The 72089-nt window shown below is 45.6% G+C and overlaps 1 protein-coding gene across 2 annotated transcripts; it reads left to right on the top strand.

The window, feature by feature from the left end:
• The first annotated feature begins 35456 nt into the window (after nucleotides 1-35456).
• LOC136545485 (protein neprosin-like) lies at nucleotides 35457-39070 on the top strand. Of its 2 annotated transcripts, none has more exons than XM_066537503.1 (7): nucleotides 35457-35859; nucleotides 36576-36680; nucleotides 36789-37046; nucleotides 37141-37305; nucleotides 37759-37812; nucleotides 37949-38095; nucleotides 38303-39070. In XM_066537503.1, the coding sequence occupies exons 1-7, from the start codon at nucleotides 35704-35706 to the stop codon at nucleotides 38678-38680; spliced, it is 1263 nt and encodes a 420-aa protein (XP_066393600.1). In that variant the 5' UTR covers nucleotides 35457-35703; the 3' UTR covers nucleotides 38681-39070. The 2 variants fall into 2 exon arrangements, with proteins under 2 accessions (XP_066393600.1, XP_066393601.1); XM_066537504.1 differs by having other exon boundaries at nucleotides 35459-35859; nucleotides 36594-36680; nucleotides 38303-39068.
• Nucleotides 39071-72089: the final 33019 nt, after the last annotated feature.

Genomic DNA, 72089 nt, shown 5'->3' with positions numbered 1-72089 from the left:
CCAACATGCTAGTCCCCGTTGTGTTGACCGCTCACTTAGTGGTTCGGCGGCTAATTGGCATCACCCGCCAAGCCCACACATTGGGCACTGCAAGAACCTACCCCAGAAGTGAGGGTAGCTCAATGACACGCTTTACTAAAGTTGCTCTTCACAGCTCCCGTGAGGCGAGCACAATGCCCCTCACAAGCTCTTCTCCGGAGCGCCGCACAAACTTCTTGCAGGCTTCCACAGAGACCACCACCAAGCCGTCTAGGAGGTGGCAACCTCCAAGAGTAACAAGCACCACCGGCTTGCAACTCGATCACCTAGTGCCACTAGATGCAACCTCACAATGCAATCGCACTAGAATCGCTCACTCACACTATCGGATGATCACTATCAAGTATGTGTGAGATGGAGGGCTTCTAAGCACTCTCAAGCATGGACACAAAGTCCCCCAAGGTGCTTAGCACTAGCCATGGCCGAAGGCCACTTCTATTTATAGCCCCAAGGGCAAAACTAGCCGTTACCCCTTCACTGGGCGTTTTTTGGGTCGACCGAACGCTGCACCGGACGCACCGGACGCGAATACCGGACGTGTCCAGTCGCTATACCGGATGTGTCTAGGAGTTTTCTGACCACCATGTGTCTGACCATTGCCTCCAATGGCTCTCTAACACAATGACTGGACGCTCAGCATGAAATGACCAGACGCTACACTGCTACGTCCGGTCGAGTCTAGTAAGCCTCCAAGGCCGACCGGACGCTGAGCCTCAACGTCCGGTCGAGTACAACAAGCTCCCATGGATGACCGGACGCGTCCGGTCACACCGGACCGGACGCTGCCAGTGTCTGATCGATTGTACTGCTAAACACCGCCTTTTCTGCTTCACACCGAACGCGTCCAGTCGCTGAGTACCACGCCAAATACAGAACGTGTCCGGTCACCATACCGGACGCATCCGGTAGCTCTATAACCAGCGCGACTCACTCGTTTTCAACACCAACTTCTTCTCCTTTGCAAATGTGCCAACACCACCAAGTGTACACCATCATGTGTATGTGTGTTAGCATTTTCACAATCATTTTCCAAAGGTGTTCGCCACTCAACTTGCCACGCCACTCGATCCTAGCGACGATGCAAAGTTAGATCACTCGAGTGGCACTAGATGACCAATATGCAAACAAGTTTGCCCCTCTTGATAGTATGGCCATCTATCCTAAACCCGGTCATAAACTTCTCTACACACCTATAACCACTGAAATGAAAATGCCCTAGGTTATACCTTTGCCTTGCGCATTCTATTCCATCTCCTCCAATGTCGATGCAACACATGCACCAACATGATCAACAATGATATGATCCACTTCATATCATCACGTGATCATATTGGTTCATCAATCTTGACTTCACTTGCTTTTCACCGTTGCCTTCGTCCATCGGTGCCAAGTCTTTCTCAAGCTTCACCGCCACGCGGTCCATCGCTCTAAAGCCTCCGACTTGCCCTTCATGCTTGTACCCGGTCCATCAAGCCAAGTCTTGTCTTGATCTTCTCCACCTTGATCATATGACTCAATGTCATGCCTCATGTGCAATGATCTCCTTCATCATCACATGTGTGAGCTTTGCAACATCTCTAAGCCATTTTCACCTTCATGGCATATGTTGCTCACACACATGTACCTGTGGACTAATCACTTGTGTATCTCACATAAACACAATTAGTCCACCTAGGTTGTCACTCAATTACCAAAACCAAACAAGGACCTTTCAGGTACACAGATATATTATAAAAAGGTTTTGAGCTTTATTGATATCTAAAATAAGGTCTACAACAGTGGCCCGAAGGGCATTGTCTTAGGCTACAGAGTTGGCGAAAAGCTACAGCCGTGAAATGGCTTTATTGGTGGTCTCTAAAGTGGGATTATTATATAGCGAAACGACATCCTCTTCATAGGCAACTAGAGCGCGGATGAAACTGTAACAGAACCGACCAATTATATGAAATTAAGTAAGAAAATCATCCACCAGAGCAGACGATTGAGCAAACTTAAGCCCGTATAACCCGGTAGTCCGTGAAATCACGAAGGATTTCAAACCAACTCGTGTCCCAGCCGTGATCGTAATAAGTTTAGCGGTCACCATCACATATTACATAAAAGTTTGCATCACGGATACATCAGAGTTTCAACATAGTTATTACAAAACTAGTTCGAATAAAAGTAGCGGAAGTCATTTGTTCAAACCACACACACACTCACGCGGAGTTTAAATATAGTGCCAGCGAATGATCATCTCCAACAAAAGCATCAGATGAGACGTAAGGAATGACCATGCCCATGGTCCTAAGTATCACCCATCGCAGGATAAAGGCAGTTGATACAGTAGCCGTAATACATCTGCCCATCTGCAACAAGTGGGAATAAAACCCTAAGTACGAGAAGGTACTCAGCCAGACTTACCCGACATAACCGAAAATAAATGACACCAAGGATTATGAAGGGCTTTATAGTAGGGTAGCTGACTCATTTGCAAAAAGAAGCATTTTTAGCATTTCGAGAACCTTTCTAAAAGCATTATTGCCAAGTTAATTCTTATTAACCTGTCAACTAGGTTTGCACCAATACTAGAGTAAACATGTGATTAAGCAGATAATGATAACCAATGATCATTAAACAACTTCCATACTGTCATATTCACTATAACTGTCCAAGTGTTCCATAACATTTACTACGATGAAGTAACTCAAGTCAAGTGCTCACTATCCAGGAGCGATGGCGATTCGAATCGATTCCTAACCAGCTGGTGATTTATTCCTTACACAAACCTCACTCACCCGCTAAAGTGAGATATTGATCACCGAGTCGACTTTCCAAGAATCTCGAGTTTGCCAGGAACCACATGTACCCGGGGGCCGACCGACTGCACTTTGGCCTTATCATCCCGCCCCCGTGTCCTACCACACCTGCTCCGGCACAGTGCGTTGCGGGCAATCTACTCGGCCCGAAAAATCTCCCAGCTTCGCGGTCGGAAGGTACTTTATCCGGCCAGCTAAATGTAAGGCATGCGTTCAACATGACTCGAGGCCCAACAACGGTCGGTCCTTAATCGACACAGACGGAAACACTACAGTCCAAAACTCTGCAAGTCTCCGTCCGGTCTCAACTTCATTTAACACTTAGTTATACCATGACTTCATAGTCATCCAAGCAGATCTAGGTAACCACCTATAGCTCGCAGGTGACAGGAAATCACCCGACTTCTACCGGTCTAAGCCAGCTAAGCATTGACTCGACTGCGGATACCAGGGTAACAAGGATATAGTATAACAAAGGTAAGCAAGGTATAATGCAGCAACGGTTGCAAACAACTCCTGAACGTAATGCATCAATTTAAAGTAAAGTATTTATTTAAATAATTGCAAACCAGGAGAAAAATGCTCCGGGGCTTGCCTCTCTCGAAGGAGCTCGGACGGTGATCGGGGCACTCCAGAAGTTCCTCAACGTCCTCCTCGTCGGCTTCTGGCACTTCCTGCTGCTGCACCTCGAGCTGCTCCTCTGGCTCCTCGGGTATGATGACTGGGTTCTCGGTTTGCGATCCTGTATGATGCAATGCGCGTAAGTGATTATGCAAACGGTGCATCGAAGGAGATGAATGCAATGGATATGTTGAAATGCAAGGTAGTCAACATCATCCAAGAACTATACTACAAGCACTTGTCATCTACTGCATTCTCTTCTACTACTAATATGTTAAGTTAACATACCTTATGAAATGCTTCAAAGATACACCAAAGCTTTACTAATTTCTTAATCACACTTAAAGCAACACTTGCTTAAACTCTAATTAATAATAGGTTTGAATAGCAACATATATTTCTGATGCTCCTAAAAATCTGAGAAAATTACAGTAGCATAATACTACCCTAAACAGACTACCATAAAAATTTCATGGCATTTGGATAAGTAAACTATCCTACACAAAAATGACAAGCTATAGCATAAAAATGAGCATGAAATTACTTTGCACTATGAAAAGTGTCAAACAACAGAATTAATATTTTTCCTAGGTTCTTCATAGCCTATAATGACTGTCCAAAAATTTTCACATGCATGTTTTATACAAAGTTTGCTCTTTAGCAAAAATAACAAAAATCAGCCATTAAAGGCACTTGAACTACACCTCAAAATTTTCCCACAGCACATGCATGAAACATATTTTTCATAGGAAGTACATGACCTAAGAAGATTAACAAACTTGAAATCATATTTTTCTGCAGAATATAGATTTTTCTACATATTTTTCAAGTTATCAGCAATATCCATGATTAAATAAAATCCTACAGAAAAGTATCCCAAACATGACATGCAATAATTTTCCCAAGTAGATCTGGTGATAAGGAACCTAGAAAATTTTGTTTCAACAAATTTGGAGCAAGTTTGATCATCCGAACATTTTTCAAACCATTTTTGATTTCAAATAACAAATAATAAATGGAAATCAATTCATTTCAGAAATACTGGGCCGGCCCGTGGGGAACAGCTGGCCCACGGCCACAACTGGCCTGTGCAGCCCGAGCACGAGGGAGGGGAGACGGCCCAACAGGGCGTCAACCCACGGCCTGGCTCGGCCTGGCCAGCCGAGGCAGGGTGACTTGCCGGGGCGCGCGCTGGCGCGGCGGCGCGGCTCGGCCAGCGGCCGGTGGCCGTCTCCGGCCACGGCAGCGCAAACAAGCGAGCGCAGGAGGTGTGCGAGGCAATGGCGAAAGCGAGCAGGCAGCTAAGCACGGCTGAGAAGGGGAGGAAGAGGGCGCTCCACGGCGGCCGAGCACGGTGGCGCCATGGATGTCGGTGGCGAGGCGCGGGGAAGCTCACCCAGGGCTCGGAAGGCGGCGCAAGCGCGAGCATGAGCCGAGGGAAGGCGAGGCGGAGCTGTGGGCGCGAGCAATCGGAAAATGGCGCGGCGGTGCGAGAGCTCAACGCCGGCGGAGCGGCGGGCGCGGCGAGGGCGGAGCTCGAGCTCTCGGCTCTGGAGGGGGAGGAGAGGAAGCGTGGGCGCGAGTGAGCGAGTGCGCGGGCATCGACAGGTGAAGGCGGGCGCGTGGGCGCGGTGTCAGGCCGTGGCTGACGCGCGGCGGGCGACGCCGGCGCGGGGTCGCCACGCGGCGGGATTTCTCTGCCGCGGTCGCGGCATGGCGCAGCGACGGGCGCGCGAGTGCGGGCGAGCGGGAGAAAGAGCCGGCGCGCTGGGCTAGGCCGAGCGAGGCGAGGCGCGCGCGTGAGAGGCTGGCTGGGCCGGCTTCGGCTGACGGGCTAGAAGCGAGGCGGTGGCCCGTTAGGGAAAAAAATGAAGATTTTCAATTTATATTTTCAAGAAATTTTCAATACCAGTTTTTTTTTTCAAATATCATTTTGAGCAAGAAAATAACATCTTTTGAAAATGGACCGAAAATGAAAGTTGATTAGAATTTAATTCCTTACAACTTTGCTTTTATGACCAAAGTCCAATTCTATCTAGATTTTAAATTATAAAGTCAAAGTTAAATTTTAACTCAAAACCCTAATTTTTGGAAATTACTTTGGAAGCAAAATTTTGAATTAATTTGAATACAAACCTTGCTCCAAAAATTGTGCTAAACAATTCTAGATGATTTACAAGCATAACCAACAGTTTCTACTCAACTAGCAAGCAAGAATCAGAGCAAAACAACTCTAATAAGTGTATGCATCATTTACGTTTCACAAACTTGTTTCGTATGTTTCGAAGTAATGTTTCAGTTGTTATATGCAAGATTATGCAGGTATGATTAGGATGCTTGATGATGCACGATATGTATGATTAGCAGTGCCTAAATGCAGGCATAACACCGGGGTGTTACAGAAACCCTAGCCTCGATGTCACATTCCTATGATCGAATCTCCTAATGGGATCCTATTCCTCATGGTACGCTTCATCTTCAAAGTCAAAGTCTTCTTCTGTGCCGAGGTCTGTGAGTTGACAACGGGTGAGTACATACGTACTCAGCAAGTCCCAACCATGGGTGGAAATAGAAGTGTAGTGGTGATTATAATTTATGGGTGGGTCCTAGCGGAGTATTACCATTCCCACTAGTGCCCGGGTTAATCATCAATTAATTACCAATTTCATTGCACATAAAAGTAAAGCTAATCATAGTATCCCATCCTAGTATTTGCCCATTCCAAGGACGTGGCTATTCGAATAGATTTAATAAAACTCTGCAGAGGTGTACAAATTTCCCCACACGATAGGTGCAACCTCATCCATGATTAGTGGACAAATAGACCTAACGAGGTCCCATACCCGCTTGGAAAGCTAACCTAGATTTCTATATAATTTCTACCATGGTTTCACAAGGATTGGAACACAAAACCGGGAAGATACCAAATCCCCCAAACATGATCATACCAAATCACCACAAAAGAAAAACATGGCTCGAACATGGCCAAGAAAATAGTGGCTCGAATGTGGCCTAAAAACCTAACGCTTAACGTGGAAGATCACATAGCATCCACGCCAACCAGACATGGAAGAATACCTATCCCCCGTGCCGGCTCCTGATCTTCCATTGCCTACACCAGCCTCCTAGTAGAAACTATACTTCTATCTAACGGGGTGTGGGATCAAGCCTACCCATATAGACATGTGGCTATATGAAAAGACTCACTAGGCGAGAGGGACTATGAACCGGTCCTTATGTGATCGAGGCGAGTATCTCCCACAGGAACCCTATCTAGGCATTCCTGCCATGATAAACAACCTCCATAGTTTACCACTACTCGCCCCATGTCAGGGTTTAGTTCAGGTTTAACAAGTTTTAAGTTCCATTATTATTCCTATATCTAGTCATGGTGTGGAGCTCATTACAACAAAACCATTTATCTTAATTATATCATATTAATCGAGCTTATTTTCTAAGGTAATAATCTCATAGTCATGTTTTAGTATTTTGGTGGTTTTAAGCAAGATGGTAGGGAGGGGAGCTAGGACTTGCCTTCATTGTCATGACCTTCTGGCACGTCTACATAATTTGGGTCTTCGTCCTCCTGACGATTATTGTCGTCTGTCAGATGTATCGGTCACATAAGACTACTCCTATCCGCAAAAGAAAAAGGACCAAAGCAAACATAGAACTATATGGTGGGACTAAGTGCATATGATAGGGTTTGATTTTAGATGATTTTTAGAAGTGGTTTCAGGCAAATTGGAGTTATGGTTTAAAAGTTATGAATTTTAGAAGTTTATCCTATAGCAAATTAATCTAGGTGGAATTTTATATGTATTTTCTAGTGCATGAAAATGGGTGCAAACTACATAATTAATTTCCTTATTTCATCTAGTTTATTTACAAATTTTCTAGGAATTTTTCTAAGGTAGGAAAATGTATTTATAACACTCTGTGTACGCTAGCCAAGTGTACCCAGTGTTTTCTTAAGCGTACCTCACGCTGCGTGTGACCTATGTGTGTGTGACAGGTGGGTCCCGTGCTGGCATCAGCAGCGATGGCGGCATCGATGTTAAGGCCATGGGCCCGTGTATTAGTGAGAGGAGGGAGAGAGAGAAGACGAACAAGGATGGAGGGGGACGGTGACACCATTCCCTTTTGGTCCCACGTGGCGGGGACAGAGAAGAGGGGGACGGCGACGGTCGGTGGTGACCATGCTGGCGACGAAATAGGGGAGGGGGAGCAGGGCTCACCAAAGCAGCTTACGCTAGTGGTGTTGGCCCTCGAGAGAGGTGGTTGAGGGGTGGATGGGGTCCGCTAGGGCAAGCCACGACCGGTGGCGGGGTCGCTGTCAGCGGCAGGTGCCTATGGCGGCAATGGTAGCTCTGTGGGATGGTTGCAGCGGCGCCATGCTCTAAACTCAGCCCTAGTGGCCATATCCTAACTATCTATCTACGTGTATGTGAAAATGGATGAGAGGGGAGTGGAGTAGGGGTGATAGGGTGCTCCATGGTGTCTTCGCTGATGATGGCCAATGGCCATGGTAGCTTAGTAGAGCAGGCTCATGCTAGCAGCGCTACACAGAGGCCTACACTACCTAATACCTAATGCAAAAGAAAAGGGGAGGGCTCAAGGACTCATCGGTCACTCCAATAAGCTAGAGACACATTAGAGAGGAAGGAAGGAGCAGGCGATGCTAATGGCGCCGGCAAACTCCTGAAAAGGGAAAATGAAAAAGGAGAGGAAGGAGGAGGTGAAAGGGGAAGAAGAGGGGGAGATTTGTCATAGAGGTGAGCGAGATCAGGAGCGAGATGGTAATACAAGCACTAAGATACAAGATTTAGACAGGTTCGGCCGTCAGTTTGACGTAATACCTACATCTTGTGTTCTGATGTATTACATTGAGATGTATGGATCTGTCCACTAGGGGACCTCTGCCTCTCCTTATATACTCTGGAGGGGTAGGGTTAAGGAAAATATCCTATTTGGTACTATACAATAGCTTGCGGTGCACATCGAGCAGCGCCGTGCACGCCTTGATCTTGTGGGCTAGGCCACCTCTGATGGTGTGGCCCATGTTTTGTCTTATGGGTACTAGGGGCCATACCCCCACAGCTAGTCCCCAAGCCTAACAGTAGGTGACAGAGTCACGTGGTGCCAGGGTCAGAAAGTAGAAGACCAGCTGAGCAGGTAGCCAGTCTCCGGGCATAGCCTCGAGATGAGAAAAGCACACATTCACCGCAAGGTGAAGTGTGCCCACTTAGTCCTCGAGCCTACTAGAAGATGAAGAATGAATCTTGTAGTAGGGTCCAAGAAAAAGAAGTCTAAAAGCTTTACCGACGTCATCTGACATGCGCGCATCAAGACCTCAGACGTGTTGCCCAAGATCAGCACCCTGATCCGAATAGCATGGAGCAGCTTGATAGCACACCGATGAGACATAGCAAGATCCGACCACCAAGGGAGCACTGAGGAGTCACTGGTGTCGCTGGCGGTGTCCGAGCACCGAGGAGTGAGGAGTCCCCGGTGTTGCTAGCGATAACCGAGCACCAAGGAGCGTGGAGTCCTCGGTGTTGCTGGCGGTGACCGAGCATCGAGGAGCAAGGAGTCCCCGGCATCGCTGCCGATGACCGAGCACCAAGGAGCGAGGAGTCCCCAGCGTCGCTGGCAATGTTCGAGCACTGAGGAGCGAGGAGTCCCTAGCATCGCTAGTGATGTCTGAGCATCGAGGAGTCCTTGGCGTCGCTGGTGATGTTCAAGCACCGAAAAGCGAGGAGTGCCCAGCGTTGCTAGTGATGTCCGAGCACCGAGGAGTCCCCAATGTAGCTGGCGACGTCCAAGCACCGAGGAGCGAGGAGTCCTCGGTGTTGCTGGCGATGACCGAGCACCAAGGAGTGAGGAGTCCCCGGCGTTGCTGGCGATGACCGAGCACCGAGGAGCAAGGAGTCCCTGGCATCGCTGGCGATGTCCGAGCACCGAGGAGTCCCCAGCGTAGCTAGCGATGTCCGAGCATCGAGGAGCGAGGAGTCCCTGGCATCGCTGGCGATGACCGAGCACCAAGGAGTCCTCGACGTCGCTGGCGATGATCGAGCACTGAGGAGCGAGGAGTCCTCGGCATCGTTGGTGATGACCGAGCATCGAGGAGCGAGGAGTCCTCAGTGTCGTTGGTGATGACCGAGCACCGAGGAGCAAGGAGTCCCCAGCGTCGCTGGTGATGTCCGAGCATCTAGGAGTCCTCGACGTCGTTGGCGATGTCCGAGCACCGATAAGCGAGGAGTCCTCGATGTTGCTGGCGATGTTCGAGTACTGAGGAGTCCTCGGCATAGCTGGCAATGTCCGTGTGGTGAAGTGTACCCACTTAGTCCTTGAGCATGAAGAATCCAAGCGCCGAGGAGTAATCGGCGTAGCTGGTGATGAAGCACGAGCAATGAACAGTCTGGTCAACTAGTCGTGGTGAAGTGAGCATTGAGTAGAAGCGACCGGCGAATAGTCCGATCAACTGGTCGGTGACGGAGTCCATGAACCAAGTGGTCCGACCAGTTGATTGGTGGAGAAGCCTGAGAACTAGGTGATCCGATCACCTAGATGATGATCCTATAATACAAACATGTAGAACGAGTAGTACATGATGTAAAAATATATAAACTCCAGAGAAAAATCAGCAATGGTGATGAAATAGCATATGTAGCTCGGCGATCAGTTGGTGTGAAGATGTATTTATATTTAATATAAACGGCCCGACCAGTTAGTGTGTAGCTGAGTCTCCAGCCCTAACTAGCCCATAGTACATAATGTCGAGCAGGAGCCCGTGCACGTGTAGGAGGAACAGGCTTCACCAAGGAGCCGTTGCCGACCACCCATAACGTAGAGGGTAGACGCTCGTGTACGTGTAGGGAGGAGCCGGAGACAGGGCTGTCTCTAGAGGTGTCCGAGCATCAACATGACTGTTCAAGGGCTTGAAAAATCATTTGGAGAGCAAATATGGAGAAAACAGTTCGGAGAAACATCATGATGATATACAGAGATTGGAGAACATTTAGAAGAATATTAAAGCGTGACTTAGCTTTAGATAGAAAGTCTGGTCGGTGATGTATGGCATTATCTGGTCGGTGTTGACGACAAGCACCTGGCAGGCGGTGAGTTCTTGGTGAAGGTGACCTCAAAGGTGGTTCTAAGATCAGATCTGCTGTCGCGGGGGCTGGTGTAGCTAGCGATGAATCATCATCGTGGACCGACATGGATCTCCACAAGATTGATGATGAGAACGCGCTGTTGATTTAAGGTCCATTTGGCTCACCATGGGATCAAGCGTACACCCCTACCTAGCACACCAACTATTGACAAAAGATGCTCGGTAGTCCACCGAGGGGTATCCCACGATGATAGATTTGTCATAGAGGTGAGCGAGATCAGGAGCGAGATGGTGATACAAGCACCAAGACACAAGATTTAGACAGGTTTGGCCACCAATATGACATAATACCTACATCCTGTGTTCTGATGTATTGCATTGAGATGTATGGATCTATCCACTAGGGGACCCCTGCCTCTCCTTATATACTCTGGAGGGGTAGGGTTAAGGAAAATATCCTATTTGGTACTATATAATAGCTTGCGGTGCACACCGAGCAGCGTCGTGCACACCTTGATCTTATGGGCTGGGCCACCTCTGATAGTGTGGCCCATGTTTTGTCTTATGGGCACTGGGGGCCATACCCCCACATGGGGTGTTCCTGCTCGTGGCAGAGCTAATGGTGGAGAGGGCGAGGCGAGAGCTTCGCCAGCCAGGCCTATTTATAGGCCGGCTAGGCCGATGTCCCAATGGTGAGATATTTCATGTGGCGGTCCCTATCCATCATGTGGCCACGCTATTGACTTCATCTGGTCATATCACCATGGCTGGCACTTGCTCGTGCGCACGACAGAGTTTCCTTGGTGGCTACTCCGGTGGCTCTACACGACATCGACCATGGCACTATCGTTGATGCATTCTTAGTGCGGGGAAAGAGGGAGGAGAGGAGAAGAGAGGGGCGCCATGGGGTCCTGATGTTGTTGTGCCTCCGCTGACCTTCACTGGCACTGTGGTGGAGCTGGCGAGTGTTGACAACGTGGTGGGGCCAGGTATGGCTTGCCGGCTCGGGGTGGATGACGAAGCTAATAGGCAGGCCCGGGGTGTCGGTGGGAGAGAATGGGAGAAGGGGAGAGCGGGCAAAGTCGGGCCGAGCTGGGCCATGGCTTCCTGGGCTGGCTCGCACATGGGAGAGAGGAGGGGGAAGAGGAAGGGCTAGGCTGTGGCTTTGGGTCGAAAAGGAGGGAGGAGTCCCCAGCGTAGCTAGCGATGTCCGAGCATCGAGGAGCGAGGAGTCCCTGGCATCGCTGGCGATGACCGAGCACCAAGGAGTCCTCGACGTCGCTGGCGATGATCGAGCACTGAGGAGCGAGGAGTCCTCGGCATCATTGGTGATGACCGAGCATCGAGGAGCGAGGAGTCCTCAGTGTCGTTGGTGATGACCGAGCACCGAGGAGCAAGGAGTCCCCAGCGTCGCTGGTGATGTCCGAGCATCTAGGAGTCCTCGACGTCGTTGGCGATGTCCGAGCACCGATAAGCGAGGAGTCCTCGATGTCGCTGGCGATGTTCGAGTACCGAGGAGTCCCCGGCATAGCTAGCAATGTCCGTGTGGTGAAGTGTACCCACTTAGTCCTTGAGCATGAAGAATCCAAGCGCCGAGGAGTAATCGGCGTAGCTGGTGATGAAGCACGAGCAATGAACAGTCTGGTCAACTGGTCACGGTGAATTGAGCATTGAGTAGAAGCGACCGGCAAATAGTCCGATCAACTGGTCGGCGACGGAGTCCATGAACCAAGTGGTCCGACCAGTTGATTGGTGGAGAAGCCTAAGAACTAGGTGATCCGATCACCTAGACGATGATCCTGCAACACAAACATGTAGAACGAGTAGTACATGATGTAAAAATATATAAACTCCAGAGAAAAATCAGCAATGGCGATGAAATAGCATATGTAGCTCGGCGATCAGTTGGTGTGAAGATGTATTTATATTTAATATAAACGGCCCGACCAGTTAGTGTGTAGCTGAGTCTCCAGCCCTAACTAGCCCATAGTACATAATGTCGAGCAGGAGCCCGTGCACGTGTAGGAGGAACAGGCTTCACCAAGGAGCCGTTGCCGACCACCCATAACGCAGAGGGTAGATGCTCGTGTACGTGTAGGGAGGAGCCGGAGACAGGGCTGTCTCTAGAGGTGTCCGAGCATCAACATGACTGTTCAAGGGCTTGAAAAATCATTTGGAGAGCAAATATGGAGAAAACAGTTCGGAGAAACATCATGATGATATACAGAGATTGGAGAACATTTAGAAGAATATTAAAGCGTGACTTAGCTTTAGATAGAAAGTCTGGTCGGTGATGTATGGCATTATCTGGTCGGTGTTGACGACAAGCACTTGGCAGGCGGTGAGTTCTTGGTGAAGGTGACCTCAAAGGTGGTTCTAAGATCAGATCTGCTGTCGCGGGGGCTGGTGTAGCTAGCGATGAATCATCATCGTGGACCGACATGGATCTCCACGAGATTGATGATGAGAACGCGCTATTGATTTAAGGTCCATTTGGCTCACCATGGGATCAAGCGTACACCCCTACCTAGCACACCAACTATTGACAAAAGATGCTCGGTAGTCCACCGAGGGGTATCCCACGATGATAGATTTGTCGTAGAGGTGAGCGAGATCAGGAGCGAGATGGTGATATAAGCACCAAGACACAAGATTTAGACAGGTTTGGCCGCCAATATGACATAATACCTACATCCTGTGTTCTGATGTATTGCATTGAGATGTATGGATCTATCCACTAGGGGACCCTTGCCTCTCCTTATATACTCTGGAGGGGTAGGGTTAAGGAAAATATCCTATTTAGTACTATACAATAGCTTGCGGTGCATACCGAGCAGCGTCGTGCACACCTTGATCTTATGGGCTGGGCCACCTCTGATAGTGTGGCCCATGTTTTGTCTTATGGGCACTGGGGGCCATACCCCCACATGGGGTGTTCCTGCTCGTGGCAGAGCTAATGGTGGAGAGGGCGAGGCGAGAGCTTCGCCAGCCAGGCCTATTTATAGGCCGGCTAGGCCGATGTCCCAATGGTGAGATATTTCATGTGGCGGTCCCTATCCATCATGTGGCCACGCTATTGACTTCATCTGGTCATATCACCATGGCTGGCACTTGCTCGTGCGCACGACAGAGTTTCCTTGGTGGCTACTCCGGTGGCTCTACACGACATCGACCATGGCACTGTCGTTGATGCATTCTTAGTGCGGGGAAAGAGGGAGGAGAGGAGAAGAGAGGGGCGCCGTGGGGTCCTGATGTTGTTGTGCCTCCGCTGACCTTCACTGGCACTGTGGTGGAGCTGGCGAGTGTTGACAACGCGGTGGGGCCGGGTATGGCTTGCCGGCTCGGGGTGGATGACGAAGCTAACAGGCAGGCCCGGGGTGTCGGTGGGAGAGAATGGGAGAAGGGGAGAGCGGGCAAAGTCGGGCCGAGCTGGGCCACGGCTTGCTGGGCTGGCTCGCACATGGGAGAGAGGAGGGGGAAGAGGAAGGGCTAGGCTGTGGCTTTGGGTCGAAAAGGAGGGAGGGGAGGGAATGAGCCCAAGTGGCTTTTCCTATTTTCTAATTCCCTTTTCTATTTCCTATCTCTTATATGTATATGTTTGAATGATTTCAAATTCAAATTTGAATGCATGAGTGTGTAAAAGGGTGACACCATAAGTTCAACAAGCCAAACAAACATTCACAAACAAAGTTGCACACCTAAGGTTTTATGTTCCTGTGTGGTTTTATTTGTAAAAAATGTTTAGGTTGGTTATATATATTATTTCCTATGCAAATTTTAAAAAATTTAAATTTTTAGTGGTTTTTAAAACTAGGCCAAATTTTAGGGTGTTACAAACCTACCGCCCTTAAAAAGAACCTCATCCTCGAGATTCGAGCTGATCCTCGAATAGATAGGGAAATTCCTTTTTGAGGTCATCTTCTCTTTCCCATGTGGCTTCTACTTTTGTATGGTTATTCCAATGTACTCGACAAAACCTCACTGCTATCCTTCTGGTTTGTCGAGTGACTATATCCAATATCTTAACTGGCCTTTCTTGATACTATAAATCTAGCTGTAAATCCATGGTTTCCATAGGCACTTCCTCTTCTAGCACTCTTAGGCATTTCTTTAGTTGTGATACGTGAAACACATCGTGTACATCTGACATTTCTAGGGGTAACTCCAAACGGCAAGCTATTGCTCTAATCCTTTTAATGATTTGGTATGGTCCAACATACCATGGGGATAACTTCCCTCTAACTTGAAATCTTTGAGTACCCCTGGTGGGTGATACCTTCAAGTAGACAAAATCTCCAGGTTGGAGTTCCACCGGTTGTCTCCGAGTGTCTGCATAACTCTATTGTCTACTCTACTTTGGGTGGCCTTCAATTTTTCTTGAACTTTGGCCACTTGTTCATCAACTTCCTTAATCATGTCGGGTCAAACATACTTCTTTCTCCAACTTCGGACCACATTAATGGGGTCTAGCATTTTCTTCCATACAAAGCTTCAAATGGTGACATCTTTAGGCTGGCTTGATAACTGTTGTTATATGAGAACTCTGTGAAAGATATGCTCTTTTCCCAGTCTTTTCCATAGGTCAATGCGCAAGCTCATAACATATCTTCCAATATTTGATTCACTCTTTCTATCTGTCCATCTGTTTATGGGTGATAGGCAGAGCTATAGTCTAGTCGTGTTCCTAAGGCTTTATGCAGGCGTTTCCAAAATTGGGCAGTGAACTGAGTCCTCTATCCGAGACTATTCGGCTTGGTACCCCATGTAATCTAAGGATGTTGTCATTGTAAAGTTGTGCTAACTTGTTACCCTTCTAGTCAATCTTTACTGGAATAAAATGTGCCACTTTCATCAGTCGGTCTACTATAACCCATATGGAGTCGTGTCCATTTGGCGTGTTGGGTAATCCTACTATGAAATCCATGCTAATCTCTTCCCATTTCCATATGGGAATATACAATGGCTGTAGTAGTCATGCTGATCATTGATGTTCTACTTTGACTCTTCTACAGGTATCGCATCGGACAACGTACTCTGTGATATCTCCTTTTATTCCGGTCCACCAGTATTTTTGTCTAAGGTCCTTATACATCTTGGTTGATCCTAGGTGGATAGAGTGGTTGAGTGGTGTGCCTTGTCCAATATTAGTCTTCAGAGTGCTTCATCCTTTGGTACGCATATCCGATTGTCATACCATAACTTCCCTTGCTCATCGACTCGAAATCCTAGAAGTTCCTCCCTACTACTTTTCTCCTTGAATTATTGTATTTCTTCATCCTTGTCTTGTGCTTGCTTTATCCGATCTACCATGGTTGATGGTACTTGTAGCATGTTTAAAGTGCCTTGCGGTATATTTGCAAATTTCATTGGCGAATTTCTTATGCTAACTCTGGTCTTTGGTTTAAGGTGGTCATGTAGTGGCAATATGCCTTTCTGCTTAGTGCATCTACTACTACATTGGCTTTTCCTGGGTGGTACTATACGCTTAGGTCATAATCCTTGATAAGTTCCAACCATCTTCTTTGTCATAGGTTCAAATCAGGCTGCATGAAAATGTACTTCAAACTTTTGTGGTCTATAAATATGTCACACTTGTTTCCAATCAGATAGTGTCTTCATATATTTAATGCATGTACTACGGCTGCCAGTTCCAAATCATGTGTTGGATAATTCTCTTCGTGTTTCTTTAGTTGTCGGGAGGCGTAGGCAACTACCTTATCATCTTGCATTAGGACACATCCTAGTCTTGTCATGATGCGTCACAATATACTACAAAGCTTCTGTGTATATTGGGTAGCATGAGTATTGGGGCTATGGTTAACCGGGTCTTCAACTCTAGAAAACTCTTTTCGCATGCTTCTGTTGACTTGAATTCTTTTCCTTTCTGTGTCAGGGCTATCATGGGTCTTGCAATCTTTGAAAATCCTTTAATAAATCTTTGGTAGTATCCTGCTAGTCCAAGAAAACTGCAAACTTCCATTGCGTTGGTGGGTTGCTTCCAGTCTGATACGGCCTTAACCTTCTCTAGATCTACTTTTACTCATTCGGCGGTGATGATGTGTCCTAGAAAAGTGACTTCTTGTAGCCAAAACTTAGATTTGCTAAACTTAGCATACAGCTCATGTGCTCGTAGCTTGTTCAAAATTACTCTCAAATGTTGTTCATGTTCTTCATCACTTCTTGAATAGATGAGAATGTCATTGATGAATACTACCATAAACTTATCCAATTCCTCCATGAACACCTTGTTCATTAGATTCATGAAATATGCGGGGGCATTGGTTAATCCAAACGACATTACGGTGAACTCATACTATCTGTAGCGGGTCATGAATGCGGTCTTCGGTATGTCATCGAGCTGAATCTTCAGTTGATAGTAGCCTGATCTCAGATCTATCTTTGAGAAATACTTGGCATCTTTCAATTGGTCAAACAGATCATCGATTCTAGGTAACGGGTACTTGTTCTTGATGATGACTTCGTTGAGTGACCGGTAGTCAATACACTTCCTAAGACTGCCATCTTTCTTCTTCACGAACAAGACTGGTGATCCCCAAGGGGATGAGCTTGGTCGAATGTATCATTTCTCTTGTAACTCTCATAACTACTTCTTCAATTCTTCCAACTTATTGGCTACCATCCGATAAGGTCTCTTGACAATGGGTGCAGTTCTAGGGATTAGGTCAATTATAAACTCCAAATCTATGTCTGGTGGCATTCCTGGTAATTCTTTAGGGAACACATTTGGGTATTCACATATAATTGGTACCTCTTCTATACTTGTTGCTTGTATGCTACAAACCATTAGTTCTGCTCTGGGGGCTTGAGGGTGGCATTCTACCTTTAATCCTTGGTGGTTTATCAGGGTTACTACTCTGCCACTATAGGATATAGCGCTATGGTGTCTCCTTAACCAATCCATTCCTAGTATTATATCAAAACCTTCTGTCTTTAATATTACCAAATCTGCTTGAAATTCTACTCCATCTATCATGATCTTTACTCGAGGGCACTTGAGGGTGCATTTGAGGATAGCTCTAGGGGTTTGAATTAATAAAGGGGTGGGAAGTAACACGGTTCTTGAACTATTTCTAAACATAAAACAAGCAGAAACAAATGAATGTGATGCACCAGAATCAAATAACCTGGTTGCAAGAGTGGAGTTTACTAAAAACTTGCCATACACAACATCAGGTGTTGCCTGTACTTCCTCTACATTAACATGGTTCACATGGCCTTGCCTAAAATTTGGGGCATTCCTTCTGGGCGGTCTAGAGTTCTGAGGCATTGGGCGCCCTGTTCCTAAGGCGACTATCTTATTGCTGGCTATAGACTGAGCAGGGGCAGCGTTTCCTATTTTAAGAGGGCATTGGGCTACACAGTGTCCTGGTTGTTGGCATCCAAAATAGGTATCCGCTGTTATGTTGTTGTTGTTCTTGAGCTAGTTGCTGTTGTTGTTGTGGTTCTTGTAGTTGGAGGCAGTTTGTCAAGTGTTGTTTTTGGGTGTCCTATACTGCATAGTCGGTTGATATCTTGTGGGTGCGGTGTTGCTTGCGCAGACTCGCTATGTTCTTTCCTATTGGCGAGCGCGTTGTATTAGAAATTTGCGCTTCTGTTCTCCTTCACCTCTAACTCATTCTTCTTCTATTAGAATGGTGCAGTTCATCAACGTGTTGAAGTCTAGGTAGATGTGGGTGACCATCTATTCTCTTAGTGATGCGTTGAGCCCTCTCCTAAAACACTTCTGCTTCTTCTTGTCAGAGTTGACATCTTCTGGTGCATATCACACTAGCTTCATAAACTTTCTGATGTACTAATTTACTATCATTGGTACTTGTCTAAGTGAATGAAATTCTTCTACCTTTATCTCCATGATCCCTTCTAGAATGTGGTATTCACAGAACTTCTCCTTGAATTCTTACCAGGTGATAGCATCTTGGTAGTTTTCCCACCATTCACCAGTGGTTCCTACTAGTTGTTGAGTGGCTAGAATAACTTCTCTTCATCGGTGGCTCTTACTGCATTTAGCTTTTTGATGATGGTATGTAACCAGTTGTTGGCTGACAATGGGTCATCTTCTGCACTATCGAATGTTGGCGGGTGAAGTCTCAGGAATGTGGACATCTTTCCTTGTCCATTACCATTGTCCTGTCTCCTTGCAAGATTCTCTAACAACCGGGTCTGTTGATCCATTACTTCTGCCAATGTTGGTGGAGGTGGCGGGAGTTCCTCCTCTTTGCACTGGTTCATTTCCAATGTTTTGCTCAACTTCTTCTTCATTTCCTTTAGGTACATCTTATATATTTTGAATGTTATCCTCTTGCGGTTGTTCAAGCCCATGCCTATGATTACGATTGCCTCTATTCTGCCTATCTCTAGGTCCAGGTGCAACTGGCTCTTCTTCCTCATGAACCTGCCTTTTGGTGGCCCTTTCACGGTGATCTCGTATCCTATCGGACCTTCGTTCCATTTGTTGCCATGGGTCAGCAAAGATGAGAAGATTTCCTCTAGGATTTGGGTGCAACAAAAACAAAAATAACAAACAAACAAGCAAAAGCACTGTCGGTGTTTCGAGTAAACACCAACGAGTAAATTTGTATTATTACATGTTGGACCTGGATGGTGTGCTAAAAGACACAAGGTTTATACTGGTTCGGGCGAAATGTCGCTACATCCAGTTTGTGGTTGCTGCTAGTGTTATTAACACTAAAAAGTTTATAGTAGGGGTTACAAAAGGATGAGAGAGGGACATGTTCCAAGTCTCTGATGGAAAGGTCAAAAGGACGCTAAGAGCTTTGTTGCTACTCAGCTATGTGTTATGTGGTGTGTGGTGTGTTCTCTTGATCCCTCTCCCTAATGGGGTGCCCTGCCTTCCCTTTTATAGACCAAGGGAAGCAGGGATTACCGATGGGAGAAAGAAGAAAAACCAGAGGCAAAGAAGGTCCATCTAAGGTGCTGGGTCTTCCTTTTCCTTTGAGCAAGCCCTGCTGACCCAACAGATGGTGCCAGGGATAGCTCCATACAGAGTGTCAATCCACTGATGACACCATGCTCTGGCTTGATCAGCAAGTGGCCACATCCCATCCTGCCCCGATGGGCAGCACGATGGACCAGCATGTTGATCTACGACCCCATGAGGAATAGATGATGCACTGACCGCACATCCATCACTATAGAGGATGTGAGTCTTTTCCTAGACCGTAGTGGTTGTCATATTCTTCCGTCAAGACCCACGCCCGAGGGTAAATAGCGGCACCCACAACACTATAAGACAAATGTTGACATCCACAACACTGTTCAGGCTCCGACATGTCTAGAAGAGCTTTAAAGCGCCCATCTTGTCATATCCTGACGATACTTTCCTATAGGCGTGCAAGGTATGGTCCTTGGTATTGTAGTTGACTTGAGTGTCCTGCCTTATCTGCGCGCGTATATATGAAATAGCAGCGCTTAGACGTCGGGCGAGGCAGAGTCTACCCTCAGACGTTGGGTGAAGCGGAGTCTGCCCTCAGACATAGGGCCATCCTCCCCTCGATTTTCAATGACATCCAACCCCAACAACGGCAAAGGGGTTGGACCTCACTCAGGGGGTGATGAAGGTATAAATACACCTTTTCTAAAAATAGTCACTGCGTCAGACCTCTTCCTCATGTTAAGCCGAGCGGCAAAGTTTGCAGAAATGAATAAACTAAGCATGCCTGGTTGAACTACAAAAAACCTACGCCTTGGTGGCTACGGTATCTTTGCTCACCAGCATGATTTGAAGTTTTTCCTCTTACTCCTTGAGCCCTACAGTCTTAACAAATGGAGGGGTCAGAATACATAAGCCTTTCTTTCACACATAAAAAGGGAAGAAAAACAAGTTCAATCAAGCAAATCAAATAAAACAAAGTTATGAAATTGTTTTCATGATATATAAGGATCGACACTTGTTCATAGGTTACAAGAATGCTTATCCAACCTATTTGACTAACTACCCTCTCCGAGGGAGAACTATATCTTCAACCTTGTCCGCCTAGTTCCGTGCGATAGGAGCCATCACCTTCTCTATTTAATCCAGCTCAGAGGCTTCATAGCCAGGCACGAAGACAAGGCTCATTGTCTCCAAGTCAATACTATCGACATAGTGGGAGCAGGCAATGGCGAAGGCTTGGGTGATCCTGGAGCGAAGAGCTTCCCTCTTGAGTTGGCGCACCCATGTCGTAAAATCTACAACACGCACCACAAGTGAGCTGGTTCCCTCTGACCGCGCCACCTCTAGCTTGTTGAAGACCACCCTGACGGCAGCACATAGGAGATTGTGCTCATCCCTCTCCACCTGAAGGATCCTCTGTGCCTCGGCAAGCTTCGTGACTAGCCTAGCAGAGACGCTCTTGGCCTCCAGCCTTCGGGCTACCACGGTTCCAAGATTGGCCTATAGGGAGCCGATCCTCTGTTGCACCTCATCACGCTCTCGGATGGCCTAGTCATGCTCTCCGTAGGCCGTGCCGCACTCCAAGCGAAGACTCTCAATAGTCTAGCATAGCTCATCTCGCTCCCTATGTAGCTAGACAACTACCTCAGCGTCCAGGTTCACCTTCTGCTGTAGGGCCGCAGACCTCTCCTCGGCCCCTAGCCTAAGCTCCTGCTCCTTCTCCACCTCAACCAGGAGGTTGAGATCCGCTGGCAGGCCTCAGCGCGCCCTGTAGAGTAGCTTGGCCTGCTCCTTCTGGACTCTGGTGGCCTCCTCCTCATCCTGTCGCACCCTCACTAACAGATCCTGCAACGCCTTCTCAGCATCCTCCGTGTCTCGACAAACCTCAGCCTCCTACTGCCAAAGCTCGGCCACCTCCTCGGCTAGGGGAGTTAGCTCAGCCACCCACTGTTGGGTGACAGCAAGCTGCGCAGGGATGTGAGCACCTAGCTTGCTGTCGCCCAATAGGGGTGGCCGAGCTGACTCCCCTAGCCGAGGAGGCGGCTGAACTCTAGTAGCGGGAGGCCAAGGTGCATTAGGACATAGAGGATGCCAAGAAGGCGTTCTAGGATCTATTGGCGATGGCACGGTAGGACGAGGAGGAGGCCACCAGAGTCCAGAAGGAGCAGGACAAGCTGTTCTAGAAGGGCGCCAAGGTCTGCCAGTGGATCCTCGACCTCCTAGCCAAGGTGGAGAAGGAATAGGAGCTTAGGCTAGGAACCAAGGAGAGGTCTATGGCCCTACAGCAGAAGGTGAACCTGGACACCGAGGCGGTTGCCCGGCTACGTAGGGAGCAAGATGAGCTACGCCAGAATGTGGAGAGGCTCCGCTCAGAGCGCAACATGGCCCACGGAGAGCGTGACCAGGTCGTCCAAGAGCGCGACGAGGCACAACACAAGATTGGCTCCCTACAGGCCGATCTTGGAACTACAGTAGCCCAAAGGCTGGAGGCCAAGAGCGTCTTTACCGAGCTGGTCATGAAGCTTGCCGAGGCATGGAGGATCCTTTAGGCGGAGAGCGATGAGCATGATCTCCTACGTGCTGCCGTTGTGGTGGTCTTCGACGACCTAGAGGTGGTGCGGTCATAGGGAACCAGCTCGCTTGCGGCCCATGCCATAGATATTGCGGCGTGGGTGTGCTAGCTCGAGAGGGAAGCTCTTCACTCCGGGATCACCCAAGCCTTCACCATTGCCCGCTCCCACTACACCGATAGTATTGACTTGGAGACAATGAGCCTTGGCTTCACGCCTGGCTATGAAGCCTCTGAGCTGGATTAAATAGAGAAGGCGGTGGCTCCTATCACGCAGAACCTGGCGGACGAGGTTGAAGATATAGTTCTCTCTCGGAGGGGGTAGTTAGTCAAATAGGCTGGATAAGCTTCTTGTAACCAGTGAACAAGTGTCGATCCTTATATATCATGAAAACAATTTCGTAACTTTGTTTTATTTGATTTGTTTGATTGAACTTATTTTTCTTCCCTTTTTATGTGCGAAAGAAAGGCTTACGTATTCCAACCCCTCCATTTGTTAAGACCATAGGGCTCAAGGCGTAAGATGAAAAAACTTTGAATCACGCTGGTGAGCAAAGATACCATAGCCGTCGAGGCATAGGTTTTTTGCAGTTTAACCAGACATGCTTAGTTTACTCGTTTCCGCAAACTTTGCCGCTAGGCTTAACATGGGGAAGAGGTCTGATGCAGCGACTGTTTTTAGAAAACGTGTATTTATACCTTCATCAGCCCCTGAGTGAGGTCTGACCCCTTTGCCGTTGTTGGGGTCGGATGTCACTAAAAATTGAGGGGAGGATGGCCCTATGTCTGAGGGCAGACTCCGCCTCGCCCGACGTCTGAGCGCCGCTCCTTCATAACTATGTGTGCAAATAAGGCAGGACACTCAAGTCAACTGCAATATCGAGGACAATACCCTACACGCCTATAGGAAAGTATCGTCAGGATATGACAAGACGAGTGCTTTAAATCCCTTTCGGACATGTCAGAGTCCAAACAGTGTTGTAGGTGTCGACATTTGTCTTATAATGTTGTGGGTGCCGCTATTTACCCTTGGGCGTGGGTCTTGATGGAAGAATATGACAGCCACTATGGTCCAGGAAGAGACTCACATCCTCTACAGTGACGGACGTGCGGTCACTTCACCGTCTGTTCCCTATGGGGTCACAGATCAATACCCTGGTCCATCGCGCCGCCCATCGGGGCAGGATGGGACATGACCACTTGTAGATCAAGCCAGAGCATGTTGTCATCAGCGGACAAACGCTCTGCATGGAGCTATCCCTGGCACCATCTACCAGGTCAGCGGGGCTCGCTCAAAGGAAAAGGAAGACCCGACACCTTAGAAGGACCTTCTTTGACTATGGTTTTTCTTCTTTCTCCCGTCGGTAATCCCTGCTTCCCCTTGGTCTATAAAAGGGAAGGCAGGGCACCCCATTAGGGAGAGGGATCGAGAGAACACACCACACATCACATAACACACAGCTGAGCAGCAACAAAGCTCTTAGCGTCCTTTTGACCTTTCCATCAAAGACTTGGGACCTATCCCTCTCCCGTCCATTTGTAACCCCTACTATGAACTTTTTAGTGCTAATAACATGAGCAGCAGCCGCAAACTAGACGTAAGGACATTCTGCCCGAACCAGTATAAACCTTATGTCTTTTAGCACACCATCTGGGTCCAACGTACAATAATACAAATTTACTCATTGGTGTTTACTCGAAACACCGACAAGCACACATGCACAAACAAACATAATGCATATATCACCTAAACAGTCATACATATATGATACAGGGGTGTATCATATAGCAGCTGCTAGAGTGATGACTACACGACTACTCGTACTTCTAATGACATCAAAGCAACTACTAGGCTCACTATGACTACTACTTGCTACTAGACTCTACTACTTGCTACTACATTTCTCATTATTTATTTTACAAGAACTGTATTCCATGACTCAGACTCGTTATTCTACTTGAACTACATCATGTGAAGGTCTCGATGTGCAGAATTGCCTTTTTCCTTGACCAACTGCTCATCTCGTAGCGTCTAAAGCTCTTTGGCATATCCATCATCATCCTGCCCTAAAGCGACTCATGATGGCTCGGCTTTCATGAAATTATCTGCCATGGACTCCTGTGTCTCAACTATCTCTCGGTCGGAATATGACTCCTTTGGAAAATATTCGTATAACTCGTAGTGTGGGTCTTATGGGTTGTATGTTGGTACTCCATCTCATGGTCCTACAATCATGATCCTTTTTCCTTTCTTGGTCTTCTTCGATCGCTTCTTCGAATGTGCTTGTTCTTGGGCTACCTTCAACTCTTGGCGACAGGAATCTAGCTTGTTCTTTAGAATTGCTCTTTCTTGTCTCACTAGGAATAGCTCCCAGTTGGAGTCTCGTAGTTCATTTCCAATCTCCTTTTCCTTAGTGATCCATCTGGACAATTCTTGTTGCTGATTCTCGTAGAAGGTGTCAAGTGCGTGTTGGTACTTGACAGTGGTGACTGTGGTGTACTCTGGTGTCTTGGGTCAATCTTCTCCAAAGCCCGTACCTTCTCACACCATGTAGGAGTGGTCTGATTAGGCACTTGGAAAAATCTGGCTGGATTATGCTCAATATCCTCTTCAAAGATCTAATAGTACTCTATAAGAGCCTGACATGCTGCTTTCTGACATGTATCCTGTAACTCTCTTCCATGGTGAAAGCTCTAGTTTGGTTTTGGTGAATTGATGAAACCCTAAGTGCTAACCTAGTTTATTAAGTGATCATGACATAGGTAGCACACTTCAAGTAGAAGAAGCAAATGAAGATCATAGCATGACAATGGTGATGGCATGGCGATGATCAAGGGCTTAAACTTGAAATGAAGAAAGAGAAAAACAAAAGCTCAAGGCAAAGGTATAAACCATAGGAGCTATTTTGTTTTGGTGATCAAGACACTTAGAGAGTGTGATCACATTTAGGTTTGATAGCCGTACTATTAAGAGGGGTGAAACTCGTATTGGAATGCAGTTATCAAAGTGCCACTAGATGCTCTAACTCATTGCATATGCATTTAGGATCTAGTGGAGTGCTAACACCCTTGATAATATTCGGCGCTTTTGGGAAAATGAAATGCCTATTTTCTATTGCGTCGGATGCAAATTCTTGGTGGTTGACACATTGGAGCAAGGGTGGAGAAGATAGAAGTGAGAACAGAGCTGATGCCAGCGTCGGTCCAGTGATCGGACGCTGAATCCAGAAGCACCGGACGCTGACTGCCCACGTCCGGTCGCATTGACTGTCGGTACAGTGGCTAGGGTTTACCACCGGACGCTATCTGTGTCCGGTCGAGGTGGACCGGACGCGTCCGGTCGAAGAAAACTAGGTTTCGACCCTTACTATACTCGACCGGACGCTGAGGTTCCAGCGTCCGGTCAGTTTTAACCGGACATGTCCGGTCGAGGTCGGTACCTTACTGGAAACGACCGGACACTGGGGGTTCAGCGACCGGTCAGTTGAAGCTGCTGCGTCCGGTCAGCGTCATAGCCGTTGGAATTTGATGAACAACGTTTGAAGGCGATGACACATGGCGTCCATCTGTGGACCGGACGTTGAGCCTAGGGTCTGGTCAAGTGGACCGGAGTGTCCGGTCAGAGCGCAGAGTACCCAGTGAAGGGGTACAATGGCTCTATTTCATGGGGGCTTCTATTTAAGCCCCATGGCCGGCTGTGGCTCACATCTTTGGCCATTTTCATTGACATAGCAACATTGTGAGCTAAGCCAAAGCCCTCCCACTCATCTACATCATTGATTCATCATCATAGTGAGATTGGGAGTGATCCAAGTGCATTGCTTGAGTGATTGCATCTAGAGGCACTTGGTGTTCGTGTTTCACTACGGATTTCACTTGTTACTCTTGGTGGTTGCCGCCACCTAGACGGCTTGGAGCAGCGAGGATCGTCGAGCGGAGGTGGTGATTGTCTCTGGCTCCGATCGTGGTGATTGTGAGGGGTTCTTGACCTTTCCCCAGCGGAGCGCCAAAAGGTACTCTAGTGGATTGCTCATGGCTTGTGTGATCCTCATCTTGTGTTGGTTGTGCGGCACCCTATTGAGGGTTTGGCGTGTGAAGCCAATTAGCGCGTGAACCTCCAAGTGAGTGAATCGCCACAATGAGGACTAGCTTGCCGGCAAGCAAGTGAACCTTAGTAAAAATCATTGTGTTCATCATTGATTCCGAGGTGATTGGTCATCATTGTTATTCATCTTCGTGATTGATTGGTTCATTCATCTACACGGTGGTATAACCCTCTTAATCACTCTCTTTACTTTACCGCAAACTAGTTGACAAGCTCTTTAGTGTAGCTAGTTGTGAGAGCTTGCATGCTTGGTTGGTGTGGCTCTTTAGTTAGCCTTTGAGAGCACACTAACATAGGGTAGTGTCGTTGCTCTTGTGTGAATTGACACTATCTAAACTAGAATTGTGGTAGGTGGCTTGCATTTTGAGTAGGCTAGCGCAACACTCGCTTCGCCTCATAATTGTCTAACCATTTGGTTAAGTGTTGTTGTAGAAATTTTTATTAGGCTATTCACCCCCCTCTAGCCATTAGGACCTTTCACATGGGCAGTGTGATACCGAGTCTGAAATGTGGGGCATGATATGTTGGAATTCGCACATGAATTTCACACTTAGGTACACCATCCTCGGCGTACTATCTACCATAGTACATCGGTGCCTCGGTGTATCCCAATCGCTGCAATGTCTCCCATAGGAGCAGGGAAATCCTTCAGCAATCAGACAGTCCGACTTAACCCATATGTTGTCCACTGCTGCAAAAATTCACCACAAGGGTTAGGACATTTTGCCAAACAAAGGAGGAACGACGATGCGAAACGTCCGTTGCCTTAACTAGTTTTGGGTTTGCGATTATTCTATTACTATTAAACTATCTAACATGTTCCAATCCTACGGCTTTGTCCTACAGTCTAGCTCAGCTCTGATACCACTCTGTCGGCCCCTCAATTTGAGAGTCCTAAGTGCTTCTGTATTTGCACCAGGATCAGGCACAAATACATAGTAATCATAGGGATGGTACACAGATATATTATAAAAAGGTTTCGAGCTTTATTGATATCTAAAATAAGGTCTACAACAGTGGCCCGAAGGGTATTGTCATAGGCTACAGAGTTGGTAGAAAGCTACGATTGTGAAACGACATTATTGGTGGTCTCTAAAGTGGGATTATTATACAACAAAATGGCATCCTATTCCATAGGCAACTAGAGCGCGGACGAAACACTAGCCTCGATGTCACATTACTACGATCGAATCTCCTAACGGGACCCTATTCCTCGCGGTACGCTTCATTCTCGAAGTCATAGTCTTCTTCTATGCCGAGGTCTATGAGTTGACAACGGGTGAGTACATACATACTCAGCAAGTCCCAACCATGGGTGGAAATAGAAGTGTAGTGGTGATTATAATTTATGGGTGGGTCCAAGCAGAGTATTACCATTCCCACTAGTGCGCGGATTAATCATCAATTAATTACCAGTTTCATTGCACATAAAAGTAAAGCTAATCATAGTATCCCATGCTAGCATTTGCCCATTTCAAGGACGTGGCTATTCAAATAGATTTAATAAAACTCTGCAGAGGTGTACAAATTTCCCCACACGATAGGTGCAACCTCATCCATGATTAGTGGACAAAATTGTAACACCTCGGGTGTTTAAATACTAAAACATGTCATGTCATCATATGCATAGCACATCATTTATGTGTTAGTAAAATTTTTGATATGCATACACTAAAACAAGTTTACCTTTATGTTACATGTGTTGACTTGTATGGCTTGAATTGAGTTAAAATTCTTTGTATTGAATTGAATTTCCGAAAACTCTGATTTTCAGTATTTAAATTCTACCCTGAAAACCCATTTCAAAATCTAAGTATATTTTGGGGTTGAGCCTAAAAGCAAAAGTGTAGAGCTTGTTGAGTTGTACAAAGTTTGTTTTTGGAGATTTCAAAGTTGTTATGAAAATTTTGAAGTAATTTGAAAAGGCGAGATTCTTTAAATGTTCCCTTTTTGAATTCAAATTTGCATTTCAAAATGTAGACCGAATTAGGGGGTGGTTATAAAAGAAAAGTTGTATAACTTTAAATTTGGAGCAACTTTTATTTTTGGAGATTTTTGAGTTGTTACATAAATTTGGGAGTAATTTGTATTTTTAAATCGAATGGTAGTTTGGTAATTTTTATGAACAGTAACCGCGGAAGCCAACTCACCGTCTACTATCTTCCTTCTGCTTCCAGACGCGACGGTGGCCGCCCTTGGCTTCGCGCTGGCATGGGAAAGGCTCCTGCGTGGCTTCTCCTTGCTTCTGAGCCGCTCTATAAGGACTTCACCGTCGCTGTTTTTCGCCACTCTCCTCCTCTGTTTTCTAGTCGCCATCGCCGCTGCTCCGTCGTGCGTTTGCCGTCGCCGTAGTGCCTCCACCATTTCAGCAAAGCTTGTTCCAGCTCTGCCTACTCCTTGCGCACCTAGCCAACCGAGTCTTGGTGCCTGATTCCGCTGGGAACCCGCTGTGCGTGCCTTTCTTCCTCGCGGCCGGCAACCTCACCGTCGTGCTTGGGCCATCATGGCCAGCGCTCTCTAGTGAGCCATTGCTCTTGCTCAGTGTACCTCTAGCTTCGCCTTGATGCCGTGGTGCTTAATACCTTGTTGCTTGATAGTTTTGTCCACCGCAGTCGCTGGAGCACCGCCACCGTCGATGTTTTGCTCCGCCGTGGTTGCTCAGATCGTCGACCCGCTTCACCGTTGCTTCTTCGGCCCCGTTCTTTGCTCCATTGAGCTCGGGGTGAGCTACTGGTGCTTCTTGTGCACGTCGAACCACTCATCCATTGCTCTTCCGATCCAGCTTTATGCTCCAGTGCGTTTGGGGTGAGCTCCTGGTTCTTTCCGAGTTGTTTGTGTGAGCTCCTAGTTCTTTCTGAGTTGTTTGTGTGAGCTCCTGGTTCTTTTCGAGTTGTTTGTGTGAGCTCCTGGTACTTCCTGAGTTGTTTGTGTGAGCTCCTGGTTCTTCCCGAGTTGTTTGTGTGAGCGGGTGGTTTGAAAATGAATTTTTCCTTTTTCAGAAATGATTGAATAGTGCTGTAATTTGTTATTTTTGTGTAGATTTATTTAGAGCTCCAAAAATTATGAAAACTTTTTTGCCACTTAGTTATCATGTGATGAACCTTTACAAAAATTTTGAGCTCAATTGGAACAAGTTGATTTATTTCATAATTTTGAATTAAATAATTAATTCATAAAGGCAAATAGTAACCTTTAGTGATTTAGGTTTTGTTTGAATTTTTGATTGAGTGATGTCCTTGGGTCATTAGTTGATAATGATCCTTGGCAATTGAATTAGGTGTTACGAAAAGGTTTAGTTAGTTTGACTTGTAACTGTATCGCGAAGGAAAGTTGTATTCCAGTTGTTAACTTTTGCATCCATCATCGAGCATCATGTTTCGTATTCCGCATCATGTTAAACATGGCATTGTTACTATGTGTAGTGAACGAAGGTGAACACGTGGTAGTTAATCAAGTTGCGGAGGAGGTTAATCTGTCTGTTGAGGTCGGATCGAATACTTGTGGAACGTTGTAGGAACCGGACTTTTTCGTCAACGAAGGCAAGCCCCGGATGCATACAACCCTACCTTGTGTTTTACAAATTAATTTTGCTTTTGCTTTTCTGTACCGCATTAAGTGATTAGGAGTTAAGTAAAAACCTAATGGGTGCATTACCAACATTATTTTTCCGTATCCACCTTGTTACCAGTTTTACGTCATAAATGTCTAGTTATGCTTAGCCATGCTTAGACAGATCAAAGTCGGGTGATTACCTATCACCTGTAGATTTTAAATGGATCTTTGGTTACTTATGTGATCATGAAATATGAGCATGTGGAGTAATAAATCTAGACCAGGCGGACTAGGTGTGTGTGAGCCACAAGACATGGAGGTCTTGTGAGTGGGTTCTTTACGCCTGTGTCGATTAAGGTCCGTCCGTTGTTGAACTGTGTGCGGTGAGACTTTGTAGTACTAACCACATACTCTGGTAAGCCTTAACTTGGCGATTCTATGTCGAGAATGGCTACTCACGCACTAGGAGTGGAGAGATGGCGGGAATAGCGTGTACCCACGTGGCAATGGGCCGGATTGGTGGAGTACTGTATTCTCGGGTGGCGTGAACCCATTCTTGTTTTAGAGGATCCGAGAGTAGGTTGGTATATGTAGGTCGGGGACCTACATATGTCGTGTGGTCTGGAATTCCCAGCTGGGTTATAATCGGTTCGAATCGTCGTTGCTCCTCGATTATGGAGACTCACTTCTCTGTTCATCATCGTAGTTTAATAACTGAAACTTGAGAAGGTGTTGGATATGAAGTTTCATGATCTCAATACGGATCGTGTCATCTTTGTATTTGAATTTATGAAGTTTTAAATGTCAAAATAAAGAATTTTGTTAAAGAGCTTTTACGCAAAATAACTTTGATTATTGCTAAAGCTATACCTTGAATCCTTGAGCCTGCATTCCTGAGTTCTATCAATTTTTATTTCGGTTAAGTCTTGTTGAGTACTTTTGTACTCAGGGTTCGTTGACCCTTGTTGCAGGTGAGCCTCATGAGCAGGTCTGTTTTGGACCGTGCTGCAAGACGGTTGTTCGATTTGATGACGACCAGTAAATGTTGGCCCTTGGGCAAGGCAGTTTTATTGTGTGTTTTGTATTATATTATAATGCCACTCCACTATTTCGTTTTGTAATAATCATCGAACTTAGTTGTAAGGTTTGAAACTACTGTTTTATAAACTAAGTTATTGTAAGACTTCCGTTGTTTTTACTCTGTTGTATCTATTTGAATAAACTGTTGTAATACTGCAATGACTATGTAATGTGATCCTGCTTAGAAATCGTGGATGATTCGGGGTTCCCTGAGGACACCCGACAGTCTTCTTAAGTTACCGAAAACATATGCATAGATGTCAAAGGTCGTTGGACAGTGACAAGTGCATGTGGGCCCTATAATTTAGGAGGTTCTGCCACAAAAATAGACCCAACGAGATCCCGTACCCGCTTGGAAAGCTAACCTAGATTTCTATATAATCTCTACCATGGTTTCACAGGGGTTGGAACACAAAACCGGGAAGATACCAAATCCCCCAAACGTGATCATACCAAATCACTACAAAAGAAAAACATGGCTCGAACATGGCCAAGAAACACAGTGGCTCGAACGCGGCCTAAAAACCTAACGCTTAACGTGGAAGATCATATAGCATCCATGCCAACCAGACACGGAAGAATACCTATCCCCCGTGCAGGCTCCTGATCTTCCGTTGCCTACACCGGCCTCCTAGTAGAAATTATACTTCTATCTAACGGGGTGTGGGATCAAGCCTACCCATATAGATATGTGGTTTCACGAAAAGACTCACTAGACGAGAGGGACTACGAACCGATCCTTATGTGACCGAGACAAGTATCTCCCACAGAAACCCTATCCAGGCATTCCTGCCATGATAAACTACCTCCATAGTTTACCACTACTCACCCTATGTCAGGGTTTAGTTCAGGTTTAATAAGTTTTAAGTTTCATTATTATTCCTATATCTAGTCATGGTGTGGAGCGGGGCGGAGCCCGTGGCCTCGGGGTTGGGCGAGACAGAGCCCGCCTCAAATGGTCGGGCAAGGCGGAGCCTGCGGCCTCAGGATCAGGCGAGACGGAATCCGCCCCCAAGGGTCGGGCGAGGCGGAGCCTGCATACCTGGGGTCGGTTGGAGTTGTAGTCACGCTCTTGACTGCTCAGATAAATCAATGTTGATGACCATTAGTTTCTCTACTTCGGATACCCTAGTATTGGCTCCAGACACCCGGTGGTCCCAACACAGGCAAAAAAAAAAAAACGACCCTAGAACGCCCAAGCCCAATGATAGTGTGGTAGAGGTTGCAGTTGCAGCGCTGCACTGCACTGTTGTGCAGGGCTGCATTTGACCGTATGTCTTTTTTTTGCCGGGGGGGGGGGGGGGGGGGGGGGGGCGTATGACCCATCGGACACTAGGACACAATGGGGGCACCATGATTACTGTTGTGCAAGGTTTCAGTAAGCTTCATTTATGCTTGTTATTTATAACAAGAGTGCATGTGCAGTCACCTCAGTTGTCCGTTGCTCGTCTACCTTGACTCCGACACCTGATGGCACGCTAGCCGATACAAATTATACTTCTCTCCGTTTGTATTTATTTGTCAGCAATTTTTTATTGTAATAAATTTGACTATCTGTTTTTTCTTTTAAAAAAATCTTAGATACTTCAATGTATATAAGTATGTTTAATAAAGAATCATATATATGAAAATTTGATGTATCTAAAAATATTTTGTAGAAAAAACGTATGGTCAAAATTGCTATAATAAAAATTCGGTGACAAGTAAGTGAAAACGGAGGTAGTAAGACGTTTTAGATTTTAATACATTGCTTGTACTTCCTTTATCCATAAAAGAATGCAACTTCGTGTTACGTGTCACAAAAATAATTTATGTTTGACTAAGTTTTTAATAAATAGTATTTATACTTATGCCTCCAAATTAATTTATTATAAAAATACATTTCATAGTTAATCTAATGATGTTTATTTTATATTATAAATATTGATATTTTTTATCTATAATTAGTCAAACTCAAGATACTAAAATGTGATAATGTACTAGAATTATATTCTTGTCAGGATTAAGGAGTACTATGCATGTAATTCGAACCCGAGGGAGCGCATGCAATGGTTTCTATTTGTGGATACAGTATACTACATGCAAAAGACAGCTAAAAGCTCTAGCCAAAGAGAGATCCTTAAGCACTGTCATTGCCCAGTGCATGAGTTCATGATCCATCTTCTGCTATTTTTTTTAGAATCACACAGTTAAACACAGACGCTCAACATGCACATACACTTAACCCTATAAACACATGTACATAAACACTAACCCTATTAGCACATCCGAAAAGATTGAGCCGGTAGATCTCAAGATTTACGAAGTCATCACAGGCATCTTGCTGTCGACGGGACGTCGCCTACCACTGCAAGTATAGTATCGTTAAATCCGAGTATAAATTCAGAAAAATACGAACATCTATGTCAAGTCAAGAATTTAAACCCGAGTAGATAGGTTGCACCACAAAAACCTAACCAACCGATCTTTAAACAGATAGATCAGTTCGCTTTTGCTATCTTTTTCATGCTCCGTCTTTTGGCCCTGTTCGCGTGTCCTTAAACTCGGCTTGATCCGTTTCTTTTTTTCATCCGGAACAGTATTTTTCTCTCATAAATTTCTCCAGTATTCCTCCAAACCATCTAAATTCCTCTAGAATTCCTCCAAGCGAATAGGCCCTTTGTATTTTTTGTTTTTATAATCTGGCTGAACTGTGAATACAAACCTCACTAATCACTACTGGTACTGTAGAATTTTAGAAAGAACAGCAGCGTGTTCAACTCGGCTTCTTTTGGCTTACTCTCTCACAGCTATTAAATCAGTCCAAACCAGCCGAACACTCTCAGGGCTAGTTTAGTTCCCCAAAATTTTGCCAATTTTTTAAAGATTTTCTGTCACATCGAATCTTTGGACGCATGCATCAAGCATTAAATATAAATAAAAAATAAAACTAATTACACTGTTTAGACGAAATTCATGAGACGAATCTTTTAAGCATAATTAGATTATGATTAAACATTAATTATCAAATAACAACGAAAACTGCTACAGTAGCATTTTACCAATTTTTTTTTTTTTGGTATCAAGGCCTCAGCCGAACACCCCCCAGATTGCAATTCTACGTCGAGGACTGCACGTGCCAGCGCAAGCCAGACCGTTTTTTGTTTTTGTTTTTTTCTTTTTTGCGACGAAAGCAAGGCAGTTCGCTTGTGCGCGAATGACCCGGTCTCCCTCCTTCGTGCGGGCCCCGGTCAGGTCAAACCTGGGGCCCCAGATGTCATCCTCCGGGCGAATGCGAATCCAATGCGCGCTCTCTCACGTGGGCCCTCGCCGCTGACAGCAGCGTTGTTGCAGTGCGCAGCAGTCTTTATTTTTTATCACCAGTGCGCAGCTGTCTAGTAGTAGTATAGGACAAAAAAAGTACTCTAGATTAATTTTGTTAGGCCTGATAGATCCACTGACCCAGTGGTCCCACGGGCCACCGGGTCCCGTACGTCAGTTGGTCTTGCGTGGACGTGCTAGACTTTTCGTGCGTGCAAGGGCCGGTGCCGTGTCGGGAGCAGCAGGATCGGAGCGGGACGTGTGGGTGGGCACGCACGAGGTGGCGCGCCACAGTGGACAGACTGAGACTCACCCGGGCCCGCGCACCCACCTTCACACCCGGAATTGCTAACCGCACCCAACGGTTATCAACTTGTTGGTTGTTGCATTGCATTGCATTTCATCCATGTGGTAGTGGCACTCTAGTTTGCCAAATAATACTCCTCTAAATAGCAAGTTATATTTTCTTTATTTCTCTCTCTGTTCATAAAAACAGATTTTTTTATGTCAAAGAAGTTAAACAGTTTGATATAGTAGAGGAGTCTTTACAAGTTACAGTATACAAAGAAAAAAAAATCAAAACGCTGCACAAAATGTCATGAGTATGTGCTTATTTGGTTTAGCTCAGCTTCACTGGTGAATCAGCTTTTGTTGGCTTTGGCTTGAAAAGCAGATTTGTTGGTAGAGCTGAATTTGTTTTGGTGGAACCTTTGGTAAAACAGCTTCGCCTAGTGTGCAAAATAGTGCAGTGCCCATAATACCCTTATTTTTTTGTATTTTCTTTTCTTTTTCTTTTCTTTCCCTCTTTCCTTCTGCCTTATCCGCTCGCGGTACTTTCGCTGCCGCCCGCAGCCCCACACGCACCACGCCCACATCTCCGCCCCCGTACTCGACGCCGGCATCTCACGACCCAACCCTGCGCCGTTGTCCTCGCTGCCCCATCCCTCGGTGACTCGCCCCGCGGCCGTGGTCCTCGCCATCGCCGACTCGTCTCCCTCATCTCGCCTCGACCCGGCTCCACCTCCACGGCTGAGATTTACCCCCATCGCCTCGGCTCCAGCGAGCTCACCTTCACAGCACACCCCGATCCCTGCTCTGGCTCCGGCGAGACCACCTTGCAGCGCGCCCCCGGTCACTCCACCGGCCGGCGTGCTCTAATTCTAACTAGTCCTTACCTTCATACCCAGCCCCACAAGTCAGTGTTACGGCCCGCAGCCGTCCCGCATCCACGCTGTGCGCCTAATAATTCGCGAATCATGGAGCACGGGAGGGGCAGTTTCGTCAATGGAATCCAAAACAGAAACTCGGAAACGGCAAAAGCCATGGTGAGCAGCGCAGAGGCTGCAGGCCGACCAGTCTCCTCCCCGCCCGCTTCCCACCGAGCTCACACTGCACACTCCCCGCTCCCCACTGCAGGTTCACGGGAGGCGAGCACCCCCCGCCCCCCGCCGCCCCCCCCCCCGCCGCATTCTTCCCGTATTCGCGGACCGGTCCTCGCCGCGAGGGAGAAGTGCGTTCCTGCAATTTCGGAGAAAGAGAGGAGGGGGTGAGTGGAAAAAAGTAGGCGTTAAGCACGCACAGCGCCGCCGCGCCGGTGTGGCGAGGCACATGGCGAGGGCGCGCGGTGGCGTCGCGTGGGTGCTGGCGGCGGTGTGGGTGCTGTGGGCGGCGGCGGCGGCGGCGGCGGAGGCCAGGTCGCCGGCGGGGAGGAGGGTGCACCGGCACCTCAAGCGCCTCAACAAGCCGGCCGTCAAGAGCATCGAGGTGGGTGGTTGCTCCGCCGTCCGTGGAATTCGCAATGATGGGTCTTTCTTCTGAGTGTTCTGTCGAGCTTTGTCTTTGTGACGAGGAGTTTGGAGGTTCCGAAGTGTAGGGGTTGTTCAAATTCAGGTTTCTTTTCAGCTAGATGCTCTGATTGGGGGACCTGTTATTGGGGTTACCAGATATTTTTTTCTTTCTGGTATGATATTTCACTTGGATGCAGTTTCAGTGAGAAGTTGCGTTCTCATTATTCAACAATAAAAAAAGCTACTTTTGTCTGATTCTTTTGGGCTTTCCTCGCCGGTAAATTTTCGCTATCACTTTGGAGAATTATTTCAAAAGGTCTCACCTTTTGGAGGTGGACTATGCAAATTGAAGCAAACCAGAGTAAGAAAGCAAAGATGAATGGGTCTTTCTTGGATACAGGCTGGCTCTTGCAAAGTTATCCTCTTTCAGTGAAAAGGGGCAAAGCTTTGCCTTTCTAAACATTTTGCTCCCGGCTCCAGTTTCAGTAAATTTATGAGTTTAATGAATGTGATGAGTTCCACTATGTCAGCTTAATGCTGCATATTTGATTCTTTTTTCTATATTTCTTTTCATGATTTACATTCTTGAAGCTTCCTTTTGGATGAAGTAGACTGAAGTTTCCGTTTGAATGAAATAGACATTGTGAAAAATCAAAAGTTCACACGAGCCTTTTTTTCATTCGACATTGATAGAAGTATCTTACTCTTCAGAGCCCAGATGGAGACATCATCGACTGCGTGCATATCTCCCACCAGCCAGCCTTTGATCATCCTCTCCTCAAGAACCACACAATACAGGTGAGCTAATCAACTCTGAATTTTTTTCAGCAACCGAAACAAGCGCCTATTAATAGTTTATTTGAGCAACCATCATTTTAACTCTTCTCACAACCTCTATTCTTTCAGTTTAGGCCAGCGTACCACCCTGAAGGTCTATACGATGATGCCAAGAGCAGCATAGGCTCAAACAATGCCCGTGAGAAGCCGATGCTCCAGATGTGGCATCGAAATGGCAGGTGTCCGGTGGGCACGGTCCCAATCAGGAGAACCAAGAAGGATGACCTGCTTCGAGCCAGCTCCCTGAGGCGGTATGGCAGGAAGCGGCACACTGCTCCGAACCCGCTGTCTGTTGATCCTAACATGCTCAGTGAGGGTGGTCACCAAGTACGTCCACATGGTTTGTCTTGCTGAAAGTGAGTAGCTTGGTAGATACATTGATTTGTTGTGATTACTGAACTGTTGCCATTGCGTAATGCAGCACGCCATAGCGTACGTCGAAGGTGATAAGTACTATGGCGCAAAGGCCACCATTAATGTGTGGGAGCCCAAGATTCAGCAGGCTAACGAATTTAGCCTGTCCCAGCTCTGGATCTTGGGGGGTTCGTTTGGGGAGGATCTCAACAGCATAGAGGTTGGCTGGCAGGTATTACAAAGCTGAGTTTATGAGTTCAGCCTGTTCGTAGATACTTGTGTCGGTGGTGTTTGGATCCGGTGACTAAAATTTAGGAGGTATGTTGGGCGGATGTTGTATAGGGTGTTCGTACTAATAAAAAAACAAATTACATAATCTGTCAGTACTTCACGAGACGAATTTTTTAAGCCTAATTAACCTGTCATTAGCACATGTTTACTGTAGCACCACATTGTCAAATCATGGACTAATTAGGCTTAAAAGATTCGTCTTGCAAATTAGCCGTAAACTGTGCAATTAGCTTTGTAATTAGTCTATATTTAATACTCCATACATGTGTCCAAACATTCGATGGGACAACGACTAAAATTTAGGAGGGGCAACCAAACACCACCTAAATGCTGACCATTTTCGCAGTCGCATGCAACTTTAAGCGTGTCATTTATGTGATGCTTGGTTCATCAGGTTAGTCCTGACCTCTATGGAGACAACAACACCAGGTTGTTCACATACTGGACTGTAAGTCTCACAAGTTCAGTTTCTCTTGCTCATATTATTAATGCGTTTCAATACTTGATTAGCAGACATTCTGCCATTGAAGCATAAAAAAAACTCAATGACTGTTTGCATTGCTGTGCTATTGTCTATTTTGCAGAGTGATGCTTACCAGGCCACAGGGTGCTACAACATCTTGTGCTCTGGTTTCATTCAGATAAACAGCGAGATCGCCATGGGGGCTAGCATTTTCCCCATCTCGAACTATGCAGGCTCCCAATATGATATCAATATCCTGATCTGGAAGGTTAGCATTTAGCAAATAAAGTACTCATTAAGTCTCACTACATTAGTGCCTTCAGAATCAACACACTGACCCCATGGCCAGAGAATCTATGCCCACTTGGTACAAAATTCAACTGCCCATGCTCAGTCTTTCAAAGTGGTGTCCTCCAAACCACATGCACTGCATAGTTAAAATCCAAGGATTCTGATTTGTGTGCCCTATGAGCAGGACCCTAAGGAAGGCAACTGGTGGATGCAGTTTGGCAAGGAATATGTCCTCGGCTACTGGCCATCATTCCTCTTCTCCTACCTCGCGGACAGCGCATCGATGATCGAGTGGGGTGGGGAGGTGGTGAACTTGGAGCCCGACGGTGCGCACACGTCGACGCAGATGGGCAGCGGGCACTTCCCGGAGGAAGGGTTCGGCAAGGCGAGCTACTTCAAGAACATTCAGGTGGTTGACAGCAGCAACCAGCTCAGCGCCCCCAAGGGCGTGGGCACCTTCACCGAGCAGTCCAACTGCTACGACGTGCAGAACGGCAACAACGGCGACTGGGGCACCTACTTCTACTATGGGGGCCCCGGCAAGAACTCGAATTGCCCATGACTGCTGCTTCTATTGTGTAGTGTGAAGTGCTTTCACCATGAACAGAAATGTAACCAAGCATTCAGGTTCGCTATACAGCGTCAGTTTGCATCTCCTTGTTCAGTCAGTCCTAGGTTGTAACATGTGCATGTGCTCTCTAGACCCTAGTGTTTTCTTCTTTTTTTTTTGGTTGTATTTTCTTCTTCATTTGCCATGTAAAGTTTCTGAAGAGAAGAAGCATGGCTTGAGGCTGCGGTGGTGGTTGGGGCTGGTCTGTGGTGACCTTTACGGATTTTTGCAAGTCTGCTTTATTGGTCACCTTCGCCAGTTGTTTTGAGAGTGTGCTATTGCCTATTGGCTGATGGGTGATGGTAATGATACTGAGCTTATGCATGTTTTGTATCCAGTACTCTACCGCTGTGCATCAGCAGCATTCTCTTCATATCCCAATCCTCCCTGGAAGCGCATGAGCATCATACAAAGCCGGAATTATGGCTGATCTCAAATTTATAATCCCTCTTTAAACTATAAGTCACTTTGATTTTTTTTTGGGAATTTGATGTAAAAAAATTTAAAGTGACTTATAATTTGGAATGTAGGGAGTATATTTTTTTGAGGATCAGATCTCAATTTAGATTTTTTTTTGAGAAAGCGATCTCAATTTAGATTTTTTTTTTTGAGAGGAAGATCTCAATTTAGATAGAAAGTAGAAAAAGAACTCTGGATACTGCATGCAGCTGGCCCATCTGGTATCGTAGCCCAGCCCAGGGCGCAATAGAGATGTGTCCCATCAGGTGCAGCCCATGTTGACACAATTGTCCCGCAGGCCTGGGCACGGGGCGATCATTTTGTAGCAGAGCAGCAGCAAAAGTAGCCCGCATGTGAGAACGGCCCAAGAATCTGGCAACGTGGCCCATCAGGCGCAGCCCATGTTGAAACAATTGCCCCGCAGTCTCGGGCCCGGGGCGACCATTTTGTAGCCGAGCAGCAGCAAAAGTAGCCCGTACGTGAGAACGGCCCAAGAATCTGGCAACGTGGCCTATCAGGCGCAGCCCATGTTGACACAATTGTCCCGCGGCCTCGGGCCCGGGGCGACCATTTTGTAGCTGAGGCCGGCGATGAGGAAGAAATCTTGTGATTACCGGTGATGAGGAAGAAGAGAGGCCGGCGATGAAGCAAGAACACTGAGCTCGAAGTGGCTCGGGCTCGGGAAGGAACATGGGGTATATAAGAGGAGACCTTTAGTTAGTCCCGGACGGAGCCTCTAGCCGGGAGTACACTTTTACTCCTGGTTGGAGGTATAAACCGGGAGTAAAAGTTAACCTTTAGTCCTGGTTTTAATCTTTAGTCCCGGTTGGTAGCTCCAACCGGGACTAAAGGTCCCCTGCAGCAAAAGCCTACCGCAGTAGCCGTTGGGCAGGGACCTTTCGTCCCGGTTGAAGCTACAAACCAGGACTAAAGGTCTCTCTAGTCCTGGGTGCGAAAAATACCAGAACTAAAGCTAAATTTCGAGGTGGGATCAAAGGTCGTTTCTCTACTAGTGAATGTTGGTAGACGAGGCGAGAGTTTGTGGAGAGGGAGCGGGGACCCTGCTCTTGTTGTGGCTTGTCTATATAGTGTGTGTGTGTGTGTGGTGTGGGGGTGGTGGGCGGGGGGGGGGGGGGGGGGGGGGGGGGTACACTGGTACTTTCGTTTCTCTTTAGTTTAATGGCAGTTGCTCGAAATTAGCAACCCAAACCCTTGTACACTTGCAGCTAGGGGCAAAGGCGAAAGAGGAGCCATCAAAATGTTGCTCGACTCCCTCAGTAAGGATAACATGCGCTTGACACGTACAAAACAAGGCGAGTTCGATGACAGTGTGTGGCCATCTAGAGCATCACTAAACTTTGGTGAACTCAGGAGATGCTAGACAAAGGAAGGATAGAGCCATGGAATCAAACTAATCAATTTTTTTATTTAAAGCAAAAAATTGATTAATAAGGAAAATATCAAGAAATAAAATTACCAAACCTTTTAGTGCCATTTTCGTGGTGCTAATCTCCAAAGTGACAAATTGTAGAAGCTAGCTGTTTGCTTGGAGGGTAAAAATTCAGTTTTCTGCAAATATCTTATGTATCTCAATGCTCCATGGAAGTTTATAGTAGGAGTATGCAGACCTCGAAAATACAGTTCTGCTGGTGCTGCTACCAATGCTAGCACTAAGTAGTAATAGCTCGATCGACCAATTGAAGGCTCGCTAGCTCAACGCACCTGGAGCTGAGGAGAAGAACGAGATGCAATTTCTTCGATTTCACACCTTTTTATATGGCATTTAATTAGTTTATACATCATACAAAAATTCAAAATGATTGTTTCTTCTTCGTAGTTACCATTTGGAGAGCTTTCCTTCTCGGTCTGGTGACGAATTTACTGAAGTGGCATTTTTCAGGTAGAGCCTTCTGGTACGTACGAGTATATTTGTGACAAAGCTAAGTCCTGCTCGTCCCCGTTATATCCTCAAGCGTTACTCAGTGAGACAACAGAACCGAAGCACTCTGCGAGACAACAGAACCCAAGCAAATATGCACCTAGCCAAGATAGGCAGCTACTGCTTACCTGTCCAAAGCTAGCTTGCAGAGTTGCAGGCCTTGCCATCATTCATGTTCAGACTTGCGCTAAAACTCCTGATGCATCCCATGCCCATCCTCTCTAGGAGGTTGATGGTGACCCTTATAGAGAGCAACTCAGCACACTCATCAGTCGTTACTCATTGCCCCCATACCCTATTTCAGCCAGGCTGTTTCCATACTTAATAAGGCGTGAGTTTTTTTTTTTGAGATCTGTGAATAAATTTTCTTACTGATGCCTAAATCCACCGGCACTACACTGACAACACATATATCAAATAACTCGTCTCAGCCATTGAGGTCGACCAAGTTTATATATATAAGGGCAGTCCCAACGCTTCTTTGCCACTATGGTGGACCAAGTTTTTGTAAGGGCAGCAATCCCAACACGGTGATAGATATTATTGTTTCTAGTATGTTATTAAATGAACCTCTCACATATGGGAAACGCTGATATGGTAAGAGAGTTGATCTGGCCTCTTTGAGACTGCTCTCTTCTAGTTTTTCCAGTTCTGCTCCACCAACTCTACTATGGAGTAGCTCCAGTCTAAAGTCATTGGACCAGGTGGACCTGTTCGGCATGCAGCCTGACTCTAGCTCTAGGAATGAGAGGTTTTTCGGGGAAAGGTCTTATATGCCCATCGATGATGTTTGGTGTATATTTTGATTTTTCTAATCATATGCCTTTGCAAAATATCTTAAATAAATGTGAGGCATATATACATACAGTGATAATTCTTTTAACAGCAATGAATTACATCACTGAATTTACTGCTGATAATAAAAATAAAAGGTCTATATGCCATGCTAATCTCAGCATGATATATCACAAGGCTAGGCTTCACCAATTCAGATTATTTTATCACTTCAATTTGAAGAGTGCTCACCTGTAGTATGCTGATTCACAAGGATCAAAATCACATACACATATTATTGTATAAATTAAATATCTAGCTTTCTGGATACACTAAGTTTTTCCTTTCTGAATACACTAAATTAATAGTCTCATATTAAATCAAAGGCCAACTAAGGACATCCTATATATGAACCATGTGGACTGCACAATAGCTGAACAGCAGAGAGTTTTTTTTTTTCTGAATACACTAAATCAATAAGCCTCATCTCAAATCAAAGACCAACTAAGGACATCCAGTAAATGAACCATGTGGACTGCACAACAGCTGAACAACAGAGAGTTTTTTTCTTTCTGAATACACTAAATCAATAGTCTCATCTGAAATCAAAGACCAATTAAGGACATCCCGTAAATGAACCATGTGGACAGCACGACAGCTGAACAGCAGGGAGTTTTTTTCTTTATTAATACACTAAATCAATAGTCTTGTCTCAAATCAAAGACCAACTAAGAACATCCCCTAAATGAACCATGTGGACTGCACAACAGTTGAACAACAGGTTTTTTTTGACTGGCCACCAGTTTTTTTTAACACCTTTTGTAAACTAATTTTAAATCTAACACTGTTTGTTTCCCCCCAAAACTAACACTTTTGGCCGCGCCTATTGCCATGGCGCGGCGAAACGCCTACCCGTGCCATGCATGGTGGCGCAGTGGCGCGGTGGGAGTATGACGTGGCGAAGACCGGGTTCACTAACTGGTGACGTGGCAGGGTCTGCCGCGCCACGGATCTTGGGGTGGCAGTGACGCGCCCTGATCGGTGGTGCGGCAGACCCGGCTAAAAGGCCCGCGGCCTAGTCCCGCCTGCCTGCCGCGCCCGCCGCATCCACCCGCCTACCCGCCGCGCCTTCGCTCTGTCTGCCCGCCACGTCCACCCGCCTCCCCGCTGCGCCACGCCCTCCCGCCAATCCCAAGTGCTGTCGGCGCCCGGCCCTCCGTTGCCGCCTCCCTCCCTCCCTTTCACTCCATTCCCCGGCCGCCTCCCTCCCTCCTCGGCCTCGTTCAAGGTAATGGCACACTTTTTATTTTCGTTTGAATGATGGATTGAAATATTATGAATGAGAGTTAAGGTTAGAAGAAAAATTATGTTTGAAAACTATGGGCTATGGTTTGATTTTGTCGATGTTAAGGTTAATTATTTAGTTAGAAGTATGTTTACCATGTATATTTTTGTTGCTATAAGTGTTGGTTGTATTATTTGAGTTGCAATGCAAATGATTATATTTTACATTAATTTGCGTTGTTTTGATTGATGTTTAATTTGAACCGTTTTATTAGATGAAAGACATGTTTCGGGAGCAGTTGTGGCGAAAACGGGGTCGTCCTCGAGAATTGTACCCCGACGAGTCTAGCAAAGATGCCCCCGTCCCTCCTAACCTCCATGTCCCTAGCTGTGACTGTGGTCGTCCAGCCGACGTATTTTAATCGAGACATCCGGACACAGCGGCTCATTGCTTCTACACATGCAGTCGTTTTAATGTAAGCAATTATTTCCGTATGTTTTTTTTCTTTATTTGTACTACTAGGTTACTAATTTTTTGTTGGAATTTGTTGTGTAGGCCCATGAGAGGTGCTTTTTCTTTTAGTGGATCGACGGTGCAGACAAGTTTGACCCCAAGTACCTCCTTTTCGACGATTGGTGGAGAGGGCGACATCCACGAGAGCACTTCGAGCGGTGGGTTCCACCTCCCCCTAACCCCCCTCCAATGATGGCTAAGGAGAAGTACTTATCCATAGTTAGACGACTCGAGGAACCTCCTCTGTGCAATTACAGAGATCGAGCTGTGATAAACCCTAAGAATACGTTGGAGTTTGTGTGTCCAAATAAGCATGAAGTAAGTGCAAAGTGTATGTGTTGAAATATTGAGCTATATGTGTTCATGTACTAATGTCACCTTATTTAGGTATTTTCAATGGAGAAGTGTCGTTTCTAGGAGTGGTTGTATGGTCCTAAGAACTAATGGCCGGAAGAACCGCCAAAGGTTAAGGAAAAGAAGAAAGAAAGGGTAATTTATAAAGCACCTCCTGTCATGTCCAAATGTGGTGTTAAATCCAACTATAGCCTAGTCCCTTTGGAGCTTGGAATAGGCCACTATTGCGGCCATATGGTTGACTATGATGAGGTTGGTTATTTTTGTGGTAAACATGAAATCGTATTTTATTTCTTTTGCTAAGACATATATGATATAATTTTTTGTTTGAACAGAGCACTAGGAAATGCAGGTGGGAATGTTATGATGATCAAGCTATGTTCTTAGATGAACTAAAGGGGAGGCAAGTAATTGCATGGAAGAGGGGATATGGACCTAACTACGTCAACCTATTCATTAAACATCACAATGACAAGATGCGTGAGTTTGCTAGATAGCGCGGTATTCGTAACCCGATCGATGTTGGGCTTGACAAATGGGGATTAGAGAGATGGAGGATGTTAGAGGAGGAGAGAGCAAGCAAGGAGGCAAGGGAGGAGACAAGAGTACAGATGTAGGTCTTGAACGAGCATGTTGTTGCATTATGTGCCAGTGAGTGCTTGAAGGCCATATTTTTCGTTGCCTGATTTTAAATGTAATATAATCGCGTTGTTAACTGATTGCATTTTATACATGAAGGGATTGGATGCAGCGAGGACCATGACGGAGAGGTGGCTTGTGCAAGGTATGAGGAAAACAAGTTAGATGAGCACAGAACATGAGCTAGTCGCACCGTTCAATCATCGATTGTGTTGTTTGATGAGGGGGACGAGGATGAGGACGACACTGCCAGACTGAGCGAGCTCATCGCTCTAGCAGAGGCAGCTTGCAGACAGAAGAGGCTGAGGATGACACCAACAAACTTAGCGAGCTCATCGCTCTAGCAGAGGCGGGCTTGTAGGCGAAGGAGGCTGAGGACAACACTGGCAGACTAAGCAAGCTCATCGCTCTAGCAGAGGCGGGCTTGCAGGCGGAGAAGGATGATGACACGTTCTTCACTCAGGCCATAGAGGCCGCAGATGAAGCGGAGGCCACTTACTACATGTGAAAGGCAGATCAGGGCAATGCAGGTGACTAGCCACAGCAATAGGGTTGTGGTAGAGGATTGGTACTCGGACGATGAGTTGCTTACTCAGTATGTTTCTGACTGAGGGTTTTTGATTGCGTCGTCTGTTAGTTCCATGCTTTATTAATGATCAATGTAGCTATGTACTAGAACTTTCATTGTGTTGTCTTGTTTTCCTTTTGAACTATTGATGTATTGTACCCATGTATTGTCGCAGAACCGACCAATTTATAAGAGCACAAGTACAAAAATAATCGCCGAAACGATCAAATTCTCGCACTTGAGCCCATATAAACCCGGTAGTCAACTGAAACCACAAAGGATTTCAAACCAACTTGCATACAACCAAGATCACAGTAATTCAACATAACACATCACACGTTACAACATTTCACAAACAGTTTGCAGATAGATTACAACACATCAGAGTCATAGTTATTACAAACCAAGTCTTGTAAAGTAGCGGAAGCAAATAGTTTAACTCACACACACGAGTTCAAATACAAGTACCAGCTTACTGATCACATCCCACAAAAGCATTCGGATAAGATAAACACAGATCATGCCCGTGATCTAGTCTTTGTCACCCGTCGGGTGAAGACAATACTTACAGAAGCCCTGATAAAGAAGGTCATCTGCAACAAGAGGGAATAAACCCTGAGTACGAGAATGTACTCAGCTAGACTTACCCGTCAGAAACCAAAACAAATGACACCAAGGATCATGCATAGCTTAATTTAGTGGATCTGGCTGACACTTTCTTTTAGCGGAAAAGCATAAGTAATAATGATCAACTCTTAACTTGAGCTAGCAGTGACTTTTAGCCATTAATCTGTCATCTATATTAGCACCTATACTAAGCAATCACTTGAGTAACATGCAAACATCATTAACCATAGCAGGTATAAATTATGGCAACATTATCATCATCATCCATTTAACCATATCGTTAAATTAATTGAATCTACGTTGCTGCTGCTCAGTCAAGTTCTCACTATCCGGGAGAGATGGCGATTCGAATCGATTCCTATCCAGCTGGAGGGGTATTCCTAAACACAAACCCTGCTTCCCCCGTCAGGGTCGCAATCAACTCACCTTTGGCACAATTCAGGAGTCGCGAGTCCGAACATATCGGCAATCTCAGAGAACCACTCTGCCAAGGGTGATCGGGACTCTAACCCGCCTTAGGCTTATGCCAATGGCTCTCTGCACATCCTTACTACCTCCAGAATGCGCACCACTGCTCGTGTTTCCGGCCTGAGTTGAGCTACTAGGCTTTGTGGTCAGAACGACTTATTCGGCCAGCTAAGTGTTAGGCTGCGTTCATCATGACATGAGGACGTACAACATATCAGTCCTTAAACAACAAAGACAGAGTCACTATGTCCAACCCTACACAAGACTTCGTCCGGTCTTCATTCATTATTAACATGGTTCTTTTTCACGATAGCAAATATAGCCAACCGTGATCCACCTCATCCTAAAGCTCGCAGGTGATAGGAAATCACCTGACTTCTACCGCACTAAGCATGGCTAAGCATTTAACCCGTTCCTGAACTTAAATAGGATTCAAGTGCGATATCTGGACAAGGATAGATATATAATGCAACAATTGGTTCCAACCAATTCCTATACTTAATGCATCATCAACAATAAAAGATACTCAAGATATTTGTAAAAATACGGGAGACTTAGAATACTCCGGGGCTTGCCTTTCAGGAAAGAGGATGGGCGGTGGTCAGGGCACTCGGGCAACTCCTCCTCGGCGATTGCTTTGTCGATTGCCTAAATCTCGGGCTCCTCCTCCTGGCTTGCTCCCTTGAACTCCAGAAGCGTCACTCCCTCCGGCACACATATTGCATGTATGTGCGATATAAATATCATGGATGCACATGAACGAAGTTAGGAATGCTTGGGGAATGCACATGCTTACTGCAGTCTATATATTCTAACTTAAGCTCTCTTCAAATCACTTTAACTTACCAAGTTTATACAACCTAATGTATAATTGCTCATCTTCAGTTAAGGACCTAGCACCTGCACCTAAGCATGTTCTCAAGTTAGGCTAGCACCTAAACAATCCACAAGAACATTGCAACAAAGGATACACACAAATATTTGTATTTTAGCAAAATAGGAACTATGCAGTTGTACAGTAAATTGATCATAACCGGAGATCTACAAATCGAAATGATAGGCAATAAGACAATTTGGAAAGCTTATGAAATTGCCTACAATTCATTTTAAGACCTCAAGGCATGATTCCAACCTTTACTAGTCGAATTTACAGAACCACATAATCAGATCCCAACAAGACAGAGAGCAAGCAAAACTGTGATCCAACTTTGAATGACTGTAGCTCCTAAACTACTAGGCCAAATGCCCCCAAATTTTGACAGGAGCTAGATACATAAGTTATCTACAACATTGGTATTTACCACTTTCCCAGAAAACTAAATTATCATGGTAAACTTTGTAAAGTTTCGAGAACTATCCAGAAAGACATAATGCAAGGAAATATTATTAACTTATGTTGTAAATATATAATTGGACAAAACCAACTTCACTCACTTATCACACATATCACAAGAACACCAGAAAGTAAAGTGTTCACCACCAATTCATTTCTTTTAATGCATTTCTTAATTTATTTAATTATTTAAGAGGAATGATAAACATATATGAAAACTGCACCATTTAATCTACAAAAATTACAGTAGATACTACATGCTCCAAGTAGGCTACTATAAAAATTTCATATCATTTAAACAAGTATAACATCCTACACAAAAATGACAAGGCATAAAGGCTTAAAATAACATAAATAGGAAATCCTAGTGAAAAGTGTCAAGTAACAGATTTTATATATTTTTTAGCATCCACAAGATACTAGGACAACCTTCAATAAATTTCATGAGCATTGAATTCATAGATAAATTACTAAAATTCACACAAGAATCACCTAATTATAAAAGGAAAATCTATAACTCAAAAACTATACATTCACTGACTCTCAAATATTTACCAAAGCTTCTACTTATCAAGAAGAGCTCACCATCCAAATTTCATAATTTTTGGAGCACATGAACTCTAGGTATAATTTAAACAAGTTTGCATCCAATTAAAACATATTTCAAGTTTCAATTTAATTCTTCTAGAAACTCTACTACAAGTGTTCAAGTTATACTTTTTCTAAATACTACACTTTACCATGATCCTAACAAAATTGGAACCACCCAATTTGGATCTACAAAACTGGAGATACAAATTTTACAAAACAGCATTCAAAACTGAACAAATGAACTATCCTTCTAATATCAAGTCACTGACAGGTAGGACCCATCGGTCAGTAGGGCCCGCATGTCATCGGCACCAAACAGGGGAGGCGGCTTGGGACTGCGTGGAACCGGCGGAGCTCGCCGATGGCGGTGTCTCCGGCGATGAGGAGGGTACCTCCGTGTTCACCATGACCTCCCACACCGATTGACACCCTAACCCTAAACTCTACCGGCCTCTAAGTACATCGGCCATGGCACACGGTGGTGCTTCGGTGAACCCCGGCGCTAGGTGCCCGGACAAGGTGCTCGTTAGCTTCCAGGGACCAAGGTAGACCTCCCTACACTACCTCTACCGGCTGTGGTGAAACGGTCGAGCGTGGCCGCGTGAGGTCACCGGTAGTGGGCGGCGGCCATGGCGCGGCGGTGCGCGGAGTCGGCAATGTCGCTCACCTAGGGCTCGGCTGGCTCAGCTAGAATGTCGATGAGGTTTGTGGGGTGCTAGCAGAGCTCTAGGTGGGATGGTGCTGGCTGTGGTGCAGTGCCGAATTGATGCGAGCGTGGTGGAGCAATGGCGATGGCGATGGCTATTGCGGCTGCTGCGGGAAGAGAAGGAGGAGCAGAAAATGGAATGAGGCGCTGGGGGGCTCACGGGCGGATGCTAGCACTTCATTTGGCACATGATAGCCCGACGTGGCCTGGCTGGTCAGGCCGGCGGCGATGCGCGGCGCCACGCGGCGGTGAAGTTCTGAAACGGTCGGGGTTACTGTAGCTTCCATTCAGTTAAGCCATCTAAGCCTGATAGCGATACTTGATGACGATAGATCTCTTAAATCGTGGTGATCCAGGTTAAGGCGTAGTTGACAAAATTGTAGTACCAAGTGAGGTCTTCAACTTTGCAAATTGGAGCTCGAGCTGGTTCAGCTTGGTTTGAGAGATACAAGGCTCCAAACATCGACACAAGAAACTGAAACTCAGTTTCAAGACTTAGAATTTTTTTGAGTTTCCAAATAGACCTCAAAACTAACTTGTGGGCCCTTTTTAGCATGTTCTGCACATTTTCATGAGATGGTCATAAAATAACTTTTGTTCCTTATAAAATTTGCTACAACTTTGCTTTAGGTTGCTTAGACATGCAAAGACTCTAAGCTATACTTTTTAAACAGTCAAACAAAGGAGCTCTAGTGGTCAACACTAGTCAAACCATTACCTGGAAACATAATTAGACACTATGGTCAACATGAACATTGTTCCTAATGACCTTCTAAGTGTAGCTAAGTTGTTTAAGAGGATAATTAGCCCCACCACACATCAATCACACAAAACTCAAGCATCACATGCCTTGAAACAAGGAAGAACAAGGGAATTGCTACTTTTGTTTCAAAGCCATGTTTCATATGTTTTATGAGTTTGTTGCATGGTACTAGCTAACCATGTTTCACTAAAGTGAGTTGCACATGTTGCACTTGAGTGTTGCACACTATTCATTTCTTAAAACAAACACACATGGAATATAACAATATGTTGCAACGTTTCAAAAGCATGTTTCATACAATCTAAGCTCATGAATGGATGAATGATGCTCATGTTTATGAAATGCAAGTGCAAATGTGAAAGCCAAACACCTGGGGTGTTACAGCTGTCACAGAACTGACCAATTTATAAGAGCACAAGTACAAAAACAATCACCAAAACGATCAAATTCTCGCACTTGAGCCCATATAAACCCGGTAGTCAACTGAAACCACAAAGGATTTCAAACCAACTTGCATACAACCAAGATCACAGTAATTCAACATAACACATCATACGTTACAACATTTCACAAACAGTTTGCAGATAGATTACAACACATTAGAGTCATAGTTATTACAAACCAAGTCTTGTAAAGTAGCGGAAGCAAATAGTTTAACTCACACACACGAGTTCAAATACAAGTACCAGCTTGCTGATCACATCCCACAAAAGCATTCAGATAAGATAAACAGAGATCATGCCCGTGATCTAGTCTTCGTCACCCGTCAGGTGGAGACAATACTTACAGAAGCCCTGATAAAGAAGGTCATCTGCAACAAGAGAGAATAAACCCTGAGTATGAAAAGGTACTCAGCTAGATATACCCGTCGGAAACCAAAATAAATGACACCAAGGATCATGCATAGCTTAATTTACTGGATCTAGCTAACACTTCCTTTTTGCGGAAAAGCATAGGTAATAATGATTAACTTTTAACCTGAGCTAGTAGTGACTTTAAGCCATTATCATATCATCTATATTAGCACCTGTACTAAGCAATTACTTGAGTAAGATGCAAACATTATTAACCATAGCAGGTATAAATCGTGGCAACATTATCATCATCATCCATTTAACCATATCATTAAATTAATTGAATCTACGTTGCCGCTGCTCAGTTAAGTTCTCACTATCCGGGAGAGACGGCAATTTGAATCAATTCCTATCCAACTGGAGGGGTATTCCTAAACACAAACCCTGCTTCCCTCGTCAGGGTCGCAATCAAGTCACCTTTGGCATAATTCAGGAGTCGTGAGTCCGAATAGATCGGCATTCTCAAAGAACCACTCTGCCAAGGGTGATCAGGACTCTAACTGCCTTAGGCTTACGCCATTGGCTCTCCGCACATCCTTACTACCTCCAGAATGTGCGCCACTGCTCGTGTTCCCAGTCTGAGTCGAGCTTTTAGGCTTCATGGTCGGAACGACTTATCTGGCCAGCTAAGTGTTAGGCTACGTTCAATATGACATGAGGACGTACAACGTATCGGTCCTTAAACGACACAGACGGAGTCACTATGTCCAACCCTACACAAGACTCCGCCCGGTCTTCATTCATTATTAACATGGTTCTTTTCCACGATAGCAAATATAGCCAACCCTGATCCACCTCATCTTAAAGCTCGTAGGTGACAGGAAATCACCTGACTTCTACCGCACTAAGCATGGCTACGCATTTAACCCGTTCTTGAACTTAAATAGGATTCAAGTGCGATATCTAGACAAGGATAGATATATAATGCAACAATTGGTTCCAACCATTTCCTATACTTAATGCATCATTAAAAATAAAAGATACTCAAGATATTTGTAAAAACACGGGAGACTTAGAATGCTCCGGGGCTTGCCTTTCAGGAAAGAGGATGGGCGGTGGTCAGGGCACTCGGGCAACTCCTCCTCGGCGGCTGCTTCGTTGATTGCCTAAATCTCGGGCTCCTCCTCCTGGCTCGCTCCCTCGAACTCCAGAAGCGTCACTCCCTCCGGCACACCTATTGCATGTATGTGCGAGATAAATATCATGGATGCACATGAACGAAGTTAGGAATGCTCGGGGAATGCACATGCTTACCGCAGTCCGCATATTCTAACTTAAGCTCTCTTCAAATCACTTTAACTTACCAAGTTTATACAACCTAATGTACAATTGCTCATCTTCAGTTAAGGACCTAGCACCTGCACCTAAGCATGTTCTCAAGTTAGGCTAGCACCTAAACAACCCACAAGAACATTGCAACAAAGCATACACAAACATTCGTATTTCAGCAAAATAGGAACTATGCAGTGGTACAGTAAATTGATCTTAACTGAAGATCTACAAATCGAAATTATAGGCAACAAGACAATTTGGAAAGCTTATGAAATTGCCTACAATTCATTTTCAGACCTCAAGGCATGATTCCAACTTTTACCAGGTCGAATTTACAGAACCACATAATCAGGTCCCAACAAGACAGAGAGCAAGTAAAACTGTGATCCAACTTTGAACGACTGTAGCTCCTAAACTATTGGGCCAAATGCCCCCACATTTTGACAAAAGCTAGATACATAAGTTATCTACAACTTTTGTATTTACCACTTTTCCAGCAAACCAAATTATCATGGTGAACTTTGTAAAGTTCCGAGAACTGTCCAGAAAGACATAATGCAAGAAAATATTTATTAACTTATATTGTAAACATATAATTGGACAAAACCAACTTCACTCACTTATCACACATATCACAAGAACACCAGAAAGTAAAGTGTTCACCACCAATTCATTTCTTTTAATGCATTTCCTAATTTATTTAATTATTTAAGAGGAATGATAAATATATATGAAAACTACACCATTTAATCTACAAAAATTATAGTAGGTACTACATGCTCCAAGTAGGGTACTGTAAAAATTCCATATCATTTGAACAAGTATAACATCCTACACAAAAATGACAAGGCATAAAGGCTTAAAATGACATAAATAGGAAACCCTAGTGAAAAGTGTCAAGCGACAGATTTTATATTTTTCTTAGCATCCATAAGGTACTAGGACTACCTCCAATAAATTTCATGAGCATTGGATTCATAGATAAATTACTAAAATTCACACAATGATAACTCAAAAACTATATATGCACTGACTCTCAGATTTTTACCAGAGCTTCTACTCATCAAGAAGAGCTCACCATCCAAATTTCATAATTTTTGGAGCACAGGAACTCTAAATATAATTTAAACAAGTTTGCATCCAATTAAAAACACATTTCAAGTTTCAATTTAATTCTTCTAGAAACTCTACTATAAGTGTTCATGTTATATTTTTCCTAAATACTACACTTCACCATGATCCTAACAAAATTGGAACCACCCAATTTGGATCTACAAAACCGGAGATACAAATTTTACAAAACAGCATTCAAAACTGAACAAATGAACTATCCTTCTAATATCAAGTCACTGACAGGCAGGACCCATCGGTCATATACTCGGATTACCCATGGTCGATCTTAAGTGATCCCATCCGTTTTTTACCCTCCGACCCATCCGTTTGTCGCTCTCCGATGCATCCAAGTTTTTTAATAATAGCGAATACGTTGAGAATTTCTAAAACAAACAAAATCGAGTGAAATTATTTCGAATACGGTTGGCTGGCATATATATATATCTTGCATATTTCCCATGTATTTTAAAATAGTATCATGTAATTTATGTTATTAGCATCAGATCAATGTAAAATAATAAGGCCCACGGTGTGGCATGTTTGGTAGATCGATGTTCTCATTTGCCGCGCAACCCTAAGCCTAGGTTCTACCACGCCATAGCCAATGGCGCGGCAGTGACGGGCCAAGGCCCATGGCATGGCAGGACCTGGACGCAGACATCAATCGATCAGCCTCAATTCCAATTGAAGAGGAGCTGCTGTTGGTGCTATAAACAACTACAAGTGCTGCCGCGATGCATTGAAACGAATATGAAGCAAATAAATGGAGTCCGTGCGTAAGTTGATAAGTTGCCACACAACATTTTCATTGGTTCATGAGTCTGCAAGTTTTGGACGACAATATTCATTTGACATAAGTTCGACATAACCAACTATGTCCCAAGAGTGTAAGGATCCCTCTGTCTCTTCGGATTTGTAGGCAACACAGTGGGAGTGTAGCCAACATCGGTGGGGCAAGGGCATCTCTGCGTCGGTGTCAGTCAAGAAGTGTGATCGGTGCGGGTCGTCGTACTCCACCTCAAGAAGGGGGTACAACTAGTGCTGCGTGGGAGGGGCCATCCTGTTACAAATTGATAAACAAAGGGTTAGAGTATTCAAATTAACATTATGTAGCATTGCAAATTTTGAACTACTTATTATGTAATACGAACACAATATGAAAGCACATGTATATATTCAAAGTAACATTAACAATATGAAAGCTCATGCTGCCCTCGTCTTCTATGCATGCTATCCTTGTGATCAGGGACTTTGCAAACGGAGCAAAGATTCCTGCCACAGGTCTTGTTGAAGTCTTCCCCTCCGTACATGTCTTTGTCGTACCCTCTCATAGCATTCATGTCCCCCTTGAGTCGCTTCTTCTTCCTCATACCCTTTCCTACTTTCATTAGATCCGGATGAGGCACGTAGTCCTAACCATTATAAGGTGGCCACTGTGTTGGGTCAAGGTATGGCTCGAAGCTCATCTCCTAAATACTAATGGTGTTCGAACGTAGATACACGGGTGACATATATGGTAGATCCTCATAGTTGTAACCGCGAACCCTGCAGGCCGTAATCATATGAGAGCAAGGGGCATGCATGATCTGAGGGACATTGCAACTACACTCTACCTTTTCAAGATCAACTCGGTAGTTTCGTCCACCATAACGTTCGCTGCCCAAACTTGTGCCACCCTTGCCCCGTACACTAAAGATATGGCGACGGGGTCCATATGGCTCGGCGGTGGCTGCTTGGCCAATTCCTCGGCCTCCTTCAAAAATTCTGCTCTGGCCTTTCCAAAACGCCCCTGCTCAGCTATATTTCTCTATGCAAGTTCCCACCTCTTGACAAAATATTCGTTGCACTTATGAAAGGAGAACTCAACAATTCCAGACATAGGCAACGATCGAACTTTGATGAATACACGGTTGAAGGACTCTGAGGAGTTAGTGGTCATGATGCCATACCTGAAACCCCCCTCGTCATATGCTAACGCCCACTGAGCCTTCTGTTCCATTGCGTCTCTAACCAGGCCTTTCCTGCTTCATTTATCATCTTGTCTAGTTCTCTCTTTGTCTCCTTGAACTGGTGCTCTGTGCGTACACAATATAGAGCCTTTACCTTATCACATACCTCCTGCTTCCTTTGACGCCATCAGAAATTAGCGGCAAAGTGTCTGATGCACCATCTATGCACTAGAGGCGGGAACCCATCTATATGCTCAGTTGCAGCATTAAGAAGCCCTAGGTGATGGTCCGAGATCAAACATATAGTGCGAGATGGGCCAAGCACTTGTACACATAGAAGCCGCATAAACCATGACCATGATTCATTGTTCTCTCCCTCTGCCAAAGTAAATGCCATGGGTACTATCTGGTCCTTAGGATCAACAACAGCAACCATCATCAAGGTGCCCCTATACTTTCCTGTCAGGAAAGTGCCATCAACAAGTACGACTGGCTGACAAAACTAGAATGCATGTTCCGTTTGCGCGAACGACCAGAACACACAATATAGGACATGCCTCAACGGGTCCCGAAAACACATCCCTCCAGTGTCTAGAAACCATTTCAAGCTAGGGTTGTAGTAATGCATTGCACATAAAATGCGGGGCACCCTGTTGTATGCTTCCTCCCGACTACCCCAACAAATCGCCAGGGCAATTTGCTTAGCACGCCAAGCCTTTTTGTACTTCACATCGTACTTAACGAATCCAGATATGGACTATTGTAAAGAAGACACCGAAATGTGGTTATTGTCATCAACGAGCCCTAATATACGATGGGCGAGGTAACGTGCAGTGAGCTGCTGCTGATTTTCCTTCCCCCTATTTGTTAGGCAAGTGTGGGGTTCAACAACTTTACTTATCCTCCACTTGCCATCACTCTATCTCTTTCGTGCATTTAACCTCCACATACAACCATTTTTGCATATCATGTGGTACCTCAAGTCCTGGTCTGAATGAGTGATGCTGCATGGTCTATGGTGATACACAACATAGTCCTGAAGGCATAGCTTCATCTCTGACATTGTATTGAATATCATCCCCTTCCTAAGGGTTTCTTTCTCATGGTCATACAATGATTTCCTACACATCTGGAGATCGGTGTCACAAACTACCATATCCATCATGCTGACATTCCTATTGTTCGGAATGCCCCTAAAAGGTACGTTCATCAACCTTAGTTGCTCAAGCTCAGTCGCTGTGTAAGGTGGTGGTGGAACATACTGCTACACTTCTCTAATTCTGCCCCATAAATCATAGGGGGTATCATCTGCTAGCAAATCTGTGACTAGTCTACCCTTAGCCTAGATAGCATGCAAAACCTCAATTGGTACTGGTGATGGCATACCATGAACAGGTACTGGCATGGCATCAACCGGTATGGGCATAGCATGTCTATCTCCCTGGTCACCATCTGAATCGTCCGAATCACTGTTAACTACATCATCGATCCTGTCCTCCTCCTCCTGCTCCTCCTCTTCTAGTTCGAACTCGTTCACATTGAAATCATTGCTTATACAACCTACTTGACTTGAATGAAACTACTCCTGCGTCAACTGATCGTCCAAATCCATATTAGCCTGAGCTGCTTCCCCTTTGACCCCTAATTCTTGCTCATTGCATCCAACATTGTCAATGGACGGCCCGTCCTAGACATCCTGCATCCTGTACCCATTCTCCACCACCACCTCAGTCATGGGCACATTGAAACCTTAGAGCACCCTAGTGTAGCGGGACCAGTGAGCAGGGTCGCTCAAGGGCATGAGGACATAGTGTGCCCTAGTCTTCCCAGTATCAAACCTCCCATTCAGTGTGAAATTACCGCCAAACTTTGCATTCAAATAGACACAAAGGTCATTGAAGCTTGGAGGTTCATTAAACCATTCCAATTCTTCTTCCATATCCTCAAACATACCATCTTCTCTCCTAATACTTCCTCCGTATAAAATTCTAACACAACAATCCATCTACAAAAGCTTTTCTAGAAATTTCAACAATTCGTCGAAATCGTCGTACGTAATGTCTATAGTAATATTAATACCTATTCTAACTATAACTATACTAACTAATCTAATATTAACATCTATACAAGGCTAACTACAACAACTAATGTATAACTAGACTCACTAGGGGCGTACCTCGCGGCAGCGGAGCTCGTCCTCGCGGCGACGACGGCGGGTGGACACGGGATAGAGAGAAGGGCGTGCGGCAGTTGGGAGCGGTGTACAGCGCGGCAGTGAGGGCGGCGGGTGTCCGTGGCGCGGCGAACAACCACCGTGCGTGGCCGGAGGCCGCGGCGGGCGATCGAAGGGGGTGATGTGCCGGCGTGCGAGCGCGGCGGGCGCAGCGGGCGGCCGACGACGTGCGTGGCGGGCGGTGGGAGCGGCGGGCGGCGTGCGTGCGCGCTCGGCGGCAGGCACGCGCGGCGTCGGGCAGGCGTGGCAGGCAGGCGGGTGGGCGCGGTGGGCGGGACTGGGCCGCGGGTCTTTTAGTCGGGTTTGCCGTGCCACCGATCATGGCGCGTCACTGCCGTGCCAAGATCAGTGGCGCGGCAGACCCTGCCACTTCAACGGTCAGCGAACCCGGTCTTCGCCACATCATACTCCCGCCGCGCCACCATGCATGACGCGGCACAGGCGTTTCGCCGCGTCATGGCAATAGGCACAGCCAAAAGTGTTAGTTTTAGAAAAAATAGTGTTAGATTTAAAATTAGTTTATAAAAAGTGTTAAAAATAAAAAAATTCACTAGCGACAACAGGCTGCCCTGCCGCTCCTGGCAGTTGGCAGGTCGTGTGCCTGGCTACTGGGCGTGCGTCCCTGGCTATTAGACGGTTGGTGCCTAATCCGTCCATGCTGGAGCAGCCATGTAGAGGAGGCCGCCATTGCCGACGACTGAGGGGGCCGGGCAGCCCAACCCTGGGTATGCTTGGACGACCGATGGTGGAGAAGATTTGGATGACAAAAAACGAGGTCATCTGGTAGAGCATCATTAGATCTACCAGTTCCATCCATCAACTCACCAGAGCGATGGTCGTGGTGGCCGGAATAGTGGGCGGCCACACTAGGGTTTCTGGAGGAGGAAGGGGTGGCCCGAGAGAAACATCGGGGAAGGGGCAAGCGGACAAAAGCAGCCGCACAGAGAAATAAATGAGAGAGAGAAACAAATCAGTATTTGTGTAATGGCTGGCATTGGTTGATAGTTTCTCCCTAACTGATCCATGAGTAAGCACAAAAGCCCAGATTCTGGAGTACCCCTTGAGGAGTAATAAAACATGGAGTTGGGTTCCAATTTCACCCTTTTCTTGGAGCAGAGTTCTTGGAAGTGGACCTGTTTGGCTGGACAACTTGGGAGTAGAGCTAGAAAACCTAGAGTGGAGCAGTCCTAAGCAACCGGCCTAAATGAGGAAATAGGACAAAAATAATAAAAACCATTTCTCAACTGATAGAAACCAAGTTGACGTGCTATCCAACACGCAAAACAGCGATTTTCACGTTGAGGGAAACAGGTAGTTTCTTCCCTCAGGTTTTGTGGGTCTCACAATGGGACCATCCACATGCACTTGCACGCCGCTTACCAGCCGTGCCCATCCACGCTGCTGCTAGTCACATCGACCTAACCACTAGATGATCTAAGCTAGTCAGGTATTTTCGTGTTTCGATTTTTGAGGATTTTTTCATGACCTATTCGGAATGTAAGGTTTTTTTTGTTGGAATGGGAATGGTTTTTTTGACATATTTTGATGTCTCCTACGTACGTAGGGCCTTGTCGAGGGTTTGTTATTGATGTCTGCATAAAATCATGCCACTTCTATAAATAGTTACGAAGAGGACAGCCAATTGGTTCACAATCAATAAAATTAACCCACCATACATTATCTTGTACATATAGCCAAGATTGACAGAGAGAAAGAGAGGACTGATTAGTGGCCACGGTCAAAAGATAATACTCCAAGTAAGTAGGATAACCTGGCACCCAAAACACACATAAAATTAGAATGGTTAATTTTGGTGGGGTAGGAAATCTGCATGGGATGCTCGGACGCCCTTTCTGAATTTCTAATGCTTCATTTGGCCTAGCCCGGTTGCCGATGTACTAGAGGAGCACCTGATGATTGTGTGCGGTAGTGTTGATATATGTACTACGACGGTGGTACATTCTGGTTCTTACTGCTGTACGAGCGACTTTTTGCATATGTACTAGATCCCCTGTAGAATTTGCAAAACGAGCCAAGAATAGCTAAAAAATTTTTAAGCCCGAGAGAAGTCTAGGAGACAACCCATAAGTCATACAATTTTTGTATGCAAAAAGTACCCACACAAACGGTATTCGAGGATCACACTTAGAACCTCAAGCCTCATATAGTTCCTTCCTTACCACTTCACCCCAAACTAATTTATGACCAAGTGAATGATACTATCCTTTTGTATTCACTTTAGCGAATATTGTAATGAATATTTACGCCCCAAAACAGTTTCAAATGAAAAGTTCGATCTGAAGAATTTTAGATCTTGTTGAGTACTAGTCCCTCCATTCACAAATTATAAGATGTTTTGGATTTTTAGATACATTGTTTTTACTATGTATCTAGGCATAATGTATATCTAAGTACATAGATATGTATATAAAAATCCAAAACATCTTATTTGTAATGGCGGGGAGTACAACTTTGGCTTAGGTTGTCTCTCCATCCGAGGCCCTTCAAAAATTTCAAAAAACTATGAATTTTCAAATCTAAGAACTTAAAACATATTTTTTGGATCCTAAATGATTTTAAATGAAAAGTCATCACCTACAAGGTTGTAGATCTATTCAAACTATATAACTTTGATATAAAATTTGTCTTCATCCGACTTGATTTGAAAAGTGATGATTTTTTTTTGGTGTTGCAGCTGCCACCTGCATCTAGAAATCAAATTCTAGAGATCCATATAGTTTCCAGTGGCCTCAATTTCTTGAGGCAATTGGGTTTTCGAACCGCCTCTAAAAATAGGACATATTTTTAGAGGCGATAGAAAACACTAACCGCGTCTAGAAATCGCTTTCTAGAGGCGGGAAGTCTCTGAAACAATCTTTACAGTTGGTTTTTGATTGAGACTTCTCTGGAAAAATGGAGGTGTCTCCAAAAAGTTTTTAGTAGTCTTATAACCTGCAATTGACGCAGCATGAGTTTGCATGGTTTGCCATTCATTTTGGATGATTAATTTGGTGCAATAATCAATTAATTAGTGGCGACCTAAACTATCATTCATTAGCTTGCTGCTTTGTGGTGGCTTCATGATTTCATCTCACATGGCGAATTGAAGCTACACATATATAACACATTCTTTTCCAGATATGATGAACACAAAAGCACACCGTCCTATGGTAACCACTACTTGAGAAGAAGTAAATAGTTATGGAAGCAAATAGTGACTGACCTGTCATGTTTTACACTAGAAGGTGATGGCCAGAGATAACCACACTTATTACTCTGTTTAATAATCTATCACTTTTTTACTAGATTACTAAAAGGTGATGGGAAGAGTATTAGCCCATCACTATTTTCTAGTTAGTAGTGGCATACAGAGATTTTTGCCCGTCACAATATGTCTATGCGCCCCTAAGGTCTTGTTTAGTTCCTCCCCAAAAACTTCACACCCTATCACATCAAATGTTTGGACATATGTATGGAATATTAAATATAGAATAAAAAAAACTAATTGCACAGATTGTGACTACTTTGCGAGACGAATCTTTTAAGCCTAATCAGTCTATGATTTGATAATGGGGTGCTACAGTAACACATGTGCTAATGACGAATTGATTAGGCTTAATAAATTCGTCTTGCGGTTTACCGACGGATTCTGTAATTTATTTTTTTATTAGTATCCAAACACCCCATGCGACACCTCATGTGATACTCCAAAACTTTACACCCTGGATCTAAACACCACCTAAGTAGCTCTAGACTGGCTCCATTGATTCTTTGTCGCACAAAAGCTATATTAATGACTCAAGATACTCTAGAGCCAGATCTAGTCTGTGGCACAAGGTAAGATAGTAGAAAACTTATCTAAATCCTGGCAAAGGCAATATACAAGTGCAAGAATGTGTGTTTGACTATGCTCAAGATGCAGTAGAGATTCATGTATATCTTCAAGATTCGAGTCATGAACGTCTGATAGTGATTTTGGGTCCATCGAAGTCTCTTGCACCGTCTCTTTCTCGTTTTTCTTTCCCTTGTAGGGATCTTTGATAGCTGCTTCCTGTTCGTTGCTACGATTTGTTCATGATAAAATAGGCAAGCCAATGAATTTGGGTACGTCATTTGAGGTTTGCAATGGATATTTTTGTATAAATCAAAGAAGTTACAAATATGATAGATCAATCTATTTCTAAATTTAAAGTCGAAAAGTTCGTTTTAATATAAAAAGGGAACATGTTAAACACAAGTTTTACTTCGACTGTACTAACATGTCGAACGCAAGTTCAATTTCAACTGCACTATGTTGATCAAAATGTGAAAAATGAGCTTATTGATGTACTGACAAGTTGTGATGTAGTTAACACCACGTGCTGCAAGTGCACGGCTGCCATGCCAGTGCTACTAGTATTAATGTATATGGCGGACTAATGGAGTTACTCTTGCTAGAAGGTCTCCATTATGAATTTCCAGCTCGCTGTGTGGGAAGTTGGCGATCTAGTGGCAGAGTTGCTGATCATCCATGTCACAGGAGCGGCGTTCAACATGTGCAGCAGCGATGATATATGTACTTTCCCGCATCGGTCAAATTACACTACTACACAGACTATCTGTAGAGGTGGCTAGCAATGTGAACCACCTCTGGAAATCCATATCTAGAGGCGTATAATGTTTGGCTCGCCTCTAGAGATTGATTCCCACAGGTGTGGTTGCATACTTGGCCCCTGAAGATGGATGGTTTTTAGAGATGCATAGACAAAGGTGGTTGCTATACCCGCCTCTAGAAATTGATTATGACTGTTAGGTTCTGCAGCGTAGTGCTGCATGGACCGCACAACATGAGTTGTTAGCCCACAGGATCACCGGCTCAGGTGAGTCGACCACTCACCAGTGTTGCCGACCACGGCCGAGCACGACAGACGTTGTCCGACCACACACTATGGTCTGAGGTAGAAGAAGAGAGGGAGAACAGAGTATACACACACAGCAGAGATACCAGTGTTGGCCGGAGCCCTATATAGGAGATGGCAAATCTGAACTCTCTTTACTGAGTTGCAGTGGCAAACTATATATACAACTCTATCCATCTAGTCCTAGTACATCTGTCATGCTGCTACAGTGACTAGATAACATAGCAGAACTGACTTCTGCGCCTATCCCTGCCATGGCTACAGTACGACAGGTGAGCTATTCGGCGCCTGCCTTCTGCAGCCGCTACAATACCACAGCAGGGAGCCTTTTTGGCGCCGCCTTCCCTTACTGTGTGTTCACATAAGGAAGCAGTAGGTTATCTAACAATTCTTCCTCTAATCCTACTGCTATCCCTTGTACCCCCCTCCATGCCGATCATCTCCTTCAGCTCCGTGAGTCGAAGACGTCCGAGCGGTTTGGTGAGGACGTCCGCGAGTTGTCGACCAATTTCGATGAACTCGATGACAATCTGCCCTCCATCGATAGTCCCTGAGGAAGTGGAACTTCACATCGATGTGTTTGCTCCGGTCATAGAGAACCGGATTCTTCGCGAGGGCGATGGAGGGCTGGTTGTCCACCATCAGTGCTGGTGGGTGAGCTTTCGTACCAGTCAGCTCGCCCAGTAGCCGGCGTAGCCACACAACTTGGCACACCACTGTGACCGCTGCTACGTACTCTGCCTCGCACGTAGATAGGGCCACCACCTTCTGTTTCAGCGACAACCATGAAATTGAAGCCGACCCGAGGAAGACGAGCACACCAGAGGTGCTCCGTCGTCCGTCGATGTCCCCTGCCATGTCTGTATAGCTGAACACAGTGAGCTGTAGCCTAGTCCCGCCAGTCTTGGAAAAGATGATCCCTTGATCCACCGTCCCCTTGACGTAGCATAGTAGCCGCTTCACCGCAGCCCAGTGATCCTCTCTGGGATCCTCCATGAAGCGACTGACGTAGCCCACGGCGAAGGCAATGTCTGGCCTCGTGTGGGCTAGGTAGCGTAGACCGCCGATGATACTCTGGTAGAGTGTTGCATCCACCTTTGCCACGGTACTTTCCTTCGTCAGCTTCAGCTGCTCCTCCATCGGAGTCACGCATGGCTTGCACTCAGCCATGCCGCTCCGCTCCAATAGCTTTGAGGCATACGCATTCTGACCGAGCATGAGTTCCTCTTTCCCCTGTCTCACCTCGATGCCGAGGTAGTAGGAGAGTGCACCGAGATCACTCATTCGAAAACGAGTCACCATCTCACGCTTGAAGCTACCGATATCCTCCGCACACGCACTAGTGACGATCAAGTCATCCACATACAAGCCAAAAATGAGTTCCTCCTTCCCCGTCACCGTGTGTAGAGCATGTGCTCGGTTGCGCACCTCGTGAACCCAAGCTCACCCAGCGTGGCATCAAGCTTAGCATTCCACGCTCATGGGGCCTGCCGTAGCCCGTAGAGCGCCTTGCGCAGTCGGAGCACCCTACGCTCCTCTCCCTTGATGGTTAAACCTAGAGGTTGCCTGATGAAAACTGCCACCGCCAGCTCGCCGTTGAGGAAGGCTAATTTAACGTCCAAGTGATGGACGCGCCAGTCCTTTACTGCTGCCAAAGCTAGTAGCAAATGGACAGACTCCATGTGCGCAACTGGCGCAAAGACTTCCTCAAAGTCGATGCCCTCGCGCTGAACAAAGCATCGGGCGATGAGGCACACCTTGTGTTTGACAATGGCGCCGAGCTCGTTCCGCTTGACCTTGTACAACCACTTTAGGCTGATCGGACGGCATCCTGGAGGTGGATCAATGAGCTACCAAGTCTCGTTTTCCTTGATCGCCTTTATCTCCTCCATCATCGACCATCGCCAGTTTCCATCGTGCTCGGCTAGCGTGAACGTGGGTGGTTCCTCTACACTGATGAGCAGTAGCTCTTGGTCATTGAGCAGCTGACCAGCCAGGCCTGAGGGCCCTGTACCGTTGATGATGTCATCCAGCCTGTGGAACCACACCTCCTCACCTTCATGGAAGGCATCCACGAACTCAGTGATGTCACTTGGAGGTGAGGCAAACTTGATCGGAATCGATGGAGTTCCCTGTTCCGCTAGAGTGATCGGCATAGCACCTGGAGTGCTCGGCACCCCGGTTGCAGTGCTCGGCACTACTCCTAGACAGCTCGTCATAGCTCCTGCAGTGCTTGGCAGCACTGTAGGAGTGCTGAGCCTCAGTCTTGGAGTGGTCGGCACCACTACAAGACCTCTTGGCTCTGCTACGGGAGTGCTCGGCACCCATCCTAGAGAGGTCACCACCACTGTAGAACCTTTCGGCACCACTCCTGGCGTGCTCGGCATCCCTCCAGGAGTGCTCAGTACTCCTCCCTGAGTGCTCGGCATTCCTCCCGAAGTGCTCAGCACCGCCCTAGGAGTGCTCGGCTCTATTGCTAGAGTGCTCGGCACCCCTCTTGGAGTGCTCGACACCTCTTCCCTAGCGTCTCCACCACTGTGGATGACCAAGTGCTTGACGACGAAGCTGCCATTGAAGCCGTTAGCTTCCCCCATGCTCGGACTGTTCTAGTCCCAAGCCGCCTTCTCATCGAACATGACGTCGCGTGAGACAAGTACCTTGTCTCCGCGTGGGTCATAGAGCCGATACGCCTTGATACCCTCCGCGTAGCCCAAGAACACCATCGGTGTGCTCCTGTCCTCCAGCTTGGTGAGGATCGGCTTTGTCTTCCTGACGTGGCCGATGCAGCTGAATGTCCAGAGGAAGGACATGCTCGACTTGCGTCCATGCTAAGCTTCGAACAGCGTCTTGCCCTTCAGGGCCTTGGTGGGAGCGCGGTTGAGGATGAACACCATCGTGGTCACTGCTTCACCCCAGAACCTTGTCGGCATGCCTTTGGCCTTCATCATGGATCGAGCCATGCCGACCACCGTCTGGTTCCATCGCTCCACCACACCATTCTATTGTGGCAAGTATGGCATGGTGTGGTGGCACAGCACACCCTGATCCGCATAGTATGCAGCGAACTCCACCGAAGTGAATTCGCCGCCACGATCAGTCCTCAGCACATGGAGCTTCTTGCCGCTCTCGGCCTTCGCGCACATCTTGAACTTCTTGATCGCTGTTGTCGCTTCGTCCTTGCTCGTTAGGGCTTGTAGCCACATGTAGCGACTGCAATCATCCACGAGTAGGAGGAAGTACCATCGACCACCGTTTGTGGCTGGCGTGATTGGCCCGCAGAGGTCACCGTGGATGAGCTCTAGAGCGTCCTCCGCGAGATACTTGGCCACCTTTGGGAACAACAGGCTCCTCTACTTTCTGGCCAGGCAGCTATCACATAGCTCGCCTTCGTGCTCGATGTGGGGTAGCCCTCGGACCATCTTCTCCAGCCGACCAAGCGCGTCAAAGCTGAGATATCCGAACCGGGCATGCCACAACCATGGTTCCTCGGTGTGCCTTGCCGCCAGGCACACTGGCTGCTCTACCTTCTAGTCGAGCCTTTTTCTTTGTCTTTGTAGCTTCCATAATGAAAAAACAGGTATGCTAACACCTAACATATATATATTTGTTTCTTTAACCAAAATAATGGGTATTCTAAGGAATACCTGAAATAATATATACCCACCGGTGCCGCCCTGTATTGATGGTCTGTAGTGTGTGTGAGGTGGCATTTGCTTGAAAGAAATGATAGTAACCCGAATCCTTGTAGACTTGCCGGAGGGGGTTCGGGGCGGGGTTGTGGGGAGGTGAATGAGAGAAGCCATCGAAATGTGGCTGGACTCCCTGGGTGAGGAAAGCATACGGGAAGCTTGGTGTCAGGAACTAGCGTCAATTCTAGTTCTCAAGGCGAGGTCGATGACATTGGGCCATGTGGAGCAGCACTAGACTTTGTTGAACTCAGGAGACTCTTGATGAAGGAAGGATATAGACATAGAGTCCATGGAATCAAACTAATCATTCTTTTATGTATTTATTAAAGCAAATTGATTAATGTGGAAAATGTCTAGGAATCAAACCACACAACCTTTTAGTGTCATTTTGTTGAAGGCAATCTCCAAAGTGGGAAACTGTAGAAAATAATTGCTGGCGTGCGCAATACACTAATGCTGGCGTGCTGCTATCAATTCCAGTTCACCACCACAGGAGAAGAAAATCGGTAGCCAGCTTACCACCGTTCGATATTGGAGTTATGGAGTCTGTGCATACTCTCTCTATATATTCTACAAATCTACATATAAACCAAGAAATTAAATGTACAGCAAGTTCATCGTGTGTGCGTCTATGAGTCCACCGACAGCGAGGTTTGCTGGTTACCAATAACATAGTCAACAACACGGAAGCACTCAAACAGGCCCTGGGATTCCTTCTGCTAGCACGGTGTTCGATTCAGATAGCAGGCCTGTGGCGACAATGCTCAAGTCCTGCTCCTTCCCGTTGCATGCTCAGGCATGTAACACCCTAAAATTTGTTTTTTTAAATAGATGTAAATTGAGTTAAGTTTGTATTTTTGTACTCATAAAAACATAGGAAAAATAATAATTTACATTAAATTAAAATTCATCGTAAGGAGTAGCAACATGGATGTGCATACATGTCGGTGCATTAGATTATTGCAATGAGTGGTTGAATCCAAAATTCAAAATGAATTCAAATCGCTTTCGAAAAGAGTTTGAAAATAGCTTTGAAATAAAAGAAAAGAAAAAAAAAGAATTAGAAAATAAAAGAGTTTAAAAAGTTGTAAAATTTATTTTTGAAAACCAACTAAGAGTTCTTATCCTATTTTTGAATAAGGTATATTTGAAATAATATTTGAAATTCGATTTGGTTTATATTTGAATTTCGTTTTGAAATAAGAAAACAAAATGGAAAATCATCTTCTTCTTCAAACCTTTTTCCCTTCCCCTTCCGGCCTGGCCCGCTGCTTTCCTCTCTCTGGTCTGGCCTACTGCCACTGGCCCATTCCCTAGCCGGTCGGCCTGGCTGTCGCTTTCCCTCTCTCTCCCGTCGGCCCACCGCACCAGGCCCGCTGCAGCAGCTACTCTGCCCTCTCCCCGCGCGCTCGGCCCGCTCAGCCACCGGCACCAATGTCCTCTTCTCCTTCTCTGTCCCTAACAGCTCGGGCCCGCTTGTCATTGGCTTCTCCTACCTCGAGTCATCGTCGCGCCGTACTCCAATGCCGCCGAAGGAATCCGCCGCGCACCCACCTCTTCGCCTTGGCGTGTGCTTCAAGCAGCCCGACCTCATAAATAGCGGCCACGCACGCGCCTCAACCCCTATTACCTAACCCTAGCTTCGCCTAGCGCCAGCCGTCGCCACTTTTGGATCTCGCCGAGACTGGAGATCCATCCCCGCCGCCTGCCGTCCCAGTGCCGCTGTCTCGGTGCTCGCCGTTGTCAATTCGCCATCTGCCAAGCTTCGCACCGAGGTAAGGATCATGCCGGTATTAATCTCCCTCACCCTCTTACTCTCTGATTGAGCGTGCATGTTCGCCGAAGTTGTGCCGCGGTAGCCGAGCCGCCATCTTGAGCACTGGACCGCCTCTGCGCGTTAGCCGCCCTCACCGACCCCCTGAGCGTGCTCCCCGTTGCCCGCTCTATCTCCCTGTGCTCTCGGTATTGCGCAATATGCTCTGGTTAGGTAGATCCGTGAACGCCGGCGACCTTCCTCGCCGTCGGTAATGGCTGCCGCCGTGGATACCGCCGCCCCGACGACCTCTTCCTCCCCAAATCCTCTCAGTCGTTCGATCCATCGTCAACGGCCACGATTAGAACGAGCCGTACCCCTTCGATCCGGTCCACAAGGACAGTAAAGACCGAGTCCACCAGCCCAGTCAGCAGGCCACGCAAGCAGTTCACCATGAGCCAGCCAATTGGAGTCCGCCACCTAGCTGCCACGTGGTGCCACGTCAGCGTCGACCTGGTCAGCGCCGATAGCTGTGGACTTTTTTCTAAAGAGACCTCGAGTTTCTATGAAATTAACCTGTCGTCCACTTCCTTTCAGAAATAATTCAAAATATACCCTTGATTTATCTGTTTTGTCCCCTGTGTTTTTCCAAAAACGAGGCTAGGTCCATTAGGCATTTTAAATTTGGCTTTTAATACGAAATTGATTCCAAATATTTACAAAATTGCCACTGATGTTATTTTATGCGTAGTTTCTCCGTTTTAACTCTGATTTGACCCATTCAAGTTGCGTTAGATTCATAACGACGTAATCTACGCATTAGTATTAATGTTTTTCATATCAAGAGTTATAGAATTTCATGGTTTAAATCCTAACTTGATTAATAACTATGCAACTAGATTTATAAATAAAATATGATTTATTCTACTCTGATTTTCAGATTTGAATATAAATTTGACTTAATACAATTTAGATAATTCACTGGAGTATCTTATATATGTTTTATAATTAAAATAAATAGAGTTTATAGTTTTCCTTATTCTCGAATAAAAGCAAATCTATCGGTAGTTGTACCTTGTTCACCGTAGCTCCGATTAGCATGCCTCTCATGACTGTGTGTTCGTAGCGATGCGTAGAATCATGTTTCAAACTCTTTTACTTAGTTTTCTATGATTGGTGTACTGTTCTAATGTAGATGTGATTGTATGCTATGCATGTATGTGTATGGATGTTGGTGTGGTGTTATATGATTACGTCCAATCGGTGAGATATACGTGGTGATCAAGAAGAAGAAGAAGAAGGATGTTGAAGATTAAAGCTTACTGAAGGATCGGTATTTTAAGGCAAGTATAGCATGGGATCATCCTTGTCCTATTCACCTTAATACCATTTTAATCATATGTATGTGTCTGCCTTGGCAACCGTAGCAAATTTTCATAGCTATTTGATATCATGGATTCCTTGTCACCTATGTGATATTGCATTGGGTAGTATAATGCTAGTGTTCAACTAGAACCTTGATCTTGTAACTTGACTAATGGTATTTGTAATAAACACTAAAAGATGTTTTTTAGAAACATGGAATCAAGGGGGCTAGAGCATTGGGCTATTTTTATAGTGCTCTAGATTCCTCTCCCTAAGGACTTATCTGTAAGCGAACATTCGGAACTTACAGTACAGCTGTGAGGGCTACGTGGCTCTGGCTTTAGCTCAGTATGAGGACCTTTTCTAGCTTGTTAGTGGTTACCTTTATGACGCAAGAGGGGCTCCGACAGGTATGATCTCGACCTTCCAAGAGGGTGCACTTTGGTTTCTTGGTATTTTATTAGTCACTCCTTGGAGGGGGTTCATACTTATTGATGGGGAAACCTTAGCGGTCCTAACTTATTAGACGAATTTTTGAAAGGCTTTATAATGAACCCTGCTGACCTTCCTTAGTAGTGGGTTAAGAGGCTCGCGACCTCGGGCGAAAGGGTAAATCACGACTCACATTGAAAGTGTACAACCTCTGCAGAGTGTAAAACTGGTATATCAGCCATGCTCACGGTCACGAGCGGCCTTAGACCTTTACGGAATAGATGATGAACACTGATGATACTAATGATGAAGATGCTCACTAATGATTACTGTTTATGCTATTCATTATTCATGTTTACCTGATCATGTGTTTATGTGGGCTTGTGGATAAACTTGTTGCCACCCTATTGCTAAAATCATGACTCATTAAAAGCTAATCGTAGTTAACCAGTGTCAGCTTTTTGAGCCTCATGTTATATTTGTTGAGTACAATATGTACTTACGCTTGCTTTATTTTTTAAATCTTTGGAAAAATCCTGGATGGGTACCAGATTGCTAGTCCGGAGAAGTTAGGCTTGTGATCAATAGTCAGTTGTCCCTGTGGATTGGAGTCTTCACCTGAAGATCGGAGTTGTCTTTCTGCTGTTTGCTGTCTAAGGTTATATCCTTTATACTAAGTACGTTATATATTGAGCATTGTCTTTTGATATTGCCCTTATTTGTAGCTATATGTGAGATTTGACTTTCTGAACTCACATATGGTGCGCATCTGGTTTTGTTCTTAAAATCGGGTGTTACAAGGCATCGCTCCGCGAGGTCGATGCCTAGACAACAGAACCCAAGCACCCAGTGTCAAAATTCCACCTAGCCAAGATACGAAAATGGGTTCGCTAGCTAGCTTGAAGGTCTTGCTGCCATGCCGATGTATTTTATTAGCTCTATCTTTCTTTCTGGTTCATGCTTGTGCTAAAACTCCAGATGCGCTAAAATGTCTAAGAATCTTCCCTAAAACAATGTCTAAGAATCAAACCACACAACCTTTTAGTGTCGTTTTGATGAAAACAATCTCCAAATAAAGTGTGAAACTGTAGACGCTAGCTATTGTGGTGGGGTCAAAATTTTAATTTTCTGCTATAATATCATACCTAAATGCTCCATAGAAGTTTATGGAAGGAGAGTACGCAGAGGTGGACGATACACTAATGCTGGTGCTGCTATCAGTGCTAAATCACTTCCACGGGAGAAGAAAATTGTAGAAAATTAGTAGTCTGCTTCACCAATCACCACCCCACGTTATTGGAGTTATGGAGTCTGTGCATACTCTCTATATATTCTGCAAATCTTAAACAAAGAAATTAGCTGTACAGCAAGTTCACCGTGTTTATGCCATTCAAAACACTGGCGGCGAGGTTCGCCGGTTACCGGCGACATACTCAAACCGGATGCCTCCGATTGCTTTTGCTTCTCCGCTAACACGTTGTCAGATTCAAATAGGCCTGTGTGGTAACAACGCTCAAGTCCTGCTCCGTCCCGTTGCATCCTCAGGCGCCGCTCCGCAAGCTAGACAATAGAACGTTAGAACCCATGCACCCAGTCTAGAAATTCGACCTAGCCAAGATAGGAAAACGGGTTCTCTAGCTTGCAGGCCTTGCTGTCATGCCCATGTATTTTATCTCTATCTTTCTTTGTGTTTGACGCTCGCGCTAAAACTCCTGATGCATCCTATCCTCATTATAATCTCTCGAAGAGTGGCCACTGAACTCCTAGCAGCTACTCCTTGAAAGGTACTAGTCAGCAACTCAGCACACTCGTAACTTATCACTCACCCTATTTCAGCTAGGTCATTCCATACTAAACGAGGCGTGAATTTTTTTTTTGAGATCTGTGAATTTACTTTATTTTTCCTTTAGGCCTAAGGCCCACCAGAGCTACACTGGCAACATATATATATACAAGGAACTCGTGTCTCAGGCACTCAGGTCGACCATGATTATATAAGGACATACAGTGCCAGTGTGGTGATGGACGTCGCTTTGATGCACTACCAAAGTCCTAAATTGGTTTGAGGGTCACGAATTTTCTTAAGGGCCAAAATAGAACCACCAAGGAAATTGCAGTTTTCTTGGCTGTGCTCATAAATCTCCAAGGAATAAGGATGTTTCCTTGGTGGTTTCTATCCCCCTCTAAGAAATTACATATTTCCTCGAGTGTACACGTAAGCAGTGAAGAAACGTAACCATTTCTTTGATGGCTTTTCTTAACCGCCAAGGAAAATAGATGCTATTATATACCGCCAAAAAAATTACAATTTGCTTGAGGTTAATTTAAGGGGCATATATATTAATCGCGTACCAGAGCTTGTCTTCTTAGAAAAATCATATATTTCTTATTTGATGTCGCATAAAAATGCTTTTTAGATGAAAAATGTAGATCTTATCGAGAGCTACAATTCATATAAAAATATATTTATTCAACATCATAAGGAAATTTATGATTTTTTCTAAAAAGATAAGCTTTGGTACGCGATTAACATGCCCCCTAAATTTTGTATTATTTTCATGAGCATCTTAGCAATCTCAAATGAAAGTCCTCGATACTAAAAAGTTTTTGATCTCATCGATAGCTACAACTTTGATATAAAAAATTATCCTCATTTGACACTATACAAAAAAATATATTTTTTGTGAGGCGACAAGCCCTAGCAGTGGATCCTCAGGCGTCTATGTGCCACAATGGGAGGCGACGCGCCCGTCGCTAGCGGAGGTTCAGTCTTCGCGAAGCTCT

This window comes from Miscanthus floridulus, chromosome 3, assembly GCF_019320115.1.
Source record: "Miscanthus floridulus cultivar M001 chromosome 3, ASM1932011v1, whole genome shotgun sequence".
Taxonomy (NCBI): domain Eukaryota; kingdom Viridiplantae; phylum Streptophyta; class Magnoliopsida; order Poales; family Poaceae; genus Miscanthus; species Miscanthus floridulus.
This window is presented reverse-complemented; position numbering and strand designations above follow the sequence as displayed.

Coding starts and splice junctions, on each gene's coding strand:
- LOC136545485 (XM_066537503.1), top strand. CDS start 35,704: ATGGCGAGGGCGCGCGGTGGCGTCGCGTGGGTGCTGGCGGCGGTGTGG. Junction 37,306..37,758: donor GCATAGAGGTTGGCTGGCAG/GTATTACAAAGC, acceptor TTGGTTCATCAG/GTTAGTCCTGACCTCTATGG. Junction 38,096..38,302: donor TCAATATCCTGATCTGGAAG/GTTAGCATTTAG, acceptor CCCTATGAGCAG/GACCCTAAGGAAGGCAACTG.